The following is a 72089-nucleotide window of genomic DNA, read 5'->3' as shown; positions in this document are numbered from 1 at the left end:
GACATGGGAACAGCTCATCCATGCCTTGGGTGCCAAATCTCGTGTGGTTATGCTCCAAAATATAGAGGAAAAAGATCTTAGACTTTGCTTGAAAAATAATCATTGATAGCACAACCAATTGCCTCCTTAAATTGTAGTCAAATCACCAACTCAAAGGTAAGAAAAAAAGCCACTCGACGAGAATAAAGTGAACTTGAAAACTTCAGATACCGGATTCTTCGAAGGAACTCGTCGAGTTGGGTCGCTGAAACCGGCACAGTCGGGTTTTTCCAAAAGAACTCGTCGAGTTTATATAGGGAACTCGATGAGTTTTATGCACTGAGTGAACAATAACTTGATGTGTGTGAAACGAACTAGTTTTAATCCTAACAAACTCAAATGTAAACAAACACACGCAGGCAGTGTACCTATCGATAGTATTTTAGTTTAAGCAAGTAGGGTATTGAACACATGGAACGGTAACAATCAAATTAAATACTAGTATTACCTAATTAAAAACAATTAATAAAAGAGGGGGTTTTCTCTAGTTTTTTAAGACTAGAAACTTAATCAAGCACTTTAAAACACAAACAAAGACAATTAACAACTAAGAAGAATAAGAAAGGATAACTAGATTCAATGATAAAAGAGACTTCTGTTTAGATTCAATTCACTTATTCCTATGGTTGATTTCGTAGCAAGTGCAATGAATTGATACATCAATGGTTACCGATTCCTAATATGATTGGGTTCATGTTCATTATTACCAATCCTTTAGTAGACAAGTTAATTCAAACAGTGATCAAGTGATTAAATTAACAAGTTTCCTAGTGTTCAATTCGTATCAAGCAAGACTTATAATAATAGTTAATCAAATTTGTTCAATTCAATCAACTCATGTATAGATGTTCATCACACATGCTCACACATTGATTTACATATTTTATAGTTAACCCTAGTTTCATATTCATTATTTCTAGGCATACAATCTTATATTCATAAAACTATATGAATCAAGTAATCAAGAAGATATTCATGCAACTCAATCACTTATTTGTTAACTAAAAACATTTATCATCAATACATAAGGATCTTTAATAAGCTTAACAAGATGAATAACCAAATTAATATCAATTCAACCACTCAATCAAACCATGTTCATAAGATTATCTCATCCAAACAGAAGTAAAAAGCTTTTAGCTCATATCTACAACAAGTAATAAGCTAAAATCAAAATCTAATGATTCAAACATGGCTCAAAACAAAGATTACGAAAAGAAGAATGATTATTTGCCTTTGATTCTCTTTCAAATTGTCTCTTATGTTGAAATCTCGAAAATAGCAGCTCCAAGTTCCCTTCTGATCTTCAAAAGTCGCAGCTAGCCTCCAGCAAAAGTTAGGGTTCGAATGAGAAGCCTTTCTATATATAAATTCTGAAAACAGCATCAACTCGACGAGTTTTCACCAAAAACTCGTCGATTGTTTTCGATAATCCGCGTATACAGCGTGTACAGCAAGGCATCCTTAAATCGAGAATATTCTAACCAACTCGTCGAGTTTTTGGTAAAAACTCGTGGAGTTTACTTGGAATCAACATTTTCTCAAAACACGAAAGTCGTCCGAAATTGTGTCTGGTTTTCAGAACAGTTTGAATCTCGTCAATCGGAGTTACGGTTCATGAGATATGGCCAAAACACTGACAAGGGGTCAAGCTGTCCAGCAACATCCTTCTTTCTTCAAAATCCAAGATCCAAGCTTCCAATCGCCAATTCCGCTTCCTTTTCCTTCTGAGCATGTCTTTATTGCTGAAAATGAAATATTTAAGATAATTAAGTATCTTTTGTTCATAAAATGATATAAAATCAACAATAATTAATAAGATAATGAATGATTTCTATGACTAAATAAGCCCATATCACCCTGCCCTTATGATTATTACAGAACCAATCTAAAACATACACGTTTAGCCCCCGCCTTCTAATATTGTAACAATTAACTCCTCGAGACCAACTCTTATTATAAAATTATTGATTTTAGGGCTACTATCCATTCCTCAACTTTATCTATTTATTCAATTAGTAAACGGGGTGTTACACATCGGCTGAGAACGGTAGTCGCTTGGTGGCCATTAGCTGATCAAAAAAATAAGGGAGATGGGTGGTAGCAGCTGGAGGGTCATGCATGGCGGCTGAATAATGCATACGATTAGGTTTTCAATGTATGCATTGAGGGGAAAAGGGAAGGGAAGTGACGGATCTTAAACTCCCATCTCCATTTTAAAACTTCACCCCATTTGGCACATTCGGCCCCTCCTTCTCTAATCATTACAATCTAAATCCTTATTTTACTCTTTAGCCCTTGCAACCGAAAAATCCATCCAATGCAAGTCCAATAGATATAATATAGACTCTAAATTACAAGATTATAATATTTAACTCCCATGGTTAACACTGATAAATTATTATGGATTTAGAGCTACAATAAAATAATATTGAATATAATTCACATCTTAGGGTTTTAGGGTTTATTTATTTAGTTATTCACTTATTTTATTTAATTTTAATTATTTAATTTCAAATGGAATGTTACAATAGAGGTTTCTTTCATTAAAGGAGGATGTGTGATGCATTTTAAAATAGATGATCTGAGAGCTTTAATAATGCAATTAGAGATACAAGACGAAAACCAATAATCACAATGTTAGAAGAAATTAGATTGTATGTTATGGAGAGGCAATTCAATCTGAGCATCAAAGGTAGTTCATAGCCTGAATTCTAATGTCTAGATTTTCAACCCATTTTTTTTCATTTTTATTTATTCAATATATCGGAGTATAAATAGGTTTTGTGGAAACAAGTAGCAATTGGACGTGTGTACATTCCAACCTTACCCATCTCGCAGTTCAGTGAAGAACCTGAAAACATTTATAATCAACCAGGTAGGCACAAGTCTTTGTGAGTTCCCCAAAATATCATATCCCACAATGCATACACATAATGTCCTTCATCCTAAAGTTGATCTGCCTCTTGGCCTTCAACATAAAGTTGGTCTACCCTTTTTGTCTTTATCAAAAAGTTGGTCTACTACTTTGGCTTTAGCATAATGCTAGTCTTCCCGATTCTATTAGTCTTTAGCCCGAGGATGGGCCGCCCTCAACTCCCCACATAATATATCAACACACACATACACACAGAAACATATACATACACACAAATATATATATATATATATATATATATATATATATATATATATATATATATATATATATATATATAACAAGCAATGAACCAACATCACAAGAAACTAATAGAAATAGCCTAATTACATACTACATTGCAACTATATCATAATAAACAGAGGATATATATTTAATCACATAATATAGTGAGAAAGCTCACATAGATAATTTACTTAGACGATTGACAGTTATCTGGGCGAACCTACTGGCTATCCAATTAGCGGGTAATGCACCTAACAAGTAGTAACAACATTTTCTCGTGAAAACCGAAAAGGTTGTAGGCAGAACTTTGACTCCGAAATATTCTTTTCGTCAGGATCTCTGACACCTTAGAGCTTTCTTATTGACCCATAAAAACTCCTAAAGTTGTGACTCAAAATTGTAGGAAATCAGATTTGGACGTTATCTACTTGTACACCATGTTTCGTCAGGATCTCTAACACTTTTAACTCTAATGTAGATTGTTTTTCCCAACAATCAATAGATCTTAATTTCGGTTTCAGTGTTGCACAACTGATGCGCTAAAACTTCAAAAAGTCATAACGCCCTTATACGAAATCAAATTTGCATGTTATCTATATGTAAACCATCACTTCTACGATCACTCTGAATTTCATTTAGATTGCGTAGGATAATAAGCAATCTATCTCCGATTCAAATTTTACGATGTGCTTTGCCTTATAAGGCTAAAATCAAAACTTCAAATAATCATAACTTCTCCATATGAAGTCAGATTCGAGTGTTCTATATATCTATGGAAATTTTATTGACGTTTCCTACAAGTTTGTAATGATTAATTTGGCTAACAATTAATATAGTTCTACTAACTTCGTAGCCAGCGTCACATAATTAACTGATAGAAATGAGATTATGTTGAAGACCTTTCACATAAGAGACATTTTGAGAAAAAACGGAGTTGCACTTGGTAGATCCAAATCCCTTCGTAGCTACCATGCCATTATCTCCATACGTGACAGTCAGACCATCTTTCTTTATAAATACTTCCAAAAGTGATTTGACTCCGGTCATATATCTTGAGCATCCACTGTCTAAATACCAAATATGCTCTTTAACCTAAAACTAAAATATACATTAAGCCGGGAAACAAAAAGAAAATAAAAAAATGTACATAGTATACACTGGCCCATTTGCAAAGGGTCACTCACGAAAATATATTATAACAGTCATCAGGGAGACAATTCAAATAGTTTCTCTCTTTGATCCACTTATTATTGCTAGTCATGATGTTGTCAGTGCAAGCAAAATTATTTTCAAAAGTGCACTCGCCGACTTTGTGAGAGGCGTCACCAAGTCGATAACAAACTTTGATTCCAAAATTCTTTCCCTTAACATTAGATTTAGATTTCTTTTCAACTGCTCCGTCTAAAGAATTTTGATTTTTTTATTTAAAAGTTCTTGATTTAGTTCTAGAACAAGGAATTTCATCGATGGTATGCTCAGATATTACTTTGTTGTGAGACTCGTGATGCATTGAAGACTCATCAGAAGTAGAAGACTTCGATTGATCTTTAGGTTCAGATTTGTTAACTGAGCACTATGGAAGCATGTTAAAAATTTCGTTCATAGAATGAACTTCACCATTACATATATGAAACTTTAGTAAACTTTTAGTGGAAGGAAGAACATACTCACGATGAGAAGGCTGTTGAGAAGGATCAAAAGTATACAATTTAGAAACACATTTAGTAAGGCCATTAGAATTAGTAGAGCAGTGAGTATCAATTAAAGTTTGATTTATAAAATAAGAACTCACAAATCTACACTTAAAATCTTCTTTCAAATAGTCAGCTTTATAAAAGGTTTGCTTAGTCTCAACGACTTTGTTTAAGGAAACAACACCTTCTATATCACCTCCAAGAATTTTCTCACACTGGTATGGAATCTGAGCATTAATAATTCTTGTGACATTAAAGTGATAAGATGCCCAGTTTTTTAAAATAAGTTGCCTTCTTTTAGAATGATAAACGAACTTTTCTTTTTCAGTGTGAAGAAAGTTATTGGTCAACGAGATACATGTGTTTTCCCTTCTTAATGTAGAAATATTTGTTGAGAAAATAGAGTTTTTCCTTGAGTTTCTTTAGCTCAAGACTAAGAGCAGATTTTTGTTTATTTGAGACAAATAAATCAAAACTCAAGAGATCGATTGTGCCATCCTTTTCAATGTGATCAACAAAATAAAATTCAACAAGATTCTTTACTTAATATGCGGAGGTATCGTCGCATTCTAGCTTGAGATCCTTACCAGCATGAGGAATATCAGCATCAAGGGTTCCAATGTTGTCATGTTGAGATATTCCCAATTTCATAGCTAGAAAAGGCTGATTTGTTTATGCTTTATTTGAAAATCAGAGTATCCTTTTGAAGAAATATGTTGCGGAATTGTTCCCAAAAATATGATAAGTAAATTATCAAATCATTTCCGAAGAAATGTGTTTTCATTATATTAAAAATGTTGGGATGTCAAAGTCAATACAATATATAAGCATAAACAAAAATAGTATAAGCCTTACAACATCTATTATTCTAATGGCCTATAATCCATCGATCTCATATCAGATCATGACTCTTGTGCTCTATTTTCACTACCTGTAATATAACAAACTGAGTAGATTAGGCTTCGGAGCTTGATGAGCACATAGGGTTCTTAACCCACATAATTAAGTTTATTAATTTTAATCATATCAATCAACCCGATTACACGTTCCCGTTATCCTCATTTTCTGTTCCTAAAGCATCTAAATTAAGGGACCTAGCCTAAGGATTTTCATCGGGATGGACAACACTGCCTTGGGGATTCCTCAATAATATATGTCAATAAGGCAACCATGAGGGGGATGGAGTACACCTAGTGAACACGTAGTTCAAAAACTCCTACATGTTGTGAACCTACCAACGTTCCACTAGACTATCTAGAATAGTCTATGGTCATCATCTATACTCCACTAGATGACATAATCAACTTAAAGATCAAGGCCTCTCATTATTTATTTCATCATCTATATCATCTACCCATCTTTACTCATCATATTTATAGGTATAAAATACATATATACAGTTTAAATGGAATAAAACATGTATATTTTATTCATCCAACATAGATATCATGAACACAAATAATATGCACACATAGCACGTAATTTATATTACATACTTCATATCTATATGTAAGATGAAAGTAACTATGCACTCACTTGTTAAAGTGACGACTTGTAATTCGGGCAGCGCTTCGTTTTTAACAATTTTATTTTCCTTCGTCAAATACCAATATCATTATTACTAGATTTCAGTATAATATTTATTGCAATTAGTTATTAGTCTAGATTCATCATTAGCTCAAAGTCTACATCATGATATATCAAGTAAGGATCAGTCAGGAAGGACAGTTGGGAGGTGAGACCATTTCGGCATATAACTTTTCTGAAATCCAACAACCAAACCTAACGTGACCATTCTAGACACCTCTCCCGTAAGTAGTTCAATCAGTATAATGAATTTGAATCACTGATAAATCTTGTTTATAGGTTCATAATAATGATAATGAAACTAAACATAAGTTATACTTAAAGAAGGGTAAGTATAACTCACTTACAAAGGGGTTTAGCTAGGTTCACCAGAGGCAGAACTTCTGAGCCAAGCGCTCTTCTTTTTGGAGCCTTCTGGCACTCCGGGCTTCACCTCTAACACTTGGGAAGTGCTAGGGAAGGGAGGGGCTAAGGAGGGTATTTGAGAGAGAAAGAATGGATTTGGTGTGAAGAAAATGAGATATTTGCTACACTATTTATAGGCTAGAAATCGTGAGTACGCTGGGCATACATAATTGGTATGCTGGGCATATCATAAGTTACGTTGGGCGTACGTGGACAAGTGTCACCATCCGGTGGCAAGGCGTGGAGAGGAAGCAACGTTCAGGATTGTGCCACATGGCACTTCGAGGTTAAACCCAAAAATTAATTATTTTCTAAAATTCATAACTTTCACACACGAGCTCTATTTTTAACGTTCTTTATATCCACACGTAGGTAGCAACGTGATCTACAACTTTTGTTTAGACTCCATCGGCTATATTTTATTTTAATTTTAAAGTTATATTTTAACAGGCTTAGACAGTTAAAGTCCGTTAAAAATTTATAACTTTGTTATCTGACGTCTGTTTTCATCTGTCATTATATCGTTGAGCTCCTATTAGCGAGATTTTTGATTCTCACTTAGATTGTGTCAGCTCTCGATTTACCATATAGTACGACTTACGTTTAGATCGCTAAGGCTAAAAAGTATGTTATCAAAAACTCACTTTTTACAAATCACAGCATCGTGCCGATTTTCTTGTAAGACTTCAACGGGTCATGGCTTCTTCATTATATGTCGGATTTCAGCGTTCTTTATATCTCTAGAATACTTGTTACGACTACTTTAAATTTCTTCAAAGACATTGGGTCAAATATTGTTTCTATTTTTGACGCATATTTTTATTATTATTTATTATATTGTTAAGAGCACTTATATTGCACATAAATCACATAAATCATGTACTCAAATAATTTTTCTTCATTACTTCAAAATAAGTTACAATTGTCGACGCAAACTATTACATCATAATATTAATGCCTAGCGAGAAATGCGGGCGTTACAATTCCCTCCTCCTTAGGATGATTCTGTCCTGGAATCATGCATCAGCAAACAGATGTGGATAACGACTCATCGTGTCACTCTTTGTTTCCCAGTTAAGGTTTGGCCCATTCGTGTGTTTCCATCACACAAGCACTAATTCGACCATCTTGCGTCGCAACTTATTTGTCTTACGGTCAACAATTGCTTCAGGCTCTTCAATTAACCTCTTATTTTCAGCCAACCTTAACTCCGAAAGTGGAATTATATCGGGAACTTCTCTCATAAAATTCCTCAAATAACACACATGGAAATTGGTATGAATACCATCCAGTTCTTCCGGTAATTCCATCTTGTAAGCGTGGTTCCCAATCCTTTAAAGAACCTTGAATCATTCAATTAATCTTAGACTTAACTCTCCTCTCTTTCCAAATCTTATAAGTCCTTTCGATGGTGAGATTTTGAGGAATACCAAATCTCCAACTTCAAATGTCATTGGTCTTCTCTTCTTATCAGCATAGCTCTTCTAGCGATCTTGAGCTTCTAACATTCTTTCTCTAATCACTTTTAGCTTTTCATCTGTCTGATGTGCTATTTCAGGGCCATAAACTACTTTTATCCGGCCTCAAGCCAACAAGACGGCGTACGACACTTCTGACTATACAAAGCTTGATAAGGTGCCATCTTAATGCTCAAATGGTAACTATTGTTGTAGGAAAACTCTACCAGGGGTAAACTCTCATCCCAGTTACCTTGAAATTCTAGGGTACATGCTCTCAACATATCCTCCAATGTTTGAATTGTTCTTTCACTCTGACCACCATTCTGTGGATGGTAGGATGTACTTAAACACAACTTTGTACCCATTTCCTCTTGTAGACTCTTCCAAAATCTTGGTGTGAAATGACTGTCACGATTCGATACAATCGTTAACGGAACACCTTGAAGTCTTACTATCTCCTTCACATAAGCATTTGCAAGCTTATCCATAGACCATCTCTCATTGGTTGCTATGAGGTGTGCACTCTTTGTGAACCGATGCATGACTACCCAAATCATGTCGTGACTATTCTTCATCCTTGGCAGTTTAGTCAAAAAAGCCATGGTGACGTCTTCCCATTCACCCACAGGTACAGGTAACGGTTCTAAACTCCCATATGGTTTCTAATGTTGTGATTTAACTCTCGCACATGTTACATAATCTGCCACATACTTTGCAACATCGAGCTTCATTGTCGGCTACCAGTAGTAAGGTTTCAAATCCATATACATCATAGTGTTGTCGGGATGAATCAAGTACATGCTCTTGTGAGCTTCTTCTATCAGAAGATCTCTTATTCCTCCCATCATAGGCACCTAAATTCTATCTTGGAATATCTTCAATCCTTGACTATTTGTACCGAATACCAACATTTTGCCTAAACATTCTTCCTTTCAGTCATTTTCTCCAAAGATTCTTCCTGAGCTTTCTTAATGCTTTCCACAATTATTGAGACAACTTCTATTCTTAACGCTCCTGGCATCTTTCTTTCCAGGTTTACCTTTCGACTTAGAGCATCAACTACAACATTTGCTTTCCCAGGATGTTAAAGTATCTCGCAGTCATAATCCTTGAGCAACTCTAGCCAACGTCGTTGCCTCATATTCAATTCCTTTTGATCAAAGAGATACTGAAGACTTTTATGATCAGTGAAGAGTTTGCACTTTGTGCCATAAAGATAATGTCTCAATACCTTTAATGTGAATACTACCACTACCAACTCCTAATCATGAGTGAGGTAGTTCTTCCAGTGTTATTTTAGTTGCCGAGATGCATATGCTGTCACTTTATCTCTCTGGTTCAGAACACAACCTAACCTAACTCTTGATGCATCACTATAGACTGCAAAGTCTTCAACTCCGTCAGGTAAAGAAAGAATCGGTGCTTCACACAACTTCTTCTTTAATTTCATGAATGCTTCTTCATGTTTCTCACTCCATGTATATGTAGCTCCTTTCTGGCTCAAAGCTATCAATGGAGCAGCTACTGAAGAAAAGCCTTGGATAAATCTCCGGTAATATCCAGCTAATCCCAGAAAACTACAAATCTCAGTGGGACTTTTTGTTCGTTCCCATTTAATCACAACTTTAATCTTGGCTGGGTCAACCATTATTCCTTATTGGTTAACCACATGACCCAAGAATTGGACTTCTCAAATACAAAAATCACATTTGGATAGCTTTTCATATAGCTTCTCCTTCTTCAAATTTTCTAATACTTCTCGCAGGTACTTGCCATGCTCTTGCTTTCTCTTTTGAGTAAATCAGAATGTCATCTATGAACACTATCATGGATTTATCAAGGAATGGTTTACAAACCCTATTCATCAAATCCATAAATGGTGATGGAGCATTGGTTAGTCCAAATGACATAACCAGAAAATCATAGTGTCCGTAACTCATTCTGAATGCGGTCTTCTCAATATCTTGTTCTCTCACCTTCGGTTGATCATATCTTGACCTAAGATCGATCTTTGATAAATAGCTCGAACCTTGCAGCTGATCGAATAGGTCGTCAATCCTTGGCAATGGATACTTGTACTTTACTGTTGCCTTATTCAACTCTCTATAGTCTATGCACATTCTCATGCTTCCATCCTTCTTCTTCACGAATAACACCGGAGCTCCCCAGGGTGCTGAACTACGTCTAATGAAACCATTGTCCAACAACTCGTAAATTAGCATCATATGGTCCTTCATCTTTTTCGGTGCTAACCGGTATGGTACTTCCTCTATTGGTGTCAATCCTGGCAACAAGTCTATTCGAAACTCCACTTGTCTATCAGGCGGCAATCAAGGAAGATCTTTCAGAAAAGACTTCCGGATACTCATGCACCACTAGTATTCTTTGTATCTCTTTCTTCTCCTTTTTCCATTGATCACAAAGGCCAAGTATGATGTGCATCCTTTAGACAAACATTTTATGTCTTATATTAGGGAAATGATTCTAAAAATTACTCTACGTTTGTCCCCGTACACCATAAATGATTGTTTTCCAAGTGGGCTCACGCTCACCATCTTCTTCTTGCATAGTATCCCGTCATTGTTCGCACTAAGCCAATCCATTCCCAATACGATGTCAAAACCATTCAACTCAATAGGTAACAGGTCCTCGTGAAATTTATTCCCATTCAAATCGATGAAGATGTTTCTAATGCAATTGCTAACATGTATGAATTTTTCACTGGCAACTTCTACAACTAGAGCAATATCTAGTTTATCTAAAGGCAATGCTAGGTTAGTCTTCCACCAAATTTCTTCAATATAAAGGAGTTATTTGCTCCAAAGTCAAACAATATATTGTTGGGCATTCCATTTACAAAAAAAGTACCTGAAGCGACATCTGCTGCATCCTTTGCTGCTTTTAGGATGATCTGGAATGCTCTTGCCTTTGGCCTTGGCGGAACATTAGGCCTTGCTGCCTTTTTCTTCTTTGGGCAGTCCTTTGAAAGATGCCCTTCTTCGTTACATCCATAACACACCCTCTTTTTGGATGTACACTTATTGGCGTAATGCCCAATCTTCCTACACTTGTAACAAGTCACCTCCTCGTAACATTCTCCAAAGTGTTTCTTTTCGCACTTATCACACCATCTTGCTTCACCTCCTCCTCCAAACTTCTTAGTACCGGATTTCGAGAACATGTTTTTCTTGTTGGACCTTGAAGATCTATCAAACTTCCTCTTTTCTCCTACCTCAACTCTTTCTAGACCCTTCTCCCTTATCTGGGTCTCTACATTTTTAGCTGCCCAAATGGCGACCCTAAACGTGGTTGCTTGTTTGACCATTGGACCAAAGTTTTCCAGTAATCCATTGGAAAACTTGTTAACCTTGGAGAGTTCTATTGGAACTAGGTAAGGAACACGATTCATTTTCTCTGTAAAACTTGCTGCATACTCGGTGACACTCATTCTTCCCTTCTTCAGATTTTGAAACTCGTTGTTGATCTCCAGAAGATACTGCTCAGAGTAGTACTGCATTTTTTGGTTGTACCAAAGTTTTCCCAAGACATCTTGCTAGCTTCTCCCTTGGACATGGTATCAGCTAGGAGATTCCAATAGCTCAGTACCCCTGACTTTAACAGTGTAACCACGAGAGCGGTCTTCTGTTTGTTGCAGCAGTCCCAACTTTAAAACATCATTTCCATCTCAGAGATCCAATATGTGACTTCCACCAGTGTTGGGCTTCTAGAAAGACTTGGTGGTTTGGATGCCATGAAATCCTTGTACTTGCATCCACTTCCGTCATTTCCTACATTGTGCTGGTTTCTTCTGCCCACTTGCGGCTCAACTTGACTGATAGTTCTACTATAATTCCCTTCTTCTGATCGTTCGATGTTCAGTTCAGGCTACTCAATGGGTATAGTAGGTTCATCCCTTTTAGCCTGTAACATTTGTCTCATCTCCTCTCATTGTTCGACCATCATAGTTGTAACACCTGTTCCAGGTATCGATTAATTTATATGTTTTTTTGGGATTTGTGCATGGACTCGGCAAGTTGGGATGCTCCAACTCGTCGAGTAGAGACTGATATGAGGAGGCTGGATTCAGGACCTACTCGACGAGTCGGAACGCCCCAACTCGACGAGTAAGAGTTGTAAAGAGAAACCCTAAATATTTAGGGTTTGCACCCTATTTAAAGAACATAATCCGCCTCTTGTGGCCTCCCTTACCACCCTATAAGACAGAGAAAACCCTAGTTCGTCCTTGCACCTCCTTGGGTGAGAGAAAGAATTTTTGTGAGCATTTTTGGGGTATTTGTGAAGGATTTTTGAGCTTGGAGAAGAAGGATAAATGAGAGGAGCCAAAGAATCGACATCTACTTTGTATTAGCCATCATCTTGATGTATAAAGTTGTCACATTGATATCTAGTTGATTAGATCCCTGCTCTTGCAAGTAAATGACCATTTTTAGGGAAAAATGGAGTCAAACTCGGATCTGGACCTATTACAAGGATATGGTTCCAGATATGGACCTCTCTAGGTCCCCAATGACATAAAGTTGCTCACTTTATGTAGTCTTGCCCCATTCCATGCACAAAAACCTTGTAAGAAGCCTAGTTTCGATGTTAGGGCATTGAAGGGCCTTACATGCACGTAAAGTTTGCAACTTTACATGATATCTGCACTATGGGAGGTTAGATATGAAGTTTGGGGCCTTAGATCCCACTAGAAAAGGCTGGACATGGAAAAGACTGAAGGAACTCATTGAGTCCCTTAGTTGACTCAACGAGTTGGGATGAGGTTTGCCCATTTTTAAGTTTCTAATCGAGTGGAGTGAAGGATTAGAGCTTTGGTCGGAATGGAATTTAGGTTTTCTAGACAATTGATGAACTCGACGAGTCACTAAGGTGACTCAGCGAGTTGACTTGGGATTCGGTGGAGCAAACTCGGGAGGAACTCGATGAGTTTCTAGATGCACTCCCCGAGTTGAGGTCAACATGGCCTATTGACCTTAACTTTGACTCGGGTTGACTTTGAGGGTATTTATGGGATTGTAACAAGTTAATCACATGATGACTATAGGCCGTTGAGGAGGAGCAGTGTGTGGGATATATCTAATCTCATCTTATCAGTTCAGCATTCAAGAGGCGAGTCTCCTCACCATACCGATGGGTCGAAGGTACCAAGGTCGGCTCATTTATGTTATGTGATACTCAAGTTGAAGTTATTTTATGAGACACGATAGTTTGTTACATGCTAGGATTATATGCTAGCTGTATGCTTGTATGGAAGACCATGGGAGAGCCCATGGCTCCTGGATGTAAGACCAGTTGGAGAGCCCATAACATTCCTACTAAAGACCATGTGGAGAGTCCATGGCAACTAGATGTAAGACCATGTGGAGAGCCCATGGCCTTCTATTAAAGACCATGGGAGAACCCATGGCACTTAGGTGTAAGACCATGTGGGGAGCCTATGTCATCCTGGAGTAAAACCCCGGGGACGAGCCCACGACATCCTTAGATGTTATATGTATGGCTTATATGATATATATAGCTTTTGTGGCTAATATGATATGTGTTATGTGGATTGTATGTGCGGTATGCTCTGGGGGAACTCAATAAGCATTAGCTTACAGTTTGTGGATTTGTTTCAGGTACATCTGAGCCCAAGGGCAAAGTCAAGGCTTAATGATGCTTCGTGCACTCTCTCAGGCGTTTTTCTTATGGGACACTCTGATAATTTGAAATAAAATTGTACTTTATGAATTTCATAAAAAAAAATTGTATTTGGTATTTTATGATAGTGAACAATATTTTGGTTAATCAAAAATAAAATTATCTTTTGAAAATTGGGTCGTTACACTAGCCCAAATCATTGCTTGGACTCCTGCCATCGTGATTGGTTCGGGTGCAGCTGCTACCTCTGGTGCATGCTCAATCACAGGTTGCTGATTAGCATTAGCATTTCCGTTAGCGTTTCCAAATCCGCTTTGGGTTCTCTAAGCACATAAGGTTTCCAAATCCAGTCGACAATAGACCATAGATCCGATCAAATAATAACATATAAAAGTGTCATATTCATTTAGCACAAAAAAGCAATTTAGGCATCGTTCCTAAAATAAGCTAGTGCTTGTGTCTAAAATTTAGCAGACACTCATCTCACAATCATAACTTAGCATTCTAAGTTTAATTCTAGAAATGCTACAAATTCCTAGTTCACTTAAACTAATGCTTTGATACCAATTGAGACATCCCCAATTTCACGGCCAGAAAAAGACCAATTTATTTATGCTTTATTTGAAAATTAGAGTATCCTTTTGATGAAATATGTTGCGGGATTTGCTCCCAAAATATGATAAGTAAATTATCAAAGCATTTCTGAAGAAATGTGTTTTCATTAATTATAAACATTAGGATGTCATTGTCAATACAATACATAAGCATAAATAGAAATTGTATAGGCCTTACAACATCTATTATTCTAATGGCCTATAATTCGTTGATGTCTCATCAGGTCATCACTCATGTGCTCTATTCTCTTTACCTGTAATACAAGAAAATGAGTGGGTTTTGGGAGACCGGTGAGGACATAGGGTTTTCAACCCATAATAATTAAGTTCATTAATTTTCATCAAATCAATCAACCCGTTTACCCATTCTTGTTATCCTCACTTTCTGTCCCTAAAGCTTCTAAATTAAGGGACCTAGCCTAAGGAATTTCATCGGGATGGACAACACTCTTTTGGGGATTCCTCAGCAATATATGTCAATGTAACATCCCAACTCCCAGGTATAAATTCTGAAGTTTAATATTCATTTTTTTGAACCTACTCAATGAATTTCTTGCCCCCAACTTGTCGTGCAGAGACAAATATGGTCGCGTGGTCTATGGAACCTACTCGATGAGTTGGAGGACCCCAACTCAATGAGTAGAGGTTGTGTATGAAAACCCTAATAGTTAGGATTTTCACACTTTTTAAAGGACCTTAAGTCCTTCCTCCCAGCCTCCTTACCACCTTTTCATGTCCAGAAGCAGAACCAAATCGATCTAACCCCATTTTGAGTGTTTGTGAGGCTAAAAGTGTGTTGTTGGTGCATTTCTTGAAGAGATTTGAAGAGCTAGAAGCTTGGAACGAGAAGGGGCTTGTGGATCCAATATCTACATCATTTTGGCATCCATTTGAAGGTAAAAAGTCATTACATTGATCATTCTTTTAATATATCTCTTCATCCTTTAGTTTTAGGTCATTTTTAGCTTAATCTTGAGACTCTTCTTGTATTCAGCACATCTTGAAATGCAGAGTTCAGATCTAGACTCCTCTAAGCCCTCTTAGTCATAAATTTATCGAATTTTTCAAGCCTTATCCTTCTCTTTAACTTAAAACTTCTTCCTTAGCTTGGTTTTGGCATTTTGGGCTTTGCATGCACGTAAAGTTTGCAACTTTACGTGGAAACTATACCCTAGGAAGCTAGATCTAGAGTTTGGAGCCTTGGTTTAGCTTAGAAACGTCTGAATGAGAAAAAGATAGAAGGGACTCGGCGAGTTGCATAAATCAACTCGACGAGTCGGATGAGGGTTTCCCGGTTTCTGGATTCTATATAAACTCGGCGAGTTAGCAAGGCAACTCGATGGGTTGATAAGGGTTTTCCCAACATAGCGGACACTGCATGGACTCGACGAGTTGTCTGGAAACTCGGCGAGTCAACTCGGATTTTCACGATTCTTTGAGTTTTGAAGGAACTCGACGAGTCAGTAAGCTGCACTCGACGAGTCGGGTCAACATGCACTTTTGACCTTGACCGTTGACTTTAACTTTGACCAAAGGTTGACCAGTTTGACTTCTGAGGGTTTCTTGGTAAATTGGGTATTTATAGAAGTGGATATTGGTGGTTGTAGGTGTTGGTGTTTGAAGCCGTATTTCAAGAGTTTGACATTTCTGTTCCGATCGACATTGTGAGGTCAGTTGTCCTCACTATTCTAACAGGGTCGAAGGCACCAATGCCGACCCTTTTCGGATTTATATCCGGGTTTATTGCATGTTGATATGCTTAGTGACCTATTAGGTCAGTATCCTGGTATATAGGATGATGTTATGTTAGTGACCTATTAGGTCGGTATCCTGGTATATAGGATGATGCTATGATTAGTGATATATTAGATCGGTCTGACTATTTGTATATGCTAGCATTTGATATTTATGTATTGATTGTGTGATTGGGGATGAGTTGAGGCGGTCGTTGCTTTATGCTTTAGGTCAACATACCCAGGGCGGCCCGAATAGAGTGCAGACCCGGTAAGGGCGTATTAGTCAGGACGGAGGCTCGACAAGCGGTCCAGATAGGCTGAAGAATCGTGAGGAGGTCCAGACGTGTCGATGGCTCGGAGAGCGGTCCAGATAGGCTGATGGCCCTGCGAGGTGGTCCGGTCAAGCTGATGGCTCATTATGCATGCTGTTTGTTTACTTGCTATGATATGGCTATGATTGTATGGCTTTAGTATTTTGGGGGAACTCTCTAAGCTTTGGGCTTACAGTTTTGGATTTTGTTTCACGTACATCGGATGATCACTGGAAGGTGAAGGCGTTATCGTCCACCTCCTCGCATTTTTATGAATTTGTTTCTGAGATACTCTGATATGAAACTATTTTGAAAACATTTTGTAATAAATAATTTTTTTTGAATGCTTGAAAAAGTTTTAAATTTGCTTGAATTTTATAGATGTTACAACTTGGTATCAGAGCCTTAGTTTGAGTGAATTGGAGGAACACTCGTGTGAATCTAGTATCAAACTAAGGAAAGGATTTTCAAAATGGTTTTCAAATACTAAAGGAGGATGCAAAGTGTACGATCACCCGGAGGTAGTAAGTAGACCCCAAAATTCCATACGGATATTTGATATTATTATATGTTAGAACAACATGCTAGTGATAGGCTAGCAATCTTCAGGAATTGCATGATAGAATTGTCTGATTATATGATGCTTGATAGCCTAGGGTTTTCCTTATATGAAATTGACATCATTACTATAGTTGTTTAGTGTATGCATCATAGCTGTACATAATTAAGATCTTACAACCTGAGAATGTTTGGTTTGGCCTTATTTCCTGTTCTTGTTTGATGAAGGGCTTAGGGTAGGATCATATATTCAAAAGTCTATAGGGTTTGACATTATGTATGATTAGCATACATGAGTGCTGCATGGTTGGTGAAATTTTCATGGATGAGTTATGCGAGATCAGTCAGCCAGTTATGAGATATCTAGCCTTCCTCTAGGAGTGAGGATTGAGCGCTCACCTATGTTTATGTATATTGTAAGGGCGTTGTGGTGATACTTGATACAAATATGGGTAGGTGTGGAAGGTAGTATGGGAACATACTACTGAAAGCACAGAAACCATACACATATCAAGGAAGTCACAACCCCTAGGGATTTTTGGGAGTTGGTTCCTTTTTATTATATGGGATGTCTGATATTTTCCGGATATATTTTCAGCATGGTGGTTACGTGGAGATTTGTGACTGGATCTGGGTCAGGATCAGGAGGGAGCGGTCAGAAGGGACCAATATTGCCCGAGACTATCTGTCAAATGAGACCGTAGGAGTTGGACGCCAGGATTCGGGAGATCCTACAGGTTGAGGGTGGGTGATAGCATATGCTTCATGGAGTACTTTGATGAGCGCTATGCAGCTCTTGCTGAGACGGCTATTGATGCAGCCTCCACAGCCGTAGCAGCCGCTGGTGATGGGACCAGCTGGGCTTTCCAGTACCGAGACTTCGATAACACGAAGCCCCCGACTTTTGATGGGATTCAGGACCCTATTGTAGCAATGAGGTGGATATCTGATGTAGAGGGATGCTTCTTCACATGCTCATGTCCTGCTTACCAGAAGGTTAGATGTGCTCTGAACCTGTTGAGGTCCAGAGCAAAGGACTGGTGGAGGTTGATGACTGGGTCGTATACTAATGATCAGAGAGCTGCGGTTACTTGGGATCAGTTCTGGGATATGTTCCGCGCTCGCTACATTCCATGGGTGGAGCGCAAGTGAACGACACAAGAGTTTTTGGACCTGAGGCAGGTTACGAAGTCAATGACGGAGATCACCCGTATGTTCACTGAGAGGGTCATGTTCTGCTTGGAGTTTGCTTTCGAGCAGGCTCAGATGACACATTATCTGAGCATGCTCAAGACTGACATTCGTTAGTTTGTTGCTACCCAGTATTGTGATACGCTGCTGGAGTTACAGGAGGCAGCTAGGTGGCATGAGTTGGAGATTGAGTTACAATTGCGGGAGCAGAGGCCGACCTCGCGTAGTCGCAGCCTGTGCCGAAGCAACCAATGACCACGGATTCTAGGACTGGGGGCCAACGCGGCCGCACCTGTGGGAAGTGCAGGAAGGGCCATTCGGGAGTTTGTAGATCGGATAGTGCGTGCTGCAAATACTTGCGAGGGGCACTTTGCAAGGGATTGTCGCCAGCCAACCTCGGTTCAGGATATGAGGATCTGGTTTACTGCGATCAGGTTGGTCATGTGAAGACCAACTGTCCACAGCTCACAGCTAGGCCGACGATAGCTCCAGTGTCGGCTAAACTAAGGATTACTGACAAGGGCCAGGGTAGAGCAGAGCCTCCGAAGGCTTAGGGACGTTCCTTCCAGCTTAAAGCAGAGGAGGCCAAGATAGCACCGGATGTGGTTGTTGGTATGTTTCTATCCTTTATCTTATGATTGTATGTGTTTTATGCTTATATGTTTGTACCTGTGATTAGGTATGTTTTAGTGAAATCCTTACCTGCTTTGGTGTTATTTGACTCGGGGGGCAAGTCGGTCATTTATCTCTCATTCATTCAGTAAGGAGTTTAGCTCGTCTGTAGGAGAGCTAGATTGTCCATTGCGAGTCTCTATCACCAATGAACACGGGGTTTCCGCTTCTTTAGTCTATCAGGGTTGCCTATTGGAGATCTTTGGGGTATCATTCCTAATAGACTTGATTCTGATTCCCATGGGGGATGTATGTGTGATTTTGGGTATGGACTGGCTTAATCGCTTTGGTTCCATGATCGACTGCGAAGGTCAGCGAGTGGTAGTTCGAACCCCAAGTGGGGTAGTACTGATTATCTACGGCAAGGGCACCAAATTGGGTTCTAGGTTTTGCTCAGCTGCTAGGGCTCGACGATATATTCAGCACGAGTGTGTGGGTTACTTAGTGTATGCGGTGGATACACGGGTCAAGGATCAGGTTTCGGTTTCAAATGTTCCGGTGTCAAAGAGTTCGCTGATGTGTTTCCAGAGGAGTTACCCGAAGTGCCTCCGGAGAGGCAGGTCGAGTTCAGGATCGACCTAGTGTCATGTTCGGCCACTATCGCTAAGGCGCCATACCGATTGGCACCACCAGAGATGCATGAGCTGTCATCTCAGTTATAAGAACTACTGGGCAAGCAGCTCATTCGTCCGAGCAGTTCTCAGTGGGGAGCATCGATTCTCTTTGTCAAGAAGAAGTATGGTTCACATTGGATGTGCATTAACTACCAGGAGTTGAATAAACTGATGGTGAAAAACTGTTACCCCCTCCCACAGATAGATGATCTCTTTGATCAGTTACAGGGAGCATCTTGGTTCTCCAAGATAGACTTGAGGTCTAGCTACATTCAGGTTAGAGTTAGGGAGGAGGACGTGGAGAAGACCGCATTATGGACTCGTTATGGGCATTATGAGTTTGTGGTGATGCCATTTGGGCTCACGAATGAGCCAACTACATTTATTGACCTGATGAATCTGGTATGCAGACCGATGCCTGATCGCTCAGTCATTATGTTTATAAATGTAATCTTGGTGTACTCCAAGACTAGAGAGCAGCATGAGGGTCATCTCTAGGAGTTGCTAGGAGTTTTGAGACGAGAGCGACTTTATGCTAAGTTCTCGAAATGTGAGTTTTGGTTACGAAAAGTTCAGTTCCTTGGGCACATCGTTAATCAGGAGGGGATTTTGGTCGATCCGGCCAAGATTGAGGCGGTTATGTAGTGGGAGGTTCCAAAATCTCCCTCGGATATCAGGAGCTTTTTGGGATTGGCAGGGTACTACCGAAGATTCATATGACTTCTCCAAGATTGCAGTACCCCTCACTCGTGTAACAAGGAAGGGGGTGGATTTCTGATGGGGCCCTGAGCAGCAGAGTGCATTCGAGACTCTACGCCAAAGACTTTGCGAGGCTCTAGTCCTGACTCTTCCGGAAGAAGTTGAGGATTTTGTGGTATTCTGTGACGCATCTATCACTAAACTAGGAGCGGTACTCATGCAGAGAGGGCGGGTGATAGCATATGCTTCGTGGCAACTAAAGCTGCATGAGACGAGATATCCCATACACGATCTGGAGCTAGGAGTGGTGGTATTCACTCTCAAGATTTGGAGACACTATCTTTATGGGGACTGATGTACCATATACACGGACCATAAGAGTTTTAGACACATTATAGATCAGCCGAACCTGAACATGAGACAACATAGGTGGCTGGATGTAGTCAAGGACTATGACTGTGAGCTCCTTTACCACCCAGGTAAAGAGAAAATGGTTGCAGACACCCTGAGCCACAAGTCAACTGGATCTTCTATACCAACAACTTGTATGAGGATATCAGTGGATTCTCCACTTGTGGGCTTGATTAAAGAGGCCCGGGCTGAGGGTACGTGGCAAGAGAATTGGAAACTCGAGAGGATTAGGGGCGAGAACACCCAATTTGTGCAGGATAACCGGGGATTATTGACCTGATGTGGTCGTGTATGGGTTCTGATGTCTGGTGGGGTAAGAAAAATGGCTTTGGAGGAGGCTTATAAGTCTCATTTCTCTATTCACCCGTGGGCCAACTAGATGTACCAGGATCTAAGTTTGAGCTACTGGTTGATGTGCATGAAGCGATAAATCACTTGGTATGTCGAGAGGTGCTTGACCTGTAGGATGTTCAAGGTCGAGCATCAGAGGTCGCATGGCAAGCTGCAGCCTCTAGAGATTCCCATGTGGAAATGGGAACAAATCACGATGGACTTCATTACCAAGTTACCAAGGACATAGAAGGGATTTGATGCTATATGGGTCATTGTGGATCGATTGACCAATAGTGCCCATTTCCTGGCTATTCGGGAGAGCTCATTGACCAAGAAGTTGACCGACGTGTATGTCCGCGATATCGTCGCTCGCCGTGGAGTTCCGGTCTGTATTGTTTCCGACCATGATATTAGGTTCACCTCCCACTTCTGGCAGCAGTTCCGCGAGGATCTAGGTACATGGCTGCATTTTAGTACATCTTATCATCCACATATTGACGGCCAGAGTGAACGGACCATAGACACCCTTGAGGACATGTTGAGGGCCTGCATCATTCACTTTAGTGGGGGCTGGGATTCCCACCTACCCCTTGCAGAGTTTGGCTACAATAACAACTATCATTCCAGCATTAGTGCTCCACCTTTTGAGCTGTTGTACGCGAGGAGATGTCGTACCCTGGTCTGTTGGGGCGAGGTTAGCCACAGGGTGATGGGTCGAACCGAGGTAGTTCTACAGACTACCGAGAAGATTCAATAGATTACGCAGCGGTTGCAGACTGCTTAGAGTTGGCAGAAGAGTTATGCCGACCGACACCAATCCGAGTTGGAGTTCCAGGTCTGTGACATGGTATTGCTAAATGTCTCATCTTGGAAGGGTGTGATCCACTTTAGGAAGAGGGGAAAGTTAGGTCCCTGATACATTGGCCCCTTTCGGGTTTTGCCAATTTTGGCAAAGTGGCTTATAGACTGGACCTCCCAGAGGAGCTCAGTCAGATTCACAGCACTTTTCACGTCTCCCAGTTACGGAAGTGCATACTTGATGAGGAGACGATAGTGTCATTAGACGATATCCAGGACGATGAGCGCCTGAATTACATGGAGAGGCATGTGGCAATTCTAGAGAGGAAAGTGAAGGTTCTACAGAACAAGGAGGTATCTTTGGTAACGGTACAATGGGAGGACAGGAGGGGATCCGATCGGAATTGGGAGCTGAGGCTGATATGCGGGAGCATTACCCGGAGTTGTTTGCCCCAGCCGACTTCGAGGACGAAGTCTAGTTTAAGTGGGGGAGAATTTTTACATCCAACTCCCAGGTATAATTTCTAAAGTTTAATATTCTTTTTTTTAAAACCTACTCGATGATTTGGTTGCCCCCAACTTGTCGTGTAGAGACGGATATGGCCGTGTAGTTTATGGAACCTACTCGACGAGTTAGAGGACCCCAACTCGACGAGTAGAGGATGTGCATGAAAACCCTATTTTTTAGGGTTTTCACCCTATTTAAAGGACCTTAAGTCCTTCCTCCCAGCCTCCTTACCACATTTTCACGTCCAGAAGCAGACCCTAAGCGATCTAATCCCATTTTGAGGGTTTGTGAGGCTAAAAGTGTGTTGTTGGTGCATTTCTTGAAGAGATTTGAAGAGCTAGCAGCTTGGAATGAGAAGGGGCTGATGGATCCAGTATCTACATCATTTTGGCATCCATTTGAAGGTAAAAAGTCATTACCTTGATCATTCTTTTAGTATGTCTCTTCATCCTTTAGTTTTAGGTCATTTTTAGCTTAATCTTGAGACTCTTCCTGTATTAAGAACATCTTGAAATGCAGAGTTCAGATCTAGACTCCTCTAAGCCCTCTTAGTCATAAATTTATCGAATTTGTCAAGCCTTATCCTTCTCCTTAACTTAAAACTTCTTCCTTAGCTTGGTTTTGGCATTTTTGGCTTTGCATGCACGTAAAGTTTGCAACTTTACGTGGAAACTATACCCTAGGAAGCTAGATCTACAGTTTGGAACCTTGGTTTAGCTAAAAACTGTCCAAGTGAGAAAAGGACTAAAGGGAATCGGTGAGTTGCATAAGTCAACTCGACGAGTTGGATGAGGGTTTCCCGCTTTCTAGATTCTGCATAAACTCGGCGAGTTAGCAAGGCGACTCGACGGGTTGGTAGGGGTTTTCTTGACATATTTGACACTGCATGGACTCAAGGAGTTGTCTGGAAATTCGGTGAGTCAATTGAGATTTTCATGATTCTTTGAGTTCTGAAGGAACTCGAAGAGTCAGTAAGCTGCACTCGATGAGTCGAGTTAACATGGACTGTTGACCTTGACTGTTGACTTTGACTTTGAACAAGGGTTGACCAACTTCTGAGGGTATTTTGGTAAATTGGGTATTTATGGAAGTGGATCATTAGTGGTTGTAGGTATTGGTGTTTGGAGCCGTATTTAGAGAGTTTGTCACTTCAGTTCCGATCGACATTGTGAGCTGAGTTGTCCTCACTATACTAACAAGGTCGAAGGTACCAACGTCGGCCCTTTTCGGATTTGAATATGGGTTTATTGCATATTGATATGCTTAGTGACCTATTAGGTCGGTATCCTGGTATATAGGATGATGCTATGTTGGTGACCTGTTAGGTCGGTATCCTGGTATATTGGATGATGCTATGATTAGTGATCTGTTAGATTGGTCTGACTTTTTGTATATGCTAGCATTTGATATTTATGTGTTTATTGTGTGATTAGGGATATGTTGAGGTGGTCGTTTCTTTGTGCTTTAGAACAACATACCCAGGGTGGCCCGGATAGACTGCAGACCCGATAAGGGCGTACTAGTCAGGCCGGAGGCCCGGCGAGCAGATCGGATAGGCTGAAGGCCCGCGAGGCGGTCTGGACATTTTGATGGCTCAGAGAGCCGTCCAGATAGGCTAATGGGCCTGCAAGGTGGTCCAGTCAGGATGATGGCTCATTATGCATGCTGTTTGTTTATGTGTTATGATATGGCTATGATTGTATGGCGTTGGTATTTTGGGGGAACTCACTAAGCTTCGGGCATAGAGTTTTAGATTTTGTTTCTGGTACATCGGATGATCGCGGGAAGAAGAAGGTGTGATCGTGCACCTCCTTGCATTTTCATGACTTTGTTTCTTGGATACTCTGATATGAAACTATTTTGAAAACATTTTGTAATAAATAATGGTTTTTGAATGCTTGAAAAAGTTTTAACTTGGCTTGAATTTTATGGATGTTACTATTAAAAGGCAACCATGAGGGGGATGGAGTATACCTGGTGAGCACGTTGTTCAAAAACATCTACTGGCTGTGAGTCTGCCATCGTTCCACTAGACTTTCTAGAATAGTCATTGGTTGTCATCTATACTCCGTTAGATGACTGAATCAACTTAAACATCAAGGTCTCTCATCATTTATTTCATCATCTATATCATCTACCCATCTTTACCCATAGATATCAAGAACACTGATATTATGTACACTTAGCACGTAATTTATATTAAATACTTCATATCTATCGGTAAAATGAAAGTAACTATGCACTCACTTGTTAAAGGGTCAAATTGTAATTCGGGCAATAATTTGTTTCTAACAATTTTATTTTCCTTCGTCAAAAGCTAGTATCATTATTACTAGATTTTAGTATAATATTTATTGCGACTAATTATTAGTCTAGACTCATCATTAACTCAAAGTCTACCTCGTGATCTATCAAGTATGGATCAACCATCCAGGACCATTTCGACATATAGCTTTTTTGATATCCAACAACCAAACCCAATGTGACCATTCTAGACAACTCTCCCGTAAGTAGCTTAATCAGTATCACGACTTTGAATCACTAATAAATCTTGTTTATAGGTTCATAATAATGATAATGAACTTAAACATAAGTTATACTTAAAGAAGGGTAAACATTACACACTTAAAGGGGGTTTAGCTAGGAGTCGGGCTTTGTAGGGGCAGAACTTCTTAGCCAGAAGCTCTTCTTCTCGGAGCCTTCTGGCGCTCCGGGATTCGCCTCTAACACTTGGGAAGTGCTAGGAAAGGGGAGGGGCTAAGGACAATATTTGAGAGAGAAAGAATGGATTTGGTGTGAAGAAAATGGGAGATTTGCACCTCAATTTATAGGCTGGAAATCGTATGTACGCGGGGCTTACATAACTGGTACACTGGGCGTACTGCAGTACGTTGGGCATATTGTAAGTTATGCTGGACATATGTGGATAGGTGTCACCATCCGGTGGCAAGGCATGAGGAGGAAGCAACGGTCAGGATTGTGCCACGTGGCACTTCGAGGTTAACCCAAAAATTAATTATCTTCTAAAATTCGTAACTTTCGCATACGAGCTCCGTTTTGGACGTTCTTTATATCCATGTGTAGGTAGAGACGTGATCTACAAGTTTTATTTAGACTCCGTTGGATAATTTTGAATTTATTTTAAAAGTTATATTTTAACAGGCTTAGACAGTTAAAGTCCGTTAAAAACTCATAACTTTGTTATCCGACGTCCGTTTTCGTTTGTCTTTATATTATTGACCTCCCATTAACAAGATCTTTGATTCTCATTTAGATTGTGTCGGCTAAAAATTGATCAATCTAAAATTCGATTTTCGGGCTGCATATTGTTATGCCAAATCTTTGAAAAATCATAACTTCCTCTAACGAAGTCAGATTTGGACGTTCACTTTATGCACACTCTCGGTTTAATGTATACTATGACCTTTGTTTAGATTGCTAAGGCTAAAAAGTATGTTATCCCAAAATCAGTTTTTACAATACACAGCGTCATATCGGTTTTGTCGTAAAACTTCGACAGGTCATAACTTCTTCATTATAAGTCAGATTTCAGCGTTCTTTATATCTTTGGAATCCTTGTCGCAACTACTCCAACTTTCTTCTAAGATATTGGTCAAATCTTCATTATATTTTTGACGCATAGTTTTATTATTATTTATTATATTGTTATAAGCGCATATATTGCACATAAATCACATAAATTACATAATACTCAAATAATTCTTCTTCATTACTTCAGAATAAGTTACAACTGTCGACCCTAACTATTACACCATAATATTAATTCTTAGGCAGAAACACGGGCATTACACATTTGAATCATTAGTATGAAATTCAATAATCTTAGCCATGAGACAATTACTTTCATCGTATGAGTAGTTTTCCTGTTCAAAAGCTGATGATAAAGTGATCATCATCTCTTGAGCGATGGAGAAGTTTTAGACCAAAAGATAGATACAAAAAGGAAGTGAGTTTCCAATTGCATTTCTTGCCTTTACATAAAGACTTAGCATCTTTTTCTCTTCCTTGTTGTATCCAGGAACATATTTCCCTTTCAGCTTACTACCAGAAGCACCATCATTGGTTGATTTGTGCATAGCAGCAATAGGACCTTTATTGATGACATCGAGCATGTCAAAGTCCATGAACTCTAGAGCTTCCATGGCCTTTGGTTTCCTAGTAGAAAAGTTTTGTTGACAAAATAGAGAAATCTTGTTGCAACATTTGATTTTGGAGTGAGGAGATCGACATGATTACTTGAGTGTATCACAATCCTGCTCTGATACTAATTGAAGGTTTGTATTGATCGGATACACTTCAAGTATAAAGACTAAAGAGAAACTTTAAACAACGAAAATAAAGAACATAACTTAAAAGACACAGAGAGTTCTCCAAATTGTTTCTTTCACCAATAAGGAGGTTTTTTCCTCACAAAGAAGACGGTTATCACGAAGACAATGATGACACCAAGCTGTGTTCACAACATTAGGGTTTTCATGAATGTCGTATATACTAATCTATACATATCAATCCCATGATTAAATGGATTATATCTAATCTATATTAAGAACCGATCTTATCAAAAAGATACTGGATCTAAGATCTACTCTATACTTATCGATATCATTGCCTAATATACAAAAGAGTATATAGAATAATTACGCTATAAATTGTCACTAATAAGCTTGATCCGTTGGCGTTGTTGATGTAGTTGATGCTAACATTAATAGATAGTGTAGGGTGTTTTACTCTCAGATCATAAGGTAAGACCTTACATACATATATCAAGTAATAAAGATAATAGGCACACATTGCATATAGTCATCTAGATAGTTTGTATCCATGTGTAAGCTGAAAGTAAATATGCACTCACTTGTTACAGTGGATGACTAGAAAGTTGATTAGCACTTCACTTCAACACTTAACCTTTCCTATGATATGACCTAGGTTTAATTATCATTAAGTCTTAGTTTATTCTTTCTTATAAGTAATGATATTCTAGATTCCTCAATAATCCCAATGTCTACATCAAGATTTATCGAGTAAGGAACAACCAGGTTGGATCATATCGGTGGTAAGGTCTGTTTGGTATATTGAGTATATTGTTTGGAAATCCCACTTTCAACACCTCACTAAATCCATCCTATACATCATCCCTGTAACTTGATCAATCAGTATAACGACTTGGAATCACTGATAAATCTTATTTATAGATTCGTAATAACAACTATGAATATAAATATAAATTACACCAAGATAAAGTTGAGTGTAACTTAACTTACATAAATTTCCTAGACAAAAGTCTGGAAATTGCATTGGTAGAACTCTGGCTTGCTAGCTATTAGATCTCAAGCTCTCAAGGACCTCAAGGCTTCACGAGGAACTTAAAACTAAGGGAAAATGAGGCTAAGATTGAAAGAAACTCGAGAGAACATTCCTATGTGCACATGAAAAACCCTAAAGCTTTGGATCTAGGTTTGAGCAAAAGAACATTCCTATGTGCACATGCAAAACCCTAAAGCTTTAGATCTAGGTTTCTCTATTGTACATGCAAATTTATCCAAAGCTTGTACAATAAAATCGAAATCTACAACTAATACAAGTTTAGATGATTACCTTTTGATAGTAGCAAGAAACTTCAACTTCAAGAGCTTAGTATCACAATTGTAATAACTCTAATGGCTTACAAACACCAACGCAAGAAGATGATCAAGAAGAGAGGGAATGGAGGCACAATTTCGGCTCTTAGAACTCTAGGGTTTCTTGGGTAGCCGAAATATGAAGACCTAGGGATCCTTAAATAGTTGAGCTGTTAGGGTTTCAGTCAAAACCCTAATTGGAAAGCTTAGGCCCTAAGCAGCTCCAAGAACCTTCTGGAATAGGGCCCTTGGACGATTTCACGGTGGGCTTCCACCCCAATTTCGTCCACTCCCTTAATCCACAAGATCCACATCCCAAAGTCAAATATCTTTTAATTGGCAATTCCAGTCCCCTTTATTTAATTAATCTCCTTCAGCCACAAAATTAATTCTAAATTAATTCTTGACCAATATTAATTAAACAATATGATTTCTCTTTTAATATATTATTCATATAATATATTAATAAACCATGATATCCTCTCTCTCCATAAATCATTCTGTCCAATTGCTTTGGTGAAGGCAACCCAAAAGGACCATGCAACAACCGGGTCAAGTACATACCAAATATAGTTATGGACTTAGACACTAATCTAACAGTCTCCCACTTAGATAAGTCTAATAACTAAATTTTCAAGTATTACTTCAGGATCCGATTAGCAATCATAGCTCTCAAAAGCCACTGTCGAACTCTGATCTTATCAGCAACCTATCCTTTAGATAAGGGTTCGTATAGTCCACCGTTCTCAAGATATCGTGTGGACAATCACATGGAACATAGTCATAGTTATTGTCCAGCAGTTTGTTTCTTGATCTCTGATTTGTCTGACGTAGAACTTAATCAAACACATTAATTCAGTCCTGACCGGGCTTGGCAGATAAGTCAAATTAAATCATCGAGGGGCCCAAATATCGCTTTTACCTTCTTAGGATAAAAGGAAAAGATAAACTTCGAATTATATGTATTTACCATTCACTCATCAAAACATGCACAACATGTGTTTTATAACATCAAGTTATTGATGCGTTTACGCATTATCAATGCACAACCAACTTGCAAACAATGAACCATATATCTAGGTTTAAAGACTATATGATATTATCGTCTTGCGATCACTCATGATAAATTCCATGAAGTGATACCAAAAAGCGTGGGTTTTAATCTGATGCTCAAATCTTATTTCATAATCACTCATAAACATTGCAATAAACTTTTGCTATGTCTAATACACTTTAGACAGTCTACAAAAAATTTAATGACAATCTTCATTCGTACCTACTTCCAAAGTATAAGCGACTGTGGAATGTTCGAATAATCTTATTATTCAGGAAGTCCAAACATGCAAAGTGAAACAATAGGTAAATTATTAACACAAGACAGTAACTTTACTTATAAATAATACTCCTTTATTTAATCATCAAATGTTAATTACAATTTATCTATTACACATTTTGAAACTATCTAATCTAAACTAATATCGTCCTTCAACCCAATGCTTATAGTGTGCTGCAAGTGCTTAACCCTACTCATTCCCTTCATAAGGGGATCTGTTGGGTTATCCTCTGACGATACCCTATTCACTACGAGGAGTCCCTCTTCTACCCGATATCTAATAAAGTGATATTTCCTTTCGATATATCAGGATCTGCCATGATCGCTCGGTTCCTTGGTTAAGGCAACCACTCCTTCATTATCAAAGAAAATCTCCATAGGCTCCTTTATGGCTGGTACAACTCCAAGGTCTCCAATGAAGTTCTTCAATCATATCGTCTCCTTTGACACCTCGCTCGCCGCTATGTACTCTGATTCGCACGTTGAATCAGCTACGGTTTCCTGCTTGGAACTTTTCCAAGTCACTGCTCGTCCATTCAGGGTAAAGACCTAGCCTGACTGAGATCGATAATTATCTTGATCGGCCTGAAAGCCGGAGTCACTATACCCTTGCACCCTTAAGTCATCACTCCTACCGAGGACTAGAAACCATTCCTAGGTCCTCCGAAGGTACTTAAGAATATTCTTAACTGCGGTCCAATGCGCTCTACCAGGGTTCCCTTGATATCTGCTGACCATGCTCAAAGTGAAGGCCACATCAAGGCGAGTACAAGTCATAGCATACATGATCTAGCCAACTGTGGATACGTAAGGTACTCGACTCATTTATTCTATCTCGGCCTCAGTACTCGGAATTTGAGTCTTACTCAACTTGGTATTGCTTTGGATTGGTAACTCCCCTTTCTTGGAATTCTCCATACTAAAACACTTTAGTACTTTCTCCAAGTAAGTATTCTGACTAAGTCCTATTAGGCTTTTACTCATGTTTCTCACTATCCTTATTCCCAGAATGTAGGCAGCCTCTCCGAGGTCCTTCATCGTGAAACACTTCCCAAGCCATGACTTAACATCCTGCAAGGTCGGGATGTCGTTTCCTATGAGTAGTATGTCATCAACATACAGTACGAGAAAGCTAACTACACTCCCACTGGATTTGACGTATACACAAGACTCATCCTCGCTTGGCAAGAAGCCAAACTCTTTGACTTTCTCATTGAAACAAAGATTCCATCTGTGAGAGGCTTATTTTAATCCATAAAAGGATTTCTCAAGATTACACGCTCTATTAGGATGCTTCGCATTGACAAAACCCTCTGGATGACTCATGTAAACACCGTCAGCCAACTTCCCATTAAGGAAAGCAGTTTTGACATCCATCTGCCATATTTCATAATCATGAAACGCATCTATGGCTAGCATCACCCTGATAGACTTTATCTTTGCAACCGGTGAGAAGGTCTCATCATATTCAACTCTAGGATTTTGAGTAAATCCCTTCGCAACCAATTGTGCCTTATAAGTAAGCACTTTCCCATCCATGTCGGTCTTCTTCTTGAAGATCCACATGCACCCGACCATCTTACGACCTGGCACATTGTTAACCAAATTCCAAACTTGGTTGTCATATATGGACTGAATCTCGCTGTCCATGGCCTCTTTCCATTTCGCAGACTCCGGGCCTGCCATGGCTTCCTTGTAGCTATTAGGTTCATCCAAATTTATTAGTGTACTATCACTAAGAAACGTATCACCCTCACTTGTTATATGAAAACCATACAACACAGGCGGAACACTAACTCTACTGGAACGTATAAGAGGTAAGGACTCGTCAATCGGTTTAATAGGAGTTTCCTCCTCAAATTGAGAGCCAATGTTTGAGGTTCCTTCATCATTCGATTCTTGAAGCTATTCAAGATCGATTTGCCTCCCACTGTCTCCTTGGCTTATGAGTTCTCGCTCTCAGAAAACACCTCTCCTTGCAACGAAGACAATATTGTCACTCGGTCTATAGAAGAGATATCCAAAGGACTTCTGCAAATAGCCGATGAAAATACACTTCTCACTATGAGGTTCGAACTTGTCGTGAGTCTCTCGTCTCACGAAAGCCTCACAACCCCAAACCTTATATGTACCAATGAGGGAGCCTTCCCCGTCCACATCTCGTGAGGTGTTTTGGCAACCTTCTTTATAGAGACTAAGTTAAGGATATGGGAAGCAATATCTAAGGCATACCCCCAGAATAATATAGGTAGCAAAGCACGACTCATCATGGTATGAACCATGTCTAGCAAGGTTCGATTACGCCTCTCAGCTACGCCATTCAACTACGGTGTCCTAGGCGGCGTTAGTTGTGAAACGATTCTGCATTCCTTGAGGTAGTTGTGGAATTCAACACTAAGGTACTCTCCACCTCGATCAGATTGAAGCATCTTGATTTCCCTGCCCAACTGATTCTCCATTTCTTGTTTAAACTCTTTAAACTTTTCAAAGGTTTATGACTTGTGCTAGATTAAGTAGATATACCCATATCTGCTATAATCATCGGTGAAAGTCACATAGAAGCGACTTGCATCCCTTGTGGTGGATCTAAAGGTCCCACACACATCGGTGTGTATGAGATCAAATAAACCCTCACCCCTTTCACAAGTACCACTGAAGGGTGACTTGGTCATCTTTCCAAGTAAACAAGACTCGCACACCTCATCGTTCCTAAGGTCGAATGACTCCAACACTCCATCCTTTTGCAGTTGGGCTATGCATTTCTTGTTGACATGTCCAAGACGACAATGCCACAAGCATGCTTTGTCCAAACTATTGGAATAGTCAATATGCAACACATCATTTCCTAAGTTGTCTACAACCATCATAGTTTCATATATTCCATTATAAGGCAATGCTTCAAAATAGAAAACACCATTAAGATAAGCATTAATAGAACCCTTTTCATTATCAAACGAAAATCTAAATCCTTGTCTATACAACCCATGAAAAGAAATGATGTTTCTTTCCATTTCTAGCGAATAGAAAAAATTTTCAACTCTAGTCCTAACCCACTACTAAGCACTAAAGAGTAAACTCCAATCTTGGTGACAGGTGACGATCTTCTGTTTCCCATGATCAAGTTTATCTTCCCATGCTCCACATCCCTATTTCTTCTTACGCCCTGCAAATTAAAACAAATTTGAAAACCACATCTTGTATCAAGAACCTAAGAAATAGCATGCGATGAGTTATTAGATAGAATAGTATAAATACATGCGAAGGACGGCTTGATCTTCCCATCCTTGATATCTTGCAGATATTTCGGGTAGCTTCATTTCCAGTGCCCCTTCTTATGCACGTAGTAGCACTCTGCATCCTTTAGGTTGGAGGTGGTTGCAGCGGGACCAGCCTTGGTTCGACTTGAAGAGGTGCCATCATGGGACTTTCCCTTATGGTGGCTCTTGGAAGGAGCCTTCCTCTTCTTACCCTTTCCCTGCCCAATAGCCAAGATGGGGCCAGCTGTAGCGGGAGTTGATGCAAAAGATCTATCCTTGAGGTTGCTCTCAGCAGTCCTCAACAAGCCTTGAAGCTTGCTCAAGCTGGCCTCCTCCTTGTTCATGTAGTAGGTCATGCGGAACTAGTTTAAACAGGGTGGTAAGGAGTAAAGAATAATATCAATCGCCAGCTCTTCATCGAAGTTAACATTTAACTTTGGCAGGAGGTCGACATATCTCTGCATTTTCTGTAGATGAGCAGTGACAAACCCTCCTTCCCTCATCTTGGTCGTGATCACTGAAGTGATGATCTCGTACCCCTACTGCCTGGCACTTTGGTGGTACCTGTACAGCAAATCATGGTGCATCTCATAGGATAGTACTCCTTATAGGACTTTTAGATTTTTGCAGTCATCGTCACGAGCATGATGCAGTGGACTTTCGTAGCATCTCGCTCGTGGGCCTCAAAGGCAACGATCTCCTCGGGAGTAGCAGTGTTTACATTTACCTCCTTCAGCTCCTTGTCGAGGGCATACTCCTTGTCCTCGTAGCGGGTAACCATTTAAATATTGCAGATCCAATAATTGAAATTGGTCCCATCGAAATCACCCTCCCACATAAATTCATGAGTGAGAACGAGCCGGAAGAGGTTGAGCCTGAAGCATTATTGTTGTTCGAGTTAGACATCTGAAAAAGAAAATAGACAAAGTTTGATTAGATAATAATCCTCAATTAAACACCCAAATGAGAAATTAGGACTAGGATCCAACAACCTTATTTGCAATTTAGAAGAGGGATGTCGTAATCTAAACAACAAATAATTTGAAGGTAAGTGAATGACGATTCACTAATTTCCACCATGAAAAACAAAAAGAAAATTAAGTTTTAAATGTATTGAAAACTCCTAGATCTTTTGAGATTCATTGAGCTTTTCAATGGCATGTTGAAATCCCGATATGCCCTTCAAGTTTGTGACTGGGATACCGAGGATCACAAACAAGGTGTGAATAACCATGCAAAAGTACTTGGTGCCCTCAATGTTACAGTCACCTAATCAATGTCCCGGTTAGTTACACACGCTCCATTGATCTATGAAAGCATTGAGTCACCCTTTGCCACCTTTTCTAGACCCAAATTAGTGTTCCGGTTAACCACACACGCTCGACTAACGTCTTGGCAAGGGTATAAAGTGTAATTTCATGAAATAGCATCAAATTCACATTTTCCTAAAGTAACTAAGATTGGGAATTTAATAAAAACATTTCGCTACTTTATTAATCATTATACTTTTAATGAGGAATTAGTTCCCCTATCCTACCCATTCGGCTAAAGACTCTCCACCAATCAAGAAAGTGGTGAGTGAGAGTGGACACCCATTAAACTGCCATTTTATAGGCAACAACCTTATACCCCCCTTATAGATCGGCTTCGTGAATGAGGCCTACTAACGGTAAGACTAGAATTTATCTTATACATATATAATAATTACTCTTATAATATTATATTAGTATAAGGGTGCATTTTAAACTTATAAAATTCTAGGGTTTGGAATTTAATCATTTCAAAATTAAACTTTTAATCAAAGTTTAAATTCCAAAACATGAGGGCAAGTTTTGAAACATTTCAAGAATATCTAAATCAAAATTCAAATAATATAATTAAACAATTAATTGGTGATTATCTAATTTTGACCTAATCCAATTTCATGCAAGATAATTGATCAAATAATTCAAATAATTAAGGTTTATCAAATAAGACAATAATTATCTAATTAAATGATAAATATCTTCTATTTTGACTAAGATAATCACATGGGTTCAATAAAATTCGGATTTTATTAATTAATTATGGTAATTATCCCAAGTCAAATTAAGCCAAAATCCCGAAAATCTATCTGTCTGACACCATAACTCGCCGAATCCCTTACAGAACTCGTCGAGTTCACTTTGGGACTCGACGAGTCTGTCAGGCAGAAAGCAGAAAAAATGATTTTAAGCAATAAACAAACATACAATGCATCATATACAATAGAAACCAAGCAAGGATCTGATACCACCGATTGGTTTTAAGCAAAAGAACATTCATATGTGCACATGCAAAACCCTAAAGCTTTGGATCTAGGTTTCTCTATTATACATGTAAATTTATCCAAAGCTTGTAAACCCTAATCTATAATACTATAAAAATTAAAATCTACAACTAATACAAGTTTAGATGATTACCTTTTGATAGTAGCAAGAGTCTTGAACTTCAAGAGCTTAGTATCACAATTGTAATACCTCTAATGGCTTACAAACACCAAGGCAAGAAGATGATCAATAAGAGAGGGAATGGAGGCACAATTTTGGCTCTTAGAACTCTAGGGTTTCAGGGGTAGCCGAAATATGAAGCCATAGGGGTCCTTAAATAGCTGAGCTGCTAGGGTTTCAGTCAAAACCCTAATTGGATAGCTTAGGACCTAAGCAGCTCTAAGAACCATTTGGAATAGGGCCCTTGGACGATTTCAAGGTGGGCTTCAACCCTAATTTCGTCCACTCCCTTAATCCACAATATCCACAGCCCAAAGTCAATTATCTTATAATTGGCTATTCCAGTCCCCTTTATTTAATTAATCTCTTTCAGCCACAAAATTAATTCTTGACCAATATTAATTAAACAATATGATTTCTCTTTTAATATATTATTCATATAATATATTAATAAACCATGATATCCTCTCTCTCCGTAAATCATCATGTACAAATGCTTTGGTGAGGCAACCCAAAAGGACCATGCAACAACCGGGTCAAGTACATACCAAATATAGTTATGGACTTAGACACTAATCCAATAGTCACAGCCCACCTTGGTCGACCCTCGCAAATGCTTACACGTGTTCGATTTTGGCTGGAGCAGCGTGGCAGGGGTAGGTATGGCAAAATCTTCAAAAATTCATATGTCGACCATATGAACTCCATTTTCGATGTTCTCTATATCCACACATAGGTATTTCAAGTACTAAAACTTTCATCTAGACCTCGTTGGCTAATTCCCGGTCGATCTTAAATTTAATAGTCTGTGAAGATTACACTATTAACGACCGTGTAAAATTCATAACTTTTACAAACAGACTCCATTTTCTGCTGTCTTTATATCATTAAGCTCTACTAATGAGATCTTCAATTATCATTTACATTGTTTCGTCTAACAATCAACCAATCTAGAATTCAATTTTTGTGTCTACACTACTGTGCTGAAACTTCAAAAGATCATAACTTCCTCATATGAAATCAAAATTTGACATTCTCTATATGCATTCTCTCAGTTTTACGATTACTACAAATTTCGTTTAGATTTCTTAAGCTAATAAGAAACCTATCTAAAATTTACTTCTTATGACGCACTTTGTTGTATCAGGTTTGAACACGAAACTTCAAACGATCATAACTTCTTCATACGAACTCAGATTTAAGTGTTTCTTATATCTCAAGAATCCTCATTACGACTACTTCTTTCGTCAAGGTCATTCAACCTAACTATTATTCTATTTATGACGCGCATTTTGTTACTATTTTATTATATCACTTTAAGCACGCATATTACATATAACTACACATAAAACACATAATACTCTATAATTCTCTTTATTTACTTCATAAAAAGATTAAAACTTTTGACCATTACAATTACTTCATTTTGTTAATGCCTAGCAAGAAAACATTGGAATTTGTTTGCATTCATACCATATACGAGATTTAAATATCATGACATACTTTACACACTATTTTCCAAGTGGCATTAGGACGAGTAATGAGCTTAATTAAAAAAATTACTCAAGCATTGGCTTATCACCCTCCTTATGAAGTATCCATGTCATCTATCAACATTAAACACCTTCATACCCGGGTTTACTTTAACACTTATTTCAATAAGTCAATGGGACAAAACTTCACAGTTTATTGTTACTCATGATCCCTCATCAGTGTAAAAGACACGAATGCCATCATCATCTAATGTAGTTTCCGTATAACAACATGTACTAGAAGCTAAAATTTTCTACAATTTGAAATTTTCTGTAGTGTCTATATAACAACACTCTTGAGTTTCTTAACCAAATGTTCTACAAACAACACTTATTGGGAAAAAAAAATAAAAATTTGCATATGTAAAAAGTTGAAAATCTATATAATAATATTCACTTATTGTCAGTAGAATTTGATCTTAAAGGGCATAGGTACATAATCGCACTAGCTTCTTTTATAAAAAAAACAGCTCATCCCCATTTCTAATAGAAGACAAAAAAAGGATGAGAATTACAAAGTTGGAGAGACAAGTGACAACAAGATTATTACAAAAACAAAAAATAAATGCATACTACCTTCATTGATGGCCCCGATAGACTTTTTAAACACTTGATCATATGCATATCTTTTATCTATTGCAAGGTTCATGACCAAAATCAAAGTAGCCCTTTTGTTCTTCTGTTTCATCTTTCTCTTCCTTGGGTACATATTGTACAACAAAGATTTTTGATACATGGATTACTTATTGTGCAAAGGGAGCTTCATGGGACAGTAAACATGGATAGGTAAAGGATTAGAAAGAGTTGTAGGCTAAGATAATCAAAGTCTTGAAAATAGGTTTAGATGATGTAGGCTTCAATTATGATGCAAGGTTGCTAAAAAGATTCAGGTAATTATAATCGTTAACTTCAGTGGTTTAAAATTTTGCGTTTTATTATTCTTTATATTTGTTTGTTCTAATTACTTTTAAATTGGTTAGAACATTTGGGTAAGAAATTTGAGAGTGTTGACCCTGCGAAAAATGAAGCGCAAACAAAAGCATGCATTTTGGTAGGGGTGTAAGTGAGCCGAGCTACTCGTGAGTTACTCGGGATCGACTCGTTAAAAGCTCGACTCGAGATCGAAGTAAACGAGCCTGAGCCGAGCTCGAGCCTAAATATGAGGCTCGTTTATTAAACGAGCTCGATCCGAGCTTCAATTAGTGGGCTCGCGAGCCTAAACGAGCTTAAACGAGCCTATATATATATATATATATATATATATATATATATATATATATATATATATATATATATATATATATATATATATATATATATATATATACATGGAGGCTTGTTTAGGCTCGATTAGGCTCGCGAGCCCACTGAATTGTTCACGAGCCGAGCTCGAGCTTCATTTTAAGGCTCGAATCGAGCTCGAGCTTCCTCAAAATTAAATGAGCCGAGCTCAAGCTTGGTCAGGCTCGAGCTCGGCTCGGCTCGTTTACACCCCTACATTTTGGATCAATGTTCATAATGCTTTGGTGATGCATGTAAGTCTTTGCTTAACAAATGTCCAAAGTAACCTTCAAAAGTAACGACACCAATTATATTACAATATTTGGTAAATGTAATATACATGTTGCTATTTTTAGTAAATAAATGAAAGTATGTAGCTATTTTTGCATAAAAAAAATGAAGATGTTGCTAGTTTTGGTTAATGGAATGAGAATGTTACTATTTTTGGAAAAATACATGTTCCTATTCTGATTTTTCTAATATTTGATCGTATGCTCCTTATGTAACACCCATGTTCCCAGGTATTCTTCATTTTTGGCTTGGTTTATTAATTATATTGTAATAATGGTCCTTGCGTAGGGTGTAGTCAGCAGCTACGTGTGGCATAGCTAAGTTTCATGAGCACATGCATCTTCTGTTGTACGCAGGGCGCACCTTGCTTACGCAGGACGTAGAGCCACTGAGCTCAAACCCTATTTTTTTAGGGTTAAGACCTTATTTAAAGTCCTTATGACCCTTGAGCCCTCCCTTATCATAAGCCTACACTTACTCCTTCTATCATTTCGAAATCCTAATCCTTGAGAGCTTTTTTTGGACCTTTAGAGTGTCCTTGGTGCCTTGTGGAAGAATGAGAAGTTCATCATTGAGGATTTGTGGGCTTAGAGCTTGAAGATCCAAAACATTCATCACCTTTACAAGCTTTTGGAAGTATAAAGCTCTTGCCTTTATGATTATTTTGTTTAGATCTAGGTAAGCTTAGAGATTTGCATGCTTTTGGTCCCAAGGCTTTGGTTCTTGTGAGTAAAAGCTACTCTAGATCTTAGAATTAGGATTTTTTTTGGTGTTTATGAGGTTATTATTGCATAAAAATTAGATATTGATGGTTATATTCCACCCATGCATGAAATTTTGGTCATTTTATGAAGTGGTGAAACTAGGGTTTGGTTTTGGGCTCTCCTTAACCATGCAAATTTATAAAATCAGGATCTTTATGACTTTAGACGTCCCTCAGATTCAGATCTGTGAGTTGGAAATTTATTCTTTAGTTATTAAGAACATAAAACTCAATTTTTGTATCAGAAGGATTACGTAGGGCGTAACCCTATAGTACCTAATGCATATCGAGTTTTGTCCCGTTTTCTCTTTTGTGGGAACTTGGTACGCGGGGTGTAGTTAAGGTGTACGCATGGCATACTCCCAAAAATAGAAATAAATTATTTTGGACTTTAGGCCAAGTTGGGTGGGTTTAGCCTTAGAAGGGTAAAATTGTCTTTTACCCTTAGTGAAAGAGAATATGAAATGGAACTTGATGATGGGATAATATCCTAATTATTAATTAGGGTTGGTTTTGATATGTTCTTGTAGGAGCAGCGTGTGTGAGATTCGGTTATCTTCAGATTGAAGTGAGTCTCCTCACAAGTATTTGCGGGTCAAAGACACCAATGTTGGCCAATTGTTTTATGTTTATAGGTTGCTAGCCACATGTGTGACTCTTGCATGTGTTTGTATGTATACCGAGCTCGGCTTGATGCCAGCCAGGGTCTGATGAATGTGTTAGGCGGGGCCTACCACATATTTATAATAGATATGTATCGAGCGGAGCTCGATGTCAGGCGGAGCCCGATGTATGTATGGTGTATGGTATTTTTAGGGAAACTCACTAAGACTTGTGCTTACAGTTTATGTTATGGTTTCGGGCACCTCTGGTTCGAAGGGGAAGGGTCCGACATGATCGCACTGCATCCACCAGTGATTTGCATTTGATGTTTTAATTTGTACTCTGATAACTATTTTCTACATTATCACATTTTTATCGGTTTATGAAATGAATGATTGATGGTATGGTTGATTTAAAATAGAAAATTTTACTTAGTATTTTCGGGACGTTACACCAAATTTTTGTTCACAATTACTTATTTCATTGTTCTCACCCTTACAGATTTTACGTTATATATACTCTAATGTGTAAACTATTCGAAGTATTTTGTTATTTTTGGAAAAGAACTAAAATACATTGTTATTCTTTAAAAAAAATTCCTTACATAAACCACTATTTGTAGGTTATGTTTGACAGGAAAGTTACTGATGCTAACTCGAATCACATACTAATTTTATCTTTGCCTGTTGACTGAAAGATGGTACCCCTATACTTATAGTTAACACAAAAGGGTCATGTAACTCTCTTTGAAAAGTTATATCTTCGTTATATTTTTAAGTATAGAAGTCTATATAACATTATAAAACTTATCCAAACATGAGTTCTTTGGAAATTAAGTTCAAAAGCATGACAGTGTATGTGATAGGATTTGAAAATCAAGAACTAATCATTATAGGGATTGATATCAAAAAAATATATACAAAAGAAAAGATAAAAATATGTACGCAATCATGTCCTGTAATCATGGAGATGATAATATACAAATTTACAATGTTTAATTTACAACAATAATCAATATAATTGGTTCCTTGATTTACTTTCCATTACCCCTTCAACCGAATTGGTGGTGCTCCAACACGTAGCATCGCTCGAAATTGTTCAAATTTTGGTCAAGGTAGACTCTTTGTGGAGATGTCAACCACCTGAAGATCGGTTGGAACATATTTAGTATGAAGAAGACCAGAGGAGACCAATTCACGAACAAAGTGGTAGTCTATATCGATGTGCTTTGTCCGTTTGTGAGACATTGGATTTTGGGATAAAAAATGCACTACGGTTATCACATAGAATAGTGGGACGAACGGACGGTAAAGCATGTAATTCCCGAAGTAAGTGACTAAGCCATATAATTTTAGTAGCGGTGTTGGCAAGGACCTGATATTCAGATTCAGAATTGGATCTCGAGACGGTGGGTTGCTTCTTTGCACTCCAAGAGACAAGATTTCCGCCAAGATAAATGGAGTACCCGTAAGTGGAATGACGTGTTTCAATGCATCACGCCCAATCAACATCCGAATAACCTACAAGGTTGGCGCGTGGTGGTTTATCAAATGTTAGACCATAGGAAATTGTTCCTTTAACATAACGAAGAATCCGTTTGACAAGTCGGAAGTGTGAGGTAGTGGGTGTTTGAAGAAATTGGCTTGCCTGATTCACAACATATGAAAGATCAGGACGAGTAATGATAAGATACTGAAGAGCACCAACTAGAGAGTGATACAATGTAGGGTCATTGAATGGTGTCCCTTGAGTGTTTTCCATAATCAGTGTAATGTTACTACAAATTCCCTCGATTGGTATGTTGATTCCGGAGCATCAGCACACATGACAACCTCTCTGGATGGTCTTAACACTGAAGCTACATACAACTGTACCAATTCATTGACTATTGCAAACGGTAAAACACTGCCAATATCACATATTGGCACTTCCTCTATCACTAATCTTCCTTTACTTGACGTTTTAGTGGTTCCCCATTTAGCCAAAAACCTCTTATCAACCAGCAAACTAACCAAGGACTCTCCTGTTGATGTGTTGTTATCTGGACTTTTTTTTTCATATTTAGGCTCGACACACATAGGAGGTTCGAGCACAGGGAACTTGTGAAAACGGGTTATACATTCTTCGTCAAGGGCAAAAGGATTTTGTTGCAACCCTCTCTTCTCCTCACTTAAAAGCATCTTATGAATGATGGTTCAAATGAGGTTTATTTATATTATGTCACATTTCTTGATGATTTTTCATGTTTCATGTGGTTTTACCCTCTCAAAACTAAATCAGAATTTTACACAGTTTTAGAATCCTTTCACCTATTTGTGCATAACCAATTTGATTGCAAATTTAAGACATTCCAAAGTGATGGTGGAACAAAGTTTACAAATAGACGCGTTTAACAATTATTCATATCAAATGGCATTCATCATTGTCTCTCATGTCCACACACGCCATAACAAAATGGGCATGCCGAACGTAAACACCAACATATTACAGAAATGGGACTTGCTATGCTTTTCAATTCTCATGCACCAGCCACTTTTTGGGTTTTCGCTTTTTCTTCTGCCACATACATTATAAATCGTTTTCCTACACCGGTGACTAACAACATTTCTCCTTATGAGCTTCTCTTCAAACCAGCACCATCATATGCCAATTTTAAAGTTTTCGGTTGTCGTGTGTTCCCTTCTCTTTGTGACTATGCAAAGCACAAACTTGCTCCAAGAAGTACATTTTGTGTTTTTATTGGGTATAGCCCTAAGTACAAGGGATACCGGTGTTTGGACCTAACCACCTGATGGATCTATCTAACCCAACATGCTCAATTTGATGAAGACACATATCCTTTTAGTGGGCTCTCTCCTCATATTGATGAAACTCAACTTACCTTTTTTTAAATTTTGATGACTCTATTAGTCCACTTCAAAACTCAGCCCCTTTGCCTTCTTTAAAAAATCCCACAACTATTCCTAAAGAACCCACTGCATGTTCTGATGCAAATATCTTACCATGCTCCTTATGTGACCCACCCAACCCTATAAACCAAACCTCAACCCCACTAAACCCCTCTAACCAAACCCAATCCCCTATACCACCTATTTCAACACCTATGTTCCCGTCCACTACATCCCTCTCCCCACTAAATGCTTCCCCCTATGATTCCCACATCTCACCTCCCTTGCCCCCTCCTTCACTTTCAACACACCAAACGATTACCCGATCAAAAGTTGGTAACTTTAAACCACGACAGTTTTCCGATTTAACTTTTGTTTCCTCTAGCCCTATTCATCATGCTCTGTTCGCTGATAAGGATCCAAAGGGATATAAATCAGCCTCTAAACACTCTAAATGGGTAAATGCAATGCAAGAGGAGGTTTATGCCTTGCAAAAAAAATACATGGGTATTTGTTCCACGTCCTTCATGTGCCAACATTGTTGGTTCCAAATGGATTTATCGAACAAAGTACAAATTGGATGGAACGATTGATCGCTACAAAGCTCACTTAGTGGCTCATGGATTCACCCAAATACCCGTTTTCAATTACTCTCTTACCTTTAGTCGTGGTTAAGGCCTCTACGATCCGTGTGGTTCTTTCTCTTGCCACAATTAACAATTGGCATTTGCATCAACTTGATGTCAAAAATGCGTTTCTACACGGTAGTCTATGTGAAACCGTTTACATGGAACAATCATCGGGCTTCAAAAATCCATCCGCTCCCAATCATGTGTGTTTACTTAAAAAGGCCCTTTATGGGCTCAAACAAGCCCCTCGAGCTTGGTTTCAACGTCTTAGGTTGTTTCTTTTGAACCTTGGTTTTGTTTCAAGTAGAGCCGACACTTCATTATTTGTTTATAAACAAAACTCGGTTGTTCTCTATCTACTTGTCTATGTAGACGACATAATTCTAACCGGAAGCAGCGATACAGTTATTCAAATCTTCATCAGTCGTCTTCATCATGAGTTTGCCATCATGGATTTGGGGCCTCTAAATTATTTCTTGGGGCTAGAGGTTACTTCCACCAAAAATGGACTCTTCTTAAATCAGTCTAAATATGCATATGATATACTCTCTCGTGCAGGTCTTCTTGAATAAGCAGGGTTAGGAGATAGTTTTCCATCAACGAGGATGGTTTCTAGTAGTGGAAAGATGGAGCCAGTGACATGGCCGAAAAGTCCTTGATAGGATAGGATGGAAATTACTTGATTTTTCCATAATAGGTAGTTTGTAGAAGATTGTTTAATGGTGAGAATATGAAGAAGAGTTTGTAGAGAAACAGGGGTAGAATCGTTTGAGGAAGAAGGACCAACCATGGAGGATGAAGAAGAATTGGAAGTTTTTAGGGAAGAAGGATTGCTATATTAGGCTGATACCATGATAGGATTTGAAAATCAAGAATTAATCGTTACAAGAATTGATATCAAAAAAATATATACAAAGGAAAAGATAAAAAATATGTACGCAATTATCTCCTATAATCATGGAGATGATAATAGACAAATTTACAATATTTACTTCACAACAATAATCAATATAATTGGTTCTTTGATTTACTTTCCATTAATATGCTTCGTTACCTCCTACCCACACGAAGAATGAGTCACCCTCCAAATTATATTCAATTTTGTATAATCTTACATTTATTCGCACTTTCGTGATAAGAAAAAGCAATAATATAGTTTTAATATATTTAGAAACTTAAAAATAAAAAACATATAACTTGCTAGTGGAGTTACATTTATTAAGTTATTTTAGTGTTAATGTTCGATTTTGATTTTAATTAATGCTAAATAAGCAAATACTAAAAATATGTTAATAATAAAAAAACAATAATATAATTTTTATATATTTAGAAACTTAATAATAAAAAACATATAAGTTGCTAGTCGAATTACTCTTATTAAGTTATTTTAGTGTATATTGTTCAATTTTGATTTCAATTAATGCTAAATGAAGCAAATAAAACAAATCTATACTAATAAAAGAGTAGCTCTTTTGCTATGTGTCATCATATTAGACATTTTAAGACATGTGTTGCCACTTGTCAATTTATTAGTTTTCATTTTAAATTTATTAAACCTTCTCATTAATGTGATTCTATTTTAAATTTTAAATTTTAAAATTTAAATTATTGTTTTCATTAATTCACAAATAAAAAATATCTAATATATATTAAAAATTAATTTTATATATTTATTTGAATCAATGATTATAATTTCACATAACTAATAAAAAAATCTCTTAAATTAATAATTTATTTAAAATAACTTATTAATAATGTTGAGTGTTTACTATAAAAGTTTGATTAATTTTATAACCGTGGTTCCCACGGGTTATAAACTAGTAAAATAATAAACACAGTTATATTATTTTTGAAGGCTAACAAATATCCACTAAATTTCCTTTTAAACTACACATTTGTCCACAATGAAACTTAAATCTCAACCCTTTAAAGGAAAGCATATTTTCAAATATTTTGATAACCATGGTTCCCACGGGTTATAAACTAGTAAAATAATAAACACAGTTATATTATTTTTGAAGGCTAACAAATATCCACTAAATTTCCTTTTAAACTACACATTTGTCCACAATGAAACTTAAATCTCAGCCCTTTAAAGGAAAGCATATTTTCAAATATTTTGATACCACTAAATCAAATATTATTTGGTAATAAATATACTTATAAAACAATCAACTTAAATATTGACCTAATTTAATAAAAAATATGATAATATAAGCGAAATAATCAAATTAAAAAATGTGATTCTTTTTTACAACACTAAATAAAACTATATTATTATGATTATGGGTTGAATGGTCGATTTTGGCAACGACATACATTTAAATTGTAAAATGACGAATAAGAGTGACTTCAATATTGGTAATTATTGTTGAAACATAAAATTATGATACAAGATTTTGAATTATTTCAATAAATAATTACATATTACCATATTAATTGGAACATTTGTTTCTTAGAAAAGCCCTTACATAATTCCATTCATTTTGGATCCAGCACCGACCCATTGATTAGTGTTTATATATATATATATATATATATATATATATATATATATATATATATATATATATATATATATATATATATATATATATAAGATTTTGAATTATTTCAATAAATAATTACATATTACCATATTAATTGGAACATTTGTTTCTTAGAAAAGCCCTTACATAATTCCATTCATTTTGGATCCAGCACCGACCCATTGATTAGTGTTTATATATATATATATATATATATATATATATATATATATATATATATATATATATATATATATATATATATATATATATATATATATATATATATAATATTAGGTGTAGAACCATCAAAATTGATTTCATTTAAATTTAAAAAACGTATTTTTTTATTATTAGCTTATTACTAATGCTTTTGAGCTCATATTATTTCTGATTTCATAATTTATCCCCAACATCTATGTATTTCGAATGTATTGCTTATAATAGTTCTCTAGTAGGCTTCATAACTTTCTTTGATACCTACCATATGTATACTTGCATGACTCTCTTTGATGTGTTATGAGAAGAAATTTATTGAGTTTTTAATGAAAATTTTCAATCTTTCACAATAGTTTTCTGTAACATCCCAAAATACGACCCAAAATTTTTTCGTTTAACACTACTAAAAATCATATACTGAAAGTTATCTCATAAAACCATACGTCAACATCTCAACCAAAACAAGTATCATGATAAAAACTGTATCAAATCACATCTAAGGAAAAACTGAACAATCTCCCAGGAATAAAAATTGAAGTTGTGGTGTGTGCGATGTCATCATCCCGAGCTCTTCCCTTTGTTTGCAGAAGTACCTGAAACCAAAATTGAAAACTGTAAGCACGAAGCTTAGTGAGCTCCCCCAAACTACCATATACTATACAAACATATAAACAAGTACTGGGCCTTGCCCACTGCATCGGACCGGAGTCCGGAACTAACCAGGGCCTTGCCCTCTGCATCGGACCGAAGTCCGGAAACTGCATCGGACCGATGTCTGGAACTAATTGCATCGGACCGGAGTTCGGAACTGTCTGGGGCCTTGCCCCCTGCATCGGACCGAAGTCCGGAACTAACTGAACATATCATAACATAAACATATCAACTGGCATAAACACATATACTGCATACTGCATCGGGCCGTAGCCCGGAACACATAACACATAAATCATGTCTGAGCCACGAAGGCATCATACATACTAACTAATGCATCGGACCGAAGTCCGGAAACTGTTGCTAACTAAACGGTCCAACATTGTGGTCGTAGACCCGTTCCTACTAGAAGGAAACTCACCTCGTGATCCTGACTGCTAAAATCCTGAATGAGAAATCCCTGTCGGCTGCTCCGGCTGTTTCCCGGCTATCAAAGGAAATAAAGTACTGAATCAGAATAGAGATTCTCCTATGGGTAAAATGACCATTTTACCCCTGCTATGGCATGGGTCACATCATGGCCCAAAATCAATTCCTTCTAAGCCCAATCATGGCCCCACAATAGGCCCACTAATGGCCCAATTTGCTATATTGGGGCCAAAACCCCTTATTGGGCCTTACCCAAGCCCAATACTAAATCGTTGGTCCTTAGCAACTGAACTCTGATAGGCCATTAAAGCCCAAGGACCCTAAGCCTGAAACTCAGCCCACACCAAGGCCCAAAATACTCGAAGCCCAAACTGGCAGCGTACGCTGGGCGTACTGGCTACTGGCTTATACGTGACGCGTACCTCCTTGTACGCCTAGCGTATATCCCTGATAAGTCAAAATCTCATTAAGTGCTTAATAATCCAATCTAGAGGCTACAAATCCAGATCCTAAGCTTGTACCACGTCTTAAGCCATAAAGTTTTTTACTTGATGGCTTAGAAGTCTCATAAAGGCTCAAACTTCCATAAATAACATTCTAATTCCATGGAACTAACTAGATCTCATGCATGGTTCCATATAAGCCACAAAGACTGAAACTTTATTGCTAGGAAGATGTGTCTGAGCCTTAGGGATGGCAATCCAATCTCCAAAACCGACTTTCAAGATCAAGACTCAACCTTTGGACCTAAAAAGGTCCCAACTTCCATAACCTAGATCTAGAAGGAAAGAGGAAGAAAGTTCAGAACTTTATACTTTCCTTTGCTGACCAAGAGGGTGCTAAGTCCAGATCCTTGAGCTCTAGCCACTTCTCCAACTTCTTTTCTTCCTTCTTCACCACTTCTCTTCACAAAAACACTCACCAAGAGCTTCTTCACACACATGGGAGGATAAGAACGAGTTATGGTTTCCTTGAGGGTGGGGAGACTGATGGGAAGACAGGGAAGGAGGCTATAATGGGGTTTATATAGCCTTAAACCCCTAAAATTAGGGTTTTCATCTAACCGCGTACGCTGGGCATACCATATTGTACGTTGCGCGTACGCCCCTCCTCCCCGCGTTTCATTTAAGTATTACGCCCAGCGTACAACGGGGTACGCCCCACATACGGCTTATGGGCAGCCAAATTCTCGGCCCAAAACAAATAGGCGCAAACAAAAAAATACAACTCTATGCTAGCCCAAAATAGAACTTGAGAATTTGAATAAATTTATACCTCGGAATACGATCGTTACAAATCTCCCCCACTTGAGTCAGACTTCGTCCTTGAAGTCCGCTGCTACTGACTCTGAAAACAATTCTGGATAATGCTCGAGCATCTTCTCCTCGGATTCCCACGTCCACTATGAACCCTTCCGGTGCTGCCACTTTACCTTCACTAGCTGAACTACCTTGTTCCTCAAGGTCTTTGTCTTCCGGTCCAGGATCGCGACCGGTCTCTCAATATAATTCAGGCTTCTATTAACCTGAATGTCCTCTAAGGGTACGAACGCTGACTCGTCCACTAAACACTTCCGTAACTGGGAAACATGGAAGGTGTTGTGGATCTGGCTGAGCTCTGCCGGAAGATCCAACCGATAAGCAACACGACCCACCCGGGCCAAAACCCTAAAAGGACCGATGAAACTGGGGCCCAGCATGCCCCTCTTTCGGAATCTGATGACACCCTTCCAGGGTGATACCTTCAGGAGGACCATGTTGCCCACCTGAAACTCTAAGTCTGAACGCCTCCTGTCGGCGTAACTCTTCTGCTGACTCTACGCAGTCTGCAGTCTACTACAAACCTGTTGGATCAACTCTGTCATCTTGAGCACCACTTCGGTGCTCCCAATGACACGCTGACCGACTTCGCCCCAACAAATCGGGGTCCTGCACTTCCTCCCATAGAGCATATCGAAGGGAGGGCGGTCAATGCTGTCGTGGTAACTATTGTTATATGAAAATTCCGCTAACGGAAGATACGTATCCTAACTGCCACCGAAATCTAGGACACATGCCCGGAGCATGTCCTCAAGAGTCTGAATCATCCTCTCGCTCTGCCCATCCATCTGAGGATGGAAAGCGGTGCTGAAATGGAGACGAGTACCCATCTCGTCATGGAACCGCTTCCAGAATCTAGAGGTAAAACGGACATCTCGGTCTGACACCACTGAAATAGGCACTCCATGCCATGGCACAACCTCTCGCACATAAATATCAGCTAACTTCTCAGTCGATATGCTCTCCTGGATCGGTATAAAATGAGCACTCTTCGTCAACCGATCCACTATAACCCCAATCGAATCTACTCCACGTGCGGTCCTGGGAAGCTTAGTGATAAAATCCATAGTGATATCCTCCCATTTCCACACTGGAATGTCTAACGGCTGCATCTTGCTGTGAGGCCTCTGGTGCTCCACCTTAACCTTCCTGCAGGCCAGGCACCTCTCCACATACCAGGCAACATCCTGCTTCATGCAGGGCCACCAATAGTCGGGTCGAAGATCCCTATACATCTTCGTCGCCTCTAGATGGATGGAAAATCGAGACTTATGAGCCTTGTCCATCAACACTTGCCGTACTCCGCCCCAGTACGGTACCCATACTCTCCCGTGAAGGGTCAATAATCCTCGACTATCCTAGTAAAAAGAAGCTACTCAGCCCACAATCCTCTCACACTTCTATCTCTCCTCCTTGAGGCCCTCGGCCTGAGCCTCTTTGATCTGCTCTAATAATGGAGTCATTACCGTCATCCTCAAACATATGTCCCTGATCGGGGCCGCTGGCGCCTTGCGGCTCAGGGCGTCGGCCACTACGTTGGCCTTTCCTGGGTGATAAAGGTTCTCACAATCATAATCCTTCAACACATCTAACCATCGCCTCTGCCTCATGTTCAGATTTGGCTGATCTATGAGGTACCTCAAGCTCTTGTGATCCGTGTAAATGGTACAACGGACCCCATAGAGGTAATGTCTCCAAATCTTGAGGGCAAACACCACTGCCCCCAGCTCTAAATCATGTGTAGGATAGTTAGCCTCGTGAGGCTTGAACTGTCTAGAGGCATAAGCTATCACCCGGACTCGCTGCATCAACACTGCTCCTATACCTGTGATCGAAGCATTATAGTAGACTACAAAATCCTCTACTCCCTCTGGCAGGTAAGGATCGGTGCTTCCCACAATCTCTACCTAAGGGTCTCAAATGTTGCCTGCTGCTCAGGCCCCCAACGAAACACCACCGACTTCTTAGTCAGTTGGGTGAGCGGTACTGCTATCTTGGAGAAATCCCGAATGAACCTCCTGTATTACCCTGCCAAACCTAGGAAGCTCCGAATCTCAGATGGAGACTTCGGGACCTCCCACTACATTACCACCTCTTTCTTGGCCGGATCTACCAAAATACCCTTCTGGTTGACGAGGTGTCCAAGGAACTGCACCTCGCGCAACCAGAACTCGCATTTGAAGAACTTGGTGAGAAGTCTCTCCCTCCTCAAAATCTCTAGTACCTCTCTCAAGTGCTCCTCATGCTGCTCCTGAGTCTTGGAATAAACCAAGATGTCGTTAATAAATAATATCACCGACCGATCCAACAACGGCCTACAAACGCGGTTCATGATATCCATGAACGCAGATGGAGCGTTGGTGAGCCCAAACGGCATCACCACGAACTCATAATGACCATACCGGGTCCTAAAAGCAGTCTTCTGCACATCCTCACCTCTGACTCGCATCTGATGATACCTGGAGCGTAGATCGATCTTGTAAAACTAAGACGCTCCCTGGAGCTGATCAAACAAATCATCTATCCTCGGGAGTGGGTAACGGTTCTTCACCGTTACCTTATTCAACTCCCGGTAATCTATGCACATATGGTGCGACTCGTCCTTCTTCTTCACATACAAAATCGGTGCTTCCCAGGGCGAACTACTCGGCCTGATAAAACTCTTGTCTAGCAGCTCTTGCAGCTGCATAGACAACTCCTGCATCTCTGGGGGAGCCAACCGATACGGTGCCTTGGCTATCGGAGCCGCACCAGGGATCATGTCAATCCTGAACTCGACCTGTCTCTCGGGAGGTATTCTAGGAAAATGCTCTGGAAATACATTCGGGTAGTCTCGCACTACCGGAACATCATCGATTGTCGACTTACCCTTCACCCGGGCATCTAAAACATAGGCAATATAATCGGCGCAACCCTGCTGGAAATAGCGCCTCGCTCTCGCTGCTGGACACAGAACTGGTCCGCGTTGTGGCTTCTCGCCCTGAATCACTAACTCTCCCCCACTGGGAATGCGAACCCTCACCAACTGTAGCTCATAATCTATCACCGCCCCATTGGGGCTTAGCCAATCCATGCCTACTATGACCTTATTCCCTCGCAGGGAATAGGGACCAAGTCCACCGGAAACTGCTCATCGAATAACTGAAGGAAACATCCTCTGTGTACTTTCGCAACCCTGACGGTATTGTCAGCTGCTATCTCAACCTCACGAGGACAATCTAGCTCCCCTGGAGCTCTGCTAAACCTCTTGCTAAGCGCAAGATAGACGAATGATCGGGTAGCCCCCGAGTCAAACAGTACTGTGGCTGAAATGTCGTTCACTGATAACGACCCTATACAACACATATAACCATAAGAAACAATCAATAATAAATGTAGAAATAAGGGAAAAGCACATACCCGTCACCACGTCAGGAGTCGCTCGCGCCTCCTCTGTTGTCAGCTGAAAAGCCCTACTCATCACCACCAGCGGCTCAACTCGGCCCTGACGGCCATCTGTAATCCTCAAAGTAACAGGGGCAGGTGTTAACACCTTCCCCGGAGCAGCTAAACTCGGACATTGGGACTTTTTACATCCCCTCTGATTGCACTGAAAGCAGATCAGATCTGATGTCGTAATGGCGGTAGTAGTAGCTGTACAATCTCTGCTCGTATGCCCAGTCTAGCCGCACTTATAGCAGCCGACACTCCCTGCCTTGCACGCCCCATCGTGCAATCTCCCACACTTTCCACGCCGACCGTGGCTCTGCTGACTCCTGGATCTGTGATCTGAAACCTTGGGCTTTTTGCCCGAACTCCCTGTACCCGAAGCCGCCTCCGGCTTCCTCTTCCTCTCTGTCTCAAGTTCAATCTCTCTCTTGAGCCCTGACAATCATGTCATCCAGCGTTTTATAGCTGGACCGACTCACAAACTGGTAGATATCACTCCACAACATCTCGTGATAATGAGCCTTCTTCATTTCCTCATCAGCTGCGTACTGAGGAACAACAAGTGCCCTCTCCCTGAACATGGCGGTAATCTCCGCCACTGTCTCGGTAGTCTGGGTGAGGTCCTGAAACTCCCTGGCTAACTGCTGCACATCAATAACCGGTGCGAATTCAGCCCTGAACCTGGTAGTAAAGTCAGCCCAGGTCATGGCATCCAACGCTGTGTCATCTCCAATGGCATGTCTGACCTCTTCCCACCAATCCCGTGCCCTGTCCTTCATAAGACAGGACGCCAATCTGACCTTCTCTCCCTCAGGACACCTGCTCGTGCGGAAAGCGTTGGCTACATCCGCCAACCATCTAGTACTCGCTATGGGGTCCCACGCCCGGTGATAATCTGGAACTCCACATGCCCGGAACTCCCTGAACGTAAGTGTGCGCGACCCCATCATGGCCGCCACCTCGGCACGTAAAGTGCCCAATCTCTCATCCATCAGCTCTAGGATACCCTCCTTGATTGAACCGAAAATAACATGAGTTTGATCAAGTATGTTACGAGTAATCTCTGAAGAGAGAAAGTCCCTGGTCTACTCATCTAGATGCTCAGCTCTCGAGCCTGATCCTGATCCCTCTCCAGCACCTGAAATGCCGTTTGCTGGTCTAGGGCGCAAAACCACCATTCTGAAAAACACATTACGATAAACGTCAGAAACACTGATATATCTCGAGGGATCACTACTACTACTGGCCTTCCGGTCTCATCTCAGCCTTCCTCGATTCAAGTACGGATCCTCTGCTTCCAGTAGTATGGGCCCCCACTACCTTCCACATCTATCCGTACTTTCCTCAAGAACTGCCTCGACTCCACCAAGCCACTACTACTGCTCCTGATCTCTACTACTCTCATCCTAGGATTGCCCTAGGGAAATATCTGACTCAACCCAACCAGTTTTTAGCTGCTGAAGGCCTCCTTGTAATTCCAATTAGCCATTACCTGAATACCATTACATGTGACGAGGATCAGATAATCCTTCGAGTAAAAGACTCGTCCCTACAACGGTTGGACTCAAACAAGAGCTACGCTGCAGGGCCAAATCCAACACTCTGAGATTATTCAACCTGATCACATGAGATGTGACGTATTCACCTAATGGCTAACTCGCATCACTCAGAGTCCCACAAAGCACAAAGCAAGCAGCATTCAGACACAGGAAGCTACTTTAGCAATTCTATCCTCGTAACGAGAAATTGTACTAGCATACGATGCTAAGCTCATACTACCAGGCATAACCTAAACAGGCTATCCTACTGATGTCTACTCAATACTAGCATGCAATTCTCAGAAAGCTGGAACACATATAGCAGGCGTATAAGGCATCCTCCTAGATCCTCAGTCCTATACTAGCATGTTGTTCTACTGAAACTGAAATAGATAATTATAATATAAACTTGTATGGGTAATTTGGGTGTACTTACTTGAGCTCGGCTGATCGCATGCACCACACCCTTTTCTTGTTTTCAAAATTCTTTCATTTCTAAGTTCTTTTTCAAAATCCTTTTTTGAAAATGTTTTTCTTTTGAAATTCTTTTACCGTGTCCTTAGTTTGAGTTCAGACACACCCGGAAGTGTATCTGAATCGCTCAAACCAAGGCTCTGATAGCAACTTGTAACATCCCAAAATACGACCCAAAATTTTTTCGTTTAACACTACTAAAAATCATATACTTAAAGTTATCTCATAAAACCATACGTCAACATCTCAACCAAAACAAGTATCATGATAAAAACTGTATCAAACTGTATCAAATCACATATAAGGAAAAACTGAACAATCTCCCAGGAATAAAAACTGAAGCTGTGGTTTGTGCGATGCCATTATCCCGAGGTCTTCCCTTTGTTTGCGGAAGTACCTGAAACCAAAACTGAAAACCGTAAGCAAGAAGCTTAGTGAGCTCCCCCAAACTACCACATACCATACAAACATATAAACAACTACTGGGCCTTGCCCACTGCATCGGACCGAAGTCCGGAAACTGCATCAGACTAAAGTTCGCAACTAATCAGGGCCTTGCCCTCCACATCGGACCGAAGTCCAGAAACTACATCGGACCGATGTCCGGAACTAACTGCATCGGACCGGAGTCCGGAACTGTCTGGGGTCTTGCCCCCTGCATCGGACCGAAGTCCGGAACTAACTGAACATAGCATAAAATAAACATATCAACTAGCATAAACACATATACTGCATACTGCATCGGGCCGCCCGGAACACATAACACATAAATCATGTCTGAGCTACGAAGGCATCATACATACTACCTAGTGCATCGGACCGAAGTCCGGAAACTGCTGCTAACTAAACGGGCCGGCATTGTGGCCGTAGACCCGTTCCTACTAGAAGGAAACTCACCTCGTGATCCTGACTGCTGAAATCCTGAATGAGAAATCCCTGTCTACTGCTCCGGCTGCTTCTCGGCTATCAAAGGAAATAAAGTATTGAATCAGAATAGAGATTCTCCTATGGGTAAAATAACCATTTTACCCCTGCTATGGCATGGGTCACATCATGGCCCAACACCCTCAATTCCTTCTAAGTCCAATCATGGCCCCACAATAGGCCCACTAATGGCCCAATTTGCTATATTGGGCCCAAAACCCCTTATTGGGCCTTACCCAAGCGCAATACTAAATCGTTGGTCCTTAGCAACTGAACTCTGATGGGCCATTAAGGCCCAAGGACCCTAAGCCTGAAACTCAGCCCACACCGAGGCCCAAAATACTCGAAGCCCAAACTGGCAGCATACGCGGGGCGTCAGCAAGGTACACTAAGCGTACTGGCTGCTGGCTTGTACGTGATGTGTACCTCCTTGTACGCCCAACGTATATCCCTGATAAGTCAAAATCTCATTAAGTGCTTAATAATCCAATCTAGAGGCTACAAATCCAGATCCTAAGCTTGTACCACGTCTTAAGCCATAAAGTTGCTTACTTGATGGCTTACAAGTCTCATAAAGGCTCAAACTTCCATAAATAACATTCTACTTCCATGGAGCTAACTAGATCTCATGCATGGTTCCATATAAGCCATAAAGACTGAAACTTTATTGCTAGGAAGGTGTTTCTGAGCCTTAGGGATGGCAATCCAAGCTCCAAAACCGACTTTCAAGATCAAGACTCAACCTTTGGACCTAAAAAGGTCCCAACTTCCATAACCTAGATCTAGAAGGATAGAGGAAGAAAGTTCAGAACTTTATACCTTCCTTTGCTGACCAAGAGGGTGTTAAGTCCAAATCCCTGAGCTCAAGCCTCTTCTCCAACTTCTTCTCTTCCTTCTTCACCACTTCTCTTCACAAAAACACTCACCAAGAGCTTCTTCACACACAAGGGAGGATAAGAACGAGTTAGGGTTTCCTTGAGGGTGGGGAGACTGATGGGAAGACAGGGAAGGATGATATAATGGGGTTTATATAGCCTTAAACCCCTAAAATTAGGGTTTTCATCTGACCGCATATGCTAGGCGTACCATATGGTACGTTGCGCGTACGCCCCTCCTCCCCGCGTTTCATTTAAGTATTACGCCGAGCGTACAACGGGGTATGCCCCGCGTACGACTTATGGGCAGCCAAATTCTCGGCCCAAAACTAATAGGCCCAAACCAAAAATACAACCCTATGCTAGCCCAAAATAGAATTTGAGAATTTAAATAAATTTATACCTCGGAATATGATCGTTACATTTTCTATATTAAAATTGAATATAAAGGTTTATAGGTAGTTGATAATGTATTCTTATACATGGTTTGTGGTGCAAAATTAAATATTTTAAACTCCATAAAAATATGTACAAAGCCTATAATCTAGTCTAATATAGGATATAAGAAAGATCGTAGAGAGATTTCATTGCATTTTGCTAAAACTATGTAGTTTTTGATGGTTCTATACCTAATATTAGGTACATAATAGCCACATATTCCCTATCACACACACACACACACACACACACACACATATATATATATATATATATATATATGTGGAAGGATCATTTAAACGTTATAGTTTCCCGAGAACCCGAGAACTAAAACTAGAATGTTAGATCAAAATTTTAAATAGCTTGGATTGATCATGGCATAATTGTAATTATCACTTATTTTAATGGCATCAAATACATTTTATAAATAATGATAGGGGCATATCGAGAATTAAAAATATTATTTCCCAACAATTAATAATTAGCTTAGTTAATATGCAAAACACACATAATATTTCTCTCTCTCTCTCTCTCTCTATATATATATATATATATATATATATATATATATATATATATATATATATATATATATATATATATATATATATATATCATACATACTTATAAAGCTAGCATTTTTTCTTGAATCTCATGCATTGAAACCCCCATTTTTAACTTCCTCAAACCACATTCATTTGAAACTCCCTTTTTTAACTAATGCAACTCAAAAGTTTTCTTAATAATGATTTAACACTCAAAAGTTTTATAACTTATATTATGTTTAATTAGCATTTAGTGAAAAGTTTACTATAAAAAGCCCAATCTTATGTGTCTTTTGTGTTATATAAAATCTTAAATGTAAAAAGGATTTGAAGATATTGTCATTCAAAAGTTTTCATATAGTTGAAGCATTCATGATCCAAATATGATGATTTAAAGAAATGGGTTATGTTGCATCGATGGTAATTGTAATATGATTTTTGCTTTCAACCAAAACAAATAAAGTTTTTCTATTCTTTCTTTATATTCAGTTTCTCATTTAATCTTTATATGTCATTTGTGTGTATTACTCAATCTTGAATGTGACTCCCCAAACATCAATGTTTTGCTTGGAATATCTTTCCAATTCTTCTTTTTCAAGAAAAATATTATGATTGCAGGTTAGTGAAAAGTTGTCATCAAGTTTATATGGTTGAATGGTGTTAAATGAAGAAAGAAGATTCATAAAATAGATATAGGTTTTTTTGTTTAAGCAAAGCAGACGAATGTTATTTTTTTCTTTTGATTTAAATGTTTGCTTATGTAACATCTTTATTTATCTATTCAACCGCCCAATGCTCTTATTTATTTGATTGTAGTTTTTCTATTATGATTATGTTTATTTTCTATTATTTTTTTATCGGGTTATCCTACACAACATATTTAAAAGACAATATTTAAAAGAGAACATAATTTTGAATATTTGATATGTAATTATGATAAAATTATCATGATATGTTCTTCATATGAAAGTAATTTATCCATATTACTATGACAAGAATTAGATATGACATTTACGAATATATATATATATATATATATATATATATATATATATATATATATACACATGTTATATGTGATTTGTTTAACATGTATATGTACCTATTTTTGTTATAAATTTATAATTAAATATCTTTGTGTTTAATAATTAAGGTGATTAAAATGATGCATCAAAACCATATAATAATAATAATAATAATAATAATAATAATAATAATAATAATAATAAATATACATTTCCAAGTACCCCATTCATTTGAAACTCAGGCTACAACTCAAGAGCTTTCTAATTTATGTATATTTATTAGTTACAATTCAAGAGTTTTGAACTTATGATTATTAATTAGTAATCACTAATAACTTTTATTTTTTTTATTTTTTATAAGGTTGTAAAGTTTTTCTCATTAAAAATATTAATGTAGTTGAAGAGATTTGTGATTTAAATACGAAGAGTTAATATAAATGTTATAATAGATGTTTTAGTGTTTTTATGTTATTAAAAGTTATAGTGTTTGTTTTTCATATTTTTTATTATTCGTTGTGTATATATCTTTTTTAATACAAATGTTATAATAGATGTTTTTCTATTTTTATGTTACTAAAAGTTGCAGTTCATATTTTTGTTCATACGGTTTTTTTACCCGTTATATTATCATTCATTTGATATATAATTTACACAATTTTAAACGGTTTATAAAATTATCAAATAATTGTATATATCATAATGACTTAAAAATAAAACTATAATGTTTAAAAAAACTAATATGTTAACTATATGTTTGCTTTACTAGTAACATTTTATTTAAAAGTAGAAATATTAAATAAGAATTTGGTAAAAGCTATTATTTTAACTATATAATTTTATTCTCATGCAACGCGCAAGGATTCGCCTAGTGTGTGTGTGTGTGTATATATATATATATATATATATATATTCATCATCAGATCTCTCTCTCTCTCTCTCGCTCTCACTCTCTCGTCCTCTTGTATCTGATGATTGCGATCACATACCAAACCTCAGTGTCCGCTGTCGATTGAAGATCTGAATGGAGAAGTTTATCTCCATTCGATTGACGAAAATAAAAGTCTCACCAGATCTAGATTATAGACAATCATGTTTACGATCTCAATTTCAAATCGATGTGGAAAACCAACACCTCAACTATCATCGTTGGCCTATAATCGATCATTGCAACGCCTTCATCTACTATACGATTTAGAGTCATGAATTTGTCAATCTTCAAAACTAATGTGGAAAACTAGACCAGAGTGCCTAGTGAAGGTTGTTTTTTGTTGCTTTCTATTCGATCTGAAAAGCTAAAGGTTTGCTTCGATTATTTTGAAATTCAAATAGTTATATTATATTCTATTTGTGATATACTTTGTTCAGACCTGGTCCAAAGCCTTAAAGAAACTTGGAAAGGATTTGGCATGTGATGAGCAAAAGGTGTTCGATCAAATGCTTAAGAGAACAACTTCACATGTTCAATTGTTCATTGACATTTACTAGTAAAAGAATTAGCACATTCATTCCATTAACTTCTTTTTACTTGTCTTGAAATTTGCTCCTATAAAATTATATAAGTACGTTCAAACTAGTTAATTTATAGATGCTTATATTTTGCGTATTTAAAGCCATTTCTTCAAAAAGAATACAAAACACTAAAATTTCTTTTGTGCAAATATTTATTGAACATCTGGATCATAATAGGTGGAAGCAGAAAATCATTATAGGAATTAGATATGGTTACTAATTGATCAGATAAACATGTGTCAGAAAAATATTCTGGTTTTGGAAGGTAAAACAATCATGTTGCTTCTTGTTATTTTTTCCATTATGAAATCATGGTTGTTTTTGTTTCTTTCATCAGGAAGAGATTGTTAAATCTTTAATTTTCAGAGTACATCAGGAAGCAAAGCAAATGAGGATCTTGCTATAGCTACAGGTGTTGTGACGGTCTGTCAACATTCATTGTTTTGTTGGTAATCAAGAATTGTTTTTCACTATATTTTATTAAAGAGTTCACTGATATGTGTTATTTTTCATCTAAATTTTTATAGTGAAGATATCCTACAATCAATGAAGACTTCCAATCCAATGACCTGTGAATTACTCCGATATGTTCAAAGGTTGAGAGTGAGAGAATGTAATGTTCAATAATTGAAGATTTTTAAGGTATGTTAGTTTCTTTAATTTTGATCTGAATTCTTCTTTGATTGTGACAGATACAACATATTCATGTTTAATTTTCTTAATCTGAAGATTTTCTTTGATTGAAATTTCTTTGATTTGGTGAATTTGTCACAAAACAGTTAATCACTTTTTTAGCTTAAACTACTCTACTTTATTGGTAATCTCAACCAAGAAATCTGAAAAAGCTGAATAGTTTATATAATGGTTTATGGAAGTTAGGTGGTTTTAGTAACCACATCATTATTTTACAGTATTTAGTTTATTCAAGTCTTTTTTAGGCACTTGAGAACAAACACTAGAAACTAATTATTGAGATAATATAAGGGTATATAAGTAATTTTATTTCTGTTTTTTTGCCAGATTAAATTAGGCCCCCCTGAGTGGAAAGAACGGTATTATGAATAAAAGTTTTCAACGAAAACTATTAAGGAGATGGATGAAATAAGGAGAGATGTTGTAAGTCTCTAAAATTATTAAAAACTATGCCAATTATTTACCATTTTATGATGTAAAATCATCATAGACATCATATAAAATCTTTGTTATATTGTTACCTTTTTATTTAAAATTATTTGATGCAATTCTTTATAGGTTCTAAAATATACATAAAGCCTATTGGGTGATGCACTATTAATATGAATGTGTTGGTTCATGATGGTGGTAATTTTTCCCCTTTAAGATGTTTATTATTGTTTTTTTGCTTTTCAATCGGACATATTTACATTGTATAACTTTTTGTTATGTTTTTTTTCATTTTTTATTTCCAACTTTTTTTTAGGTTTTATATTTACCATTATGCATCTTTTGCTTCAAATCTCAAGGATCTTAATAAGTTAAATATAATCTTTAAGCTAGGTTCGCCTCTTAAACCGTTTAATCAGCTACTATGAGGTTTTCTTACTGCAAGGTTAATTCCGTCCTTTTATCTTTTAGCTTTTCCATTTTTTTCAAGATTATTTTATATTTTGTATTTTCTAACTTTGTTTAATGTTTTCTTTTTACCTTGAAAATATTTGTAGTGCACATGCACTTTTAAAACAATATAGAAAATTAGTGACAGATCCAAACTCGCAAATTGTTGATTTTTATACAATAGATATGAAAAAATGAGCATTTTTGTACTTATAAATAGGTTTGAAGTTTATTAAACTTAAATTTCATGATTCTTTTTTTGTTCATTAGATTTTGAATTAGACAAGAATGGCAAGCGGTTTGTATGGCAGGTTTGTCATGTCAATATTTTTAATATGGTCATGAAAATAATGCTATTACTCTAGTAATCTATTTTTTCTAATTAAAACAAAATACAACTTGCAACCTTTCTGATTGTTTTATTTTTTTACTAAAAAAAAGTTTGGAAATTTGTTAAAAATTAGGAATTAATGGGGAAAAAAGTTTTCTTTCATTGGCCTTTTGTATTATTGTATTAAGTTCTTTCTGAATTAAGTCATAAAGACACACACATATCTATCTTATAAAATTAAGTCTAGTTCTCATTAAGTTAATTAAGTAAAAAATAAAATAAAAAATACTCATATATAACTTATCAAATACACTTATTACATGTGATTCACATATGAATCACATATAAATCACAAGTGAAGCACATATGAATTACATGTGATTCACATGTAAATCACAAACTAATCACATATGAATTACATGTGATTCACATGTAATTTACATATGAATTACATGTGATTCACATGTAAATCGCATTTAATTCATAGATGATTTAGTTGTGATTATGTAAATCACAAGTGAATCACATATGAATTACGTGTGATTCTCATGTAAATCACAAGTGAATCACATACGGATTACATGTGATTCACATGTAAATAGTATGTAATTCACTTATGAATTACATGTGATATACATGTAATTATTGTTGGATTAGTGTCTAAGTCCATAACTATTTTGGTATGTACTTGACCCGATGGTGCATGGTCCTTTTGGGTTGCCTTCACCAAAGCAACTTGATAGGATAAATTATGGAGAGAAAGGATTAAATATGATTTATTAATATATTATGAGAATAATATATTAAAGGAGAAATCATATTGTTTAATTAATATTAGTCAAGAATTAATAAGAATTAAGTTTGTGGCTAAAAGACATTAATTAAACTTAAGGGACTAGAACTGTCAATTGTATGATAGTTGAATATTGAGCTAATGGACTCCATATTAAAGGAGTGGACGAATTCTATGGGGAAACCCATTAGAAATCGTCCAAAGGCCTTTAAGGAAGGAGCCCATGGGTTGCTTAGGGCTTAAGCATCCAAATTAGGGTTTCCTTGTTAGATAACCCTAATAGCCTCACTATTTAAGGAACCCTTATGCCCAAAAACGTGCACACATTTTGGGCAGCCTCCTTCTCTTCTCTTCTTCATCCTCTTGCTCTTGGTGTTTGTGAGCCATTAGAGGAGTGACATTTGTGACTCTAAGCTTTATAAAGTCATTACAAGGAGGATTTGAGATTCTTATTGCTACAGAACAATCAAGGTATGATCTAAACCCTAATTTATATGTTATATTGATTATCATATACTAGATCTAGGGTTTATAGTCTTGGATGAATTGCATGTACAATAGAGAAACCTAGATCCAAGCATTAGGGTTTGTATGAGCACATAGGATGTTCTTATGGCTAAAACCCATCAGTGGTATCAGAGACTTGATTGGTTTCTATTGTATTGATGCATATTTGATCGAAATCAGCACTGAAAATCGAAATTTTTGGGTTCTGAGTGTTCGACTCGCCGAGTCACTTGGTGCACTCGCCGAGTCAGGTGTACTCGACGAGTCGAAACGTCTGACAGCTAATTTTCGCGATTTTCTTCCTGTTTTGGGTTTGGATAATTACCATAAACATGTTTTTGTTATAAAATCTGAATTTTATCAATATTTGGTGATTATCCTTACCTAAATAGAAGATAATTGTCAAAATTTAGATAATCTTTTGTTTTATTAGATAAAATTTGATTATTTGTAATTTATATTTGAATTATCTTGTATGAAAAGTTTCAATTTTCCCCTTTAGGTTTTATAGTTTAAATTTGAACTTAAAAGTTTTTTTTGAAATTTAAATAGTTGAAACCCTAATGTTTTGAAAAGGTTTCATAACTTGCCCTCAAGTTTTGGAATTTAAATTTTGATTAAAAGTTTAATTTTGATGTATATTTAAATTCTAAACCCTAATGTTTTGAAATGTTTCAAAACTTGCCCTCAAGTTTTGGAATTTAAAAGTTGATTAAAAGTTTAATTTAGGAATGTTAAATTCTAAAACCCTAGTATTGTTTTGAAAAGTTCAAATCACACCCTTATGGTTTTATTAATTAATTAAGGTGTGTAATTAAAAGAGGTTTAATAAATCCATAAAGTTTTGGTTTACAATTTAATTGAATTAAAACTATAATTGTTAAATTTAACCACCTAGTATTTTAAAAGTGTAAAATACACCCTATACTATATATAACATTAAAAGTCTAACATTATATATATGTATGAGTAAAATTCAGTCTTACCGTTAGTAGGCCTCATTCACGAAGCTAGTCTATAAGGGGTGTTTAAGGAAATTGCCTATAAAATGGCGATTGAATGGGTATCCACTCTTACCCACCGCACTGTTGACTAGTGGAGGGTCGTTAGCCGAACGGGTAGGATAGGACAAAACCTTCCATTATAAGTATAATGAAGTATAAAAGTAACTAAATGTTTTCACAAAATTCCCAATCTTAGTTGCTTTAGGCAAAAGTGAATTGATGCAATTTCATGAAATTACACTTTGTGCTCTTGCGAAGAAGTTAGTGGAGCGTGTGTGGTTTACCGGCACACTAAATGGTTCTAAGCAAAGGTAGCAAAGGGTGAGTCAATGTTTGTCATAGTTTGGTGGAGCGTGTGTGGTTTACCGGCACATCGAATAGGTGACTGTAAGATGTGGGGGCACCATGTAAATTTGTATGGTTATTCACACCCGCTTTGTGATCCTCGACATCCCAGTCACAAACTAGAGGGGCATATCGAGATTAAACATGCCGTTGAAATGTTCAATGAATCTAAAAGGATCTAGGAGTTTTCATAGATTTAAAACTTCAATTTCTTTTTCGTTTTTCATGGTGTAAATTAGTGAATCGTCATTCACTTACCTTCAAATATTCTGCAACTAGATTACGACATCCCTTTTCTAGGTTGTAGCGTATTGTGTTGGGTCCTAGCCTTAATATCTCATTTGGGTGATTTATTAAGGACTCAATCAATCAACTAACTTGAATTCGTTTTCTCCCGTTTTGTAGATGTCAAAGTTCGACAACTATGGTCTTCCCAAATCCCGTGGAACAAGCATTCCACACGAAGATGATATTACACGATTCAATCGAGGAACAAGAAATCATGCTTCACTTCCTCCTCCTCCTCAAACTATTCTCCTTAACCCACAAGATCGAAGAATTGAAAGGTTCAATGTCACTAAAGCCCTATTGGAAATGAAACATGAAGATGGTAAACCCGTGTGTGCCCACATTCTAGGAATGAAATCACACCTCGATAGGTTGATAATGTTGGGTGCGTCATTCCCTGATAAGTTGGCTGTGAACTGGGTTCTGCAGTCACTTCCCTAATCATATAATGAGTTCAAGAGAAAGTATTATATGATGGATCATGACGATAACCTCATTGACCGAACTTACATGCTTATTGCTGCTGAATCAAAAATGATTTGGCAAAGCAATGGAGCATATTTATTGGGAAACTCAACCAACCATGCTTCCGAGGATGTTCTAAGAGAACCGACCTGCGTTTGCTGCCAAGAGAAAGGGCGTTGGATACAAGTCTGCCCTAAGAGCTTGAAAATTCCAGAAGATGGGAGAGTCAAAGAGTATGGTTGTGCTTCAGGTAAAATCCACTATCTAAATCCATTGAGTTCCTATTCATTGGTTCTTAATACATAATGTGATAAGATTGCATTTGAATGTTTTGCAGGATCAGTGAAAAGAGAGGAAGCTTAATGAAAAAGCAAGATGAGTCTAATCATGAAGAAATGGATCTCGATCGCATGGATTTGAAGATTAGATTTTGAGCTTAGAAAGTTATGATAGAATTGTTAGGAATATTTGAATACATAGTTTTTCAGTTGATTTTGCATTGTAAGGACAAATTTTTTCTGCTGCTTTTATAAATAAAATAAATTTTTGTTTGACTCATTTATTTATTTATTTATTTCCTTGCAATGAAATCATTAAGAAAATTGATGTTTGCATATTTCTAAAACGAATGGATAAGATTCTTAATTATGTTAATAGTGGAAATGTCAAGAATTTACCAAATAGGGAGAGTTTCTCATCGCCCAAGTTTCAATTGGACAGAAACTTGGAATCATGCAACTTGGTTGCACGATGAATGAGAAATTTCATATTTGGAAATTAGACTATTTCATTGACAAAGTGTCAAGTGAAGGACCAGGAGATCGAGTACACAAAGTTGTGTGTTGATCAAGTCCACCACAAGGTTAACAAAGATATTTGTCATGATTTACTAAAGGATTAGTAAATATGATTAAGTGTAATTCTAAATTGATTGTAAAGGCTTAAATCAATTGCAGAACAAATAAGAAGAATCAAGTAGGCAGAAAGATAAAAGTTTCTCTATTCTAAGAAGAAGGGAGAGTACATTTTATGCTTTATGATATGTCTTAGTGATTAAGAACCATATCTCAATTGATCCTCTAAGTATATCTTAGTAGAATTGTATGTCTAAGAAGAGGAATTAAGAATTGAAGAAATGGTTAAATCAAGAAGACAATCATACTTCATTCCAAAACAAGTCTTAGAGTTAAGATTGTGATATTAAGTGATAAGTCTTAAGAAGGTTAATAACATTCATCAAATGTAGAATTTTGAAAAAGGCTTTCCTATTCTCGCACATTTGAAATTGGAAAGTTGTGATGTCTTGAATAAGACAAAGACCAACTAGGACCAATTTTATGAAACGTTTTGTCTTGATAAAGGCTACACTAACTCTTGAATATTTGTTTGTCAAGAAATGTTTATTGACAAGAGAATCTTATATGTCAAGGAGTCAGTGGGAGTCTTAATGGTCTTGAAAGGTTTCAAGACCAAATAAAGAATAAACCTTATCGATCATCACTAGCACACGAGTTAAGGTTTACAACCTATCGTGTTGACATTATCTTGTTTCCGTGCCGTTCCAGTTGAGTTAATTATGCATGTGAGTACTATGAGTTCTCATTTGAATGCATAAAAGGCAAGGACCTTGATCAATGAAAAGTACATTGATAGGAAAGGGTGTGTTGCTTAACTGCTTGGAAGACATGGTGGGCAGCCGTGTTACCACAAGGCAAGAAATCAAGATTAAGAGTTCAGTCCATATGAGTTTGAATTTGTCATAAACTTTGGTTTTAACAAATTCACATGGATAAGAAAACATACACCATTAAAATCTAAGTGTCATAAGATTCCCTCCTTCATGGAAATGACTGTGAGGAAATGCTTTCACTAAGAGAGATTTTAAGAAGATTGTGATTGTGAAAATTGGATTCTCGAATTCGATTATGGTTACGGTATCCCTTTCCATGATTCGAATTGTGAGATTTGGCAATTAGTCTGAATTGTTTAGACACACATATGAGCTATCTAAGACAAAGGTGTATAAGTTAAAGAAGCCTTGATAAAAGATTATCAAAGCATTAGGTATTAGAAACATGAACTTAAGAAATTCAATAAGTATTGTTTTTCTAGAAGTTAAGTTGGTTTTTAAATACATGTCAAAGCTAGTGGGAGCATAAGTGTTATGTTCATAATAATCATCGTGATAGTGGGAGCATAAATGTTATGATTGTATGATTATTAAGGCAAGTATTGCAAGTTAGCAGTATTAATTATAGAAAACAAGAGTTATACTTTGCATAGTCGCAACGGTTGAATAGCTGTTTTGCTATAATTAAGGGAGAGAATATTATGCTTCATTTCAAATCTAAAGGCTTAGATTGTGGAATGTTAATAAATTTAGTCAAGGATACATAGTGCGTTCTTAAATTTCGATTATGATTACGACATTCCTCTTCATAATTCGAATTGTGAGAACGTAGCACGTAAAATATTATGGCAGAAGATTGATAAAGTATCAAAGCTTTATGTAAGACATTATGCATTGTGTCCCATACGCTTCGGGAATAGGATTGATTGCAAATGCTATAATATTTGACCATTCTAAAATTTTCCAAATGTCTAGCGCATTTAGAGGGAAAAGGACAAGAATCGGTTTGACTAAGATAATTAAAACAACTATTAAAGGACAATCCAAAGTTCGCCGAGGATTGGTCGCTTGTGAGTAGTTGGAAGTATAGTATTGGATGGACCATATCGACGTTATTATGAATAGAAAAGATTTTATTGAAAATGAGTTGTCATATGGTAAGTATGGAAAGGTTTCCATATTGGGAGTTGGATATTGAGAATCAATGTCTAGATTAGAAACTTTTATGCAAATGGATGTTCAAAAGAATGTACTTTGAGTGAGAGACATCACATCTATGGAATTGTATTGTAACAATAGAGGACTTTGTAATTTCATTGACGATAGTCATTGTGACTTTTGTGCTATGACATTACGAAAGGATCATTGCATAAAATGTTAGAATCTAGCATATTCTATAAGTAGTAAGAATTTGATGTTCTTTCACTTATGAAAAAGGATTAGGAGTTGTGAAATGAGTATGATTGTAATTGTGTTCAATTGATCTATTTCACAAAGTAAGAACCGTAGGTAAAACATTGTGTGCATGCCAAGAGCATGGGATAAGTGTAGTAATAATTCAAGTAAGAAGTTGATTACCCGAAACGACAAATAATGAGTAATCGATATGGTGATAAATAAAAGGTATTTTATTTATACTTAAAGGCTTGAGGCCATATGGGATTAGTATTATTCATGTGTTTCACTTTGCATGTTTTGACTTCCTGAATAATTTAATTCGTTAAGAACAGTCAAATTATTCAAACGGGCCACAGTCGTTCATATGTTGGAAGTAGATATGAATGAAGATTGTCATGAATTGGTGTGTGGATTGTCTAAAGAGAATTAGACATAAGCAAATGTTTACTACAACGCTCATGAGTGCTTATGAATATGATTTGAGCATTAGATTAAACCCACGCTCACTTGGATCACTTCATGGATTGTATCACGAGTGATTGGTGAGACGATAACATCTTATATTCTTGAAACCGAGATGTGTGAGTTGTATCTTGCGAGTCGGTTGCACATTGATAATATGTAAACGCACCAGTAACTTGGTGTTATAAAACATATTTTTGTGTGTGATTTGGTGAGTGAGTGCAAGCGAGCATTGAGTCAAAGTTTATCCGTTCCTTTTATCCAAAGTAGGATAAAAGTGATATATGTGGGCCCCTCGATGATTTAGTGATGGCACCTCAGCGCTTGGCCAAGCCGGGACTAATTTGATGTGTTCCAATTGTAGTCTGTTGTCAGTCGTCATAAATCTGAATTCGAGAACCATCACATAGACAGATAGAATGATTTAGATCCATGTCTCAGTCTATACGATATCTAGAATGGAGGAATATATGATCTCTTATCTTAAGGACACGCGTATATGATAAGATCAGAGTTGACAGTGGCTTTAGAAAGCTACGATTGCAGATCAGGATCTGAAGTCATACGCAGAATAGTTATTAGACTTATCCAAGTGGGAGACTGTTGGATTAGTGTCTAAGTCCATAACTATTTTGGTATGTACTTGACCCGATGGTGCATGGTCCTTTTGGGTTGCCTTCACCAAAGCAACTTGATAGGATGAATTATGGAGAGAAAGGATTAAATATGATTTATTAATATATTATGAGAATAATATATTAAAGGAAAAATCATATTGTTTAATTAATATTAGTCAAGAATTAATAAGAATTAAGTTTGTGGCTAAAAGACATTAATTAAACTTAAGGGACTAGAACTGTCAATTGTATGATAGTTGAATATTGAGCTAATGGACTCCATATTAAAGGAGTGGATGAATTCTATGGGGAAACCAATTAGAAATCGTCCAAAGGCCTTTAAGGAAGGAGCCCATGGGTTGCTTATGGCTTAAGCATCCAAATTAGGGTTTCCTTGTTAGATAACCCTAATAGCCTCACTATTTAAGGAACCCTTATGCCCAAAAACGTGGACAAGACTTCTTCTAGGGTTTCCACACGTTTTGGGCAGCCTCCTTCTCTTCTCTTCTTCATCCTCTTGCTCTTGGTGTTTGTTAGCCGTTAGAGGAGTGACATTTGTGACTCTAAGCTTTCTAAAGTCATTACAAGGATGATTTGAGATTGTTATTGCTACATAACAATCAAGGTATGATTTAAACCCTAATTTATATGTTATATTGATTATCATAACTAGATCTAGGGTTTATAGTCTTGGATGAATTGCATGTACAATAGAGAAACCTAAATCCAAGCATTAGGGTTTGTATGAGAACATAGGATGTTCTTATGGCTAAAACCCATCAATTATATAATTCACATATGATTCACTTGTGATTCACATGTAAATCACATATGAATTACATGTGATTCAAATGTAAATAACATATAATTCACATATGAATTACATGTGATTTACATGTAATTCACATATGAATTACATGTGATTCACAAGTGAATCACATATGAATTATATGTGATTCAAATGTAAATCACATGTAATTCGCATAATAATCACATGTAAATCACAAATGAATCACATATCAATTACAACTGATTCACATGTAAATCACAAGTAAATAACATATGAATTATATGTGACTCACATGTAAGTAACAAGTGAATCACATACGAATTACATCTATATGCACACATGCATTCTGTGTGAGTGTTCTTCGTTAATTATTTTTTAAAATTTTCTTGTGAATTTCATATTTGAATCTTAAAAGATACAATCACATGTGAATATCACATTATATAATCATATGTGAATCTTACATGATATAATCTCATGTGCATTTTTGTAAGTGTTCTTGCATTAATAAATTTTTTTAATTTCTTGCAGATTTTGAAGAATTTTTGGAAAATATTGAAGATGTGAAAAGTGATAAATTGAAGAAAATATGAGAATCTTAATATACAGAAATGATAACATTGTGAATCTTTTTAGTTTTTTATATATATTTTATTTTGTATCGAATAAAATATTTGTAGTATTATGTTTATATATTAATTAATAAAAATGATATTTTTTATAATTTACTTACGAATATTATAGTATAAGAAATATTCATATATGTATTTGAAAAAAATATGTATATACGCAATTAAAACGTTGATTTTTTTTCTCGTTAAAAAATAAGAGTTTTTTTTTTTCAATATTCTAATTTTTTTAATTTACTGATTTTTAAAATTTTATTTTTTTAAAGAAATGCATTTTTTTTATAAAAATTGCAGTTTTTTTAATTGTTGTTTTCTTTTAATGCTGTTTTTTTGAAAAAAAATTATAGTTTTTTTTTGAAAAATCGCATTTTTTTTTGAACAAATGCAATTTTTTTGAAAAGATTACAATTTTTTGAAACGTTTTTAAATTGCAGTTTTTTTATCATAATTGCATTTTTTTTGAGAAAAGAATTGCTTTTTTTTTTTTTGAAAAAAATGCAGTTTTTAAAATGAAATTGCAACTTTTTTTTTGAAAAAAATGCAGTTATTTTTAAGAAAAAATTCTTTTTTTTTTTAAATTCATGTTTTCTAAAAAAAAATTAAAAAATCTCCATTTGTTAAAAACAAATCGATTGGTAAGATGACGATCATGTCCTTAATTAGTTAATTTTGATCTAACGCTCTACCTTTAGTTCTTAGGTTATCGGAAAACTATGAGTTATATATATATATATATATATATATATATATATATATATATATATATATATATATATAAAGAGAGAGAGAGAGAGAGAATTAGGTTCATATGTGGATAGACATCTATTGTGTGGTTGTATAAACCAATAGGATTTTAATAAAACATTTAATTATTAGTTAATATAATAACGGTATATTAGTAAGATTATATACAAATTAACTAACATTCCAAATTAAATGTCTGTAATCTTGGATAAATAATTGAATCACCATTTACATCATCACACGTTGTCTATCATCTCCAAAACCCTATGCCACCATTATGTTCATCAAATCATTACGATTACAAAAGAAAACCTCGATATATACCTATCGTTCAATGACTTCCCCCAACGCAAAATCAACAACCATCGATCGATCAACATTTCAAGACTTGGTTCTTTCGATATCAAACAAGATTTGGGTCAACTATCCCATTGAAGAAACTTATGTAATTTTTATTCCAACTCTTGTAACAAACAGTAAGAGATAGTAGCCATGATCGATATTCTAACTTCGTTATTTGCATGCATTTCGTTACTGTGTGTATACCATGCCAATGTTATGAGTTCATGAAATCTTTATATAAACACAATTTGGTATATGTAATGTTATAGGTTCTTAAATATTTGAAACAAACAATCTTATAGATTCTTGAATATGAGACTTAGCCTTCTAAGTTTATAAAGCTACTGTGATATAATCTTCCTATTCTAATAAATGAATAGGTTTATACTCCTATTGACAAGTGTCATATTATTAGGATTCCTCATTAATAACTATATGTAACATATCATGCCACTTGTCAAGTTATTAATTATCAATTTCAAATTTTAAATTTTAAAATTTCCACTCTAATTACATTAAATTAATAATTCATTCTCCATTTTAAATTTTAAATTTTAAATTTTAAAGTTTTTCATTCTAATTATATTAAATTAATAATATTAAGTTAAAAATAAAATAAAATCAATACATATTATAAGGTGATATAACTTCACATATTTGTTTAAATCAAAAATTATAATTTTATATAACTAAAAAATATCTCTTAAATAATAATTTATTTAAAATAATTGATTAATAATTTTGATTTTTTAATATAAAAGTTTAATTAATTTTATAACCGTGGTTCTCACGAGTTATAAACTAGTTACCAATATATAAGTCATCATTATTACAACAGTTATGATAATTTAGAAAATTTTAAGACTAAAGTACTATACATTAAATTAATATATAAAAGCTTTTAATCCTATGATTAATTTTTAGACTTTCTATCATCATACGTTTAACAGTGAATATATAAAAGATTTTAATTCTTGTCTTAAAATACAGAAGCAAATTTTAGGTTTATATTATTTTATCTTATTAAATCGCTAATTTGGATTGCATTATGTTTTTGAAGGTCCAAGAAAGCTTCCTATCATTCTAATAGAATAGTATTCTTACAGGATGTCATTCCCACCTAATATTATTTTC

Source organism: Lactuca serriola, chromosome 5 (assembly GCF_051521515.1).
Source record: "Lactuca serriola cultivar US96UC23 chromosome 5, Lser_US96UC23_V15, whole genome shotgun sequence".
NCBI lineage: Eukaryota > Viridiplantae > Streptophyta > Magnoliopsida > Asterales > Asteraceae > Lactuca > Lactuca serriola.
The sequence above is the reverse complement of the archived record's forward strand: the minus strand, read 5'-3'. Positions refer to the sequence as shown.